Below are 72,089 nucleotides of genomic sequence, written 5' to 3'. Positions count from 1 at the left end.
ACAATTCACAGGCAGTGTGTTTAAAGAGTTTTGTGATCGGCATGGAATAAATCATATGACTACAGCCCCATTTCATCCACAATCTAACGGGCAAGCCGAAAGATTTGTGGACACATTGAAGCGAGCGTTACGAAAAATTCGAAACAGTGATTTATCATTAGATGAGGCTTTGGAGACATTTTTGCAAGTATATCGGGCTACACCGCACCCATTATTAGAACGGCATAAAACACCTGCTGAAATCATGTTTGGTCGTCCCATACGTACCGAGTTAAATCTGCTTAGACCTACAAAAACTACTCAATTGCAATTAGCTTCCGTATCACGCACATTCCAAATTGGTGAACCAGTATTTATGAAATATTTCACGCACAATGCATACAAATGGATATCAGGCAAAGTTGAAAAACGGCTAGGGAATGTTATGTATGAAATTAAAACAGCAGATAGCAAAATCCATAGGCGTCATATCAATCAGCTTCGCAAGCGTAATGTATACTCAGAACATGAGCACCATCCCGATGGATTGCCGCTAGACGTTTTGCTAAGTGAGTGGAATTTAAAAGGCACACATCATACGATAGAGCACGCAGCATTGCCTATACCACTAACTAACACCGACATAGATATCCTTCCCAATCAACGTCCTCGAATTAGTCGCACGCTGGAACGACCTCCTCGTCGATCTTCTCGTATTAGAAGACCGCCACGTAGGTTCGAATCGTACCAGCGAATTTAAAGGAAGGAGATGTTGTGATCGTATTGTTGCTCACCCCTGGATCGCGGCTGGAGACAGCCGCCGATACCAGTCAGGCGGCCGACGCAACGAGAGAGGCGAAAACTAGATAGGCAAGGCGAAATCAGGAGAATTAGAAGTAGGAGAATTAGAATCTAGGAATTGCTCTCTCTCTCTTCCGATCTGGCTTTGGTGGCGAACGGTTGTGTGTCAGCGCGGCACGGATGTTATCATTTTACTTATAATATAAGTTGTAAATTGTAGTTTGTGTTCGCGTCATTATCATCAACGCTTCATCGGTCATCCGAACACAAAAGACATGGCGATCAAATGGCCACATCAGAAACGGCACGGAACGGCAACCACCAGCATAGCACAAATATTGCTTCAACACCAGAATTGATCGGCTCTCGCATCGTCAAGGTCACAGGTAAAACCAAATACACTACATATATATGTACCAATCGCCAATTCAAGATACAACTACAACCCTACCATATACCAGACCAGCTGATGAGCTATCGCACACAAGCGAGCGGCGCGCGAAAATAAGAGGAAGGGGCCTGAAGGAAGAGAGGACAGAGGAAGGCACCGGGAGAGAGAGTGTGTGTGGTCAAAATTTTTGGCCATTTAAATTTTGTCCACCAACACCGTTGCATTTCGGAGCTTTTTTCTTGCCAGAAAGAGATAGCCATACACTTGACATATAGCTGTCTCGTTCATATGACATTTCCAAGGCTCGCAAGCTCTTTAATGCGAGGGCTCTGGAGCAGTGAACTTGTATGGCGTGCGAGCCCTCGCGCGCCCTCGCAAATCGCTGTCACTTGCACTGCGGGAGTGCGATTTATAGCATACTGTTAACGCTAGGGTTATCACCAAGGTGGATTAAAAATATCAGGTGGTGGATTAGGGCCTTTGGGGGGTCGCCATAGTTGAGGGACTTTACGTCATTTTAGAACCGTTAACCATTGGTTTCCGCACACAAAGCTTAGCAAATAGAACAGATTTCTTTGTTATTATGTGCATTTTTGTGTGTCTATTGGTTTTATCGAAAAAATAAGATATATTAACAAAAGATTTGATGATTTGTTTATGCACGAAATTTAAAATCATGTGAGTAAGAGTTTTAATCTCACGTAAATTGTCCATGCGGCTCGTAGATAATGAGGAATTAATGTGAAAATTGAAAAAAATGTGTTTTCGACATTTTTGATGATAAAAATTAAGAAAGCATTAATGAATTATAGAATAAATTCATGGAATAACACTAAATAACACACTTTAATCCATGTTTTAATGTTCAATAAGAACTCGCAAAGTCCAAAATATATTTTTAAAGAATGTTTAATCGAAAAAATGGAGTAGATAAATTATATGAACAAATTTAATAAATGTAAACAAAGTTTGAATCCTGGGGACCTTACGTCAAGTGACGAATTGTCAAAATGCACTAGAGTCCACCACCTGATATTTTTAAATCCACCTTGGGTTATCACACAGCAGACTGTGTGATAACAACACAGCAGTCAGAGCGCGGTATGAGCATACGCGTTATATAAGCTTAAGGCCACGGGAGTGACAAAATGCTGAAATTTTTTTCAAAATGTGAGCTTTTGTCACTTTTTTGAGCTTTTGTCAAAATATTGTGACCTGGAGCAGCCAGGAAAAAAAGTTGACAAAAGTTGACAAAATTTGACGTTCGTGAAAAAGCGTAAACAAACAGCTATTTGGCGCAGTTGTGACCCATTGTTATGATAATAATGCTAAAATGCATGATTCTAATTGATGTATGTACCTAGTTAGTACTTCTTAAACAAAATATCGATGATATTCAGATGTTGGAGCTTTTTGTCGCTCTTGTGCATGTTTTTGGTGCGGCCACGAGAAAAGCTCTTTTTTGCAGTTGACAAGCAATTTTGACAAAGTTGAAAAATTTTTCAACATTTTTTCAGCTCCGTGGCCACGCGCTATATGGATTTGTGGTATGCGGTGCAAATTCACGAACAAGAGCGCGGACTTATCACTGGAGAGAGGCCGCGTGTTTTTTGACAGATAAAACATATAGATCAAGGTGGATTAAAAATATCAGGTGGTGGATTAGGGCCTTTGGGGGGTCGCCATAGTTGAGGGACTTTACGTCATTTTAAAACCGTTAACCATTGGTTTCCGCGCACAAAGCTTAGCAAATAGAACAGATTTCTTAGTTATTATGTGCATTTTTGTGTGTCTATTGATTTTGTCGAAAAAAATTAGATATATCAACAAAAGATTTGATGATTTTTTTATGCACGAAATTTAAAATCATGTGAGTAAGAGTTCTAATCTCACGTAAATTGTCCATGCGACTCGTAGATAATTAGGAATTAATATGAAAATTGAAAAAAATGATTTCTTTGTTTTTATCTTCAAAAATTCACGGAATAACACTAAATAACACACTTTAATACATGTTTTAATGTTAAATAAGAACTCGAAAAGTCCAAAATATATTTTTAAACAATATTTAATCGAAAAAATGGGGCAGATAAATTATATGAACAAATTTAATAAATGTAAACAAAGTTTGAATCCTGGGGACCTTACGTCAAGTGACGAATTGTCAAAATGCACTAGAGTCCACCACCTGATATTTTTAAATCCACCTTGATATAGATAGCGAAGAAATCAAGTGAATAAAAAACGAGAATATAAAAACAGAGTAAGACACACATTTAGTTTCAGTTTTATTTCATAAACCAGAAATTCCGAAAGCAGTATTCTGCGCAATCATTGGTCCTTCGAACCGGATTTCTGGACATAAAAAAAAAACTGTAAAATTTTGTGTATCGAGGTTCTTAACCTCAATCACGCGTTGCGTAAGTGAAGTGAAACACATGCTTCTAATACACTCTGTATTGTAAAAAAAAAAGTCTGCTGAATATTTGCTGGTTGGTGAGATGGCTACAGAAACGAAGAAAACCCAAGCGACGATTGTGACGCTGCGATCCCGAGCCCAGATGCGAGCAACAGAAGAGTTTATTAACGGGTTCAACGAGAAGAAGGCGAATCAACTGGCAGAGAGGTTATCCAATTTGGAAGCAGTTTGGAAGGCGTATGAAGCGGCTCAGTTGAAGCTGGAATCGTACGAGGAAGATGATAAGCAGCTGAACGAATTGTTCGACGCACGGAACGTGTTTTATGACAGGTATTGTGCAGCTAAGGGTTTTTTAACGTCACGTAAAACCATGGCAGTCTCTGATCTGGATGCCACGGATACGGGGAAAGGCACAATTCTTGCTAATTTACGTCTACCTAAGCTGGATTTGCCTATTTTCGATGGTAACACGACGGATTGGCTCAGTTTTAAGAATCGATTTGTGTCCATGATCGATGAGGCAGAGGACATGCCTTCCGTAATGAAGCTGCAGTACTTGTTGTCAGTGCTAAGGGCTGAAGTGTCAAAACGTTTCCAGCATGTGCAGCTTACAGCCGACAATTACAGCATAACATGGCAAGCGCTATTAGATAGGTATGATAACAAACGGGCACTAAAGCGTGAATATTTCAAAGCCCTGCATGCCATTCTGCCGATGAAGGGCGAGTCGACTGAAGAGTTACGCCGGGTTTTCGATGAATTTACTAGGCTGACCCAAGGAATGAGTGCGTTGAAAGAGCCCATAGGAAAATGGGATACACCGCTGTGCAATCTGTTGTTCTATAAGTTGGATGGTAGAACCTTATTGGCTTGGGAAGAGTATACTAGTAAGGATCAGGAAGATTTGTATACCAAGTTGCAAGAGTTTTTACAAAGACGGCTGAGAATCCTTAGTGCAACAGTTCAATCGACCTATGAAGTATCAAGATCGAGTGTGGGCAAGGTAGCCGGCGTGAAGCAGCATAAGGGTATTGTGTGTGTTAGCACCGTGCCACCCGCTATCCTCCGCTGTTATGCATGTGCACAACAACACTACTTAGATCAATGTAAAATGTTTAAAGGAATGCAAGTAGCTCAACGTGAGGAGGTTATCACATCGAATAAGCTGTGTCGGAATTGTTTTCGAGTTGGACATATAGCCCTGCGATGTAATTCGAAATTTAAATGCCACAAGTGTCATCAGCGCCACCACACACTCTTACATGTCGATCCGATTGTGCAAAATCCATCTCCAGATAACATTGTGGTTGCAAATACTGCCGCATCGGGAAATACTATTGTTTTACTACAAACCGAGTTGGTACAGGTGATAGATGATAATGGAAGAATGTTTGATGCAAGAGCATTGTTGGACTCTGGTTCGATGTCCAATTTCATCTCGACGGCTCTTGCAAATCGTTTGACTAATCGCAAATGTTCTGCTAGCGTATCTATTTTAGGTATTGGCCAACGAGAAAATCATATTCATGAAGCAGTAGATGTGATCGTGGCATCCAAGACGCAGCAATTCAGCACAAAGCTAAATTTTCTCGTTTTAGATTCACCTACCGCACAGCTTCCTACTATGGAGGTGAATACAAATGAATGGAAGATTGAAGGATTAGTACTAGCCGATCCATTCTTTTACAAGCCAGGCCAGATTGATCTAGTTATCGGTGGAGAAGCATTCTGGGCCATTCACATGAACGAACGAATCGGTGTTGGGTCTGATAAGCCAGTATTTGTGAATACTAAGTTTGGATGGACAGTTGCTGGATCGACTTCAGCAACAAGCCAGAATCGTCACGTGTCAACAAATGCAGTTGTGCGACAGGACACGTTAGAATCGACCATCCGGCGATTCTGGGAGATAGATGCTTTACCATCCTCATCCTCGGCTTCAGACGAAGATCCATGCGAGACATTCTTCTCCGAAACTACTTCTCGCAACAACGAAGGAAGATTAGTTATCAGATTGCCGAAAGTAAAAACATCAAGAATCAGTCTAGGGGAGTCCAAAAGTATAGCACAAAGAAGATTCTTCAACACCGAACGTAGACTACAGAAGAATCCTGAGGTATACGAGCAATATCGAATGTTCCTAAAGCAATACGAAGAGTTGGGACACATGGAATTACTTGCAGAGCCTGTAGATGATAGTATGGTCCATTGTTACTTACCGCATCATCCAGTGTTGAAGGAGTCCAGTTCAACGACGAAAGTAAGAGTAGTTTTTGACGCGTCGTGTAAAACTACATCAGGGTACTCCTTAAATGATGCGCTTCAAGTTGGTCCAACTGTTTAAGTAGATCTTTTCTCGCTGATTGTTCATTTCCGGACTCATCGAATCGCTATTAGTGCAGATGTCGAAAAAATGTATCGACAGGTTATGGTACATTTGTTATTTGTTATTTGTTATTTATTTATTAAAATTCAACGCACCGCAAGTGGCCCACTTGAAGCGAATTCATTTACATTCATTCATTATAACATAGTCACATTACGGTCATTAATGTTGACATGTTGATGATCAGCCATTACATAGAATTGTATGGCGTCCAAGTGCTGCAGAAGAGCTTAGAAGCTACCAATTAAAGACTGTTACTTATGGAACAGCTTCTGCTCCATTTCTAGCAACCCGAGCTTTAAAGCAAATTGCCCTCAATGCAGCTGATAAAAACCCAATCGAAGCACAAGCCATCACGAACAATTTCTATGTCAACGACTTTCTATCTGGTGCTAATGATGAGGAGTCTGCTGCTACGTTGCAGAAAAACGTATCCAACTTATTACAGCAGTATGGGTTTGTTCTAAGAAAGTGGGCATCGAACTCGAAACGCGTCCTAGACGATATCGCAGATGAAGATTTAGCAACCCCACGTTGTCACAATCTAGGAACTGATCCTGCTATCACTACCCAAGTGCCACAAATCCACTAAACGACCACTAAACGGCTTCTAAACGACTCAAGTTCCCTACCTAAACGGAATATAGAAAGACTTCGTTTAGCAGACGGCAAACGACTCATGCATTCTAAAAATAGCGAAAAAGCTGGTGGCGCTCTCTGTTGGTGGGATACCCCAACCAGTTGAGCTTCATCGCTTGGAGGAGAGCTTTCTCATTTCCTCTGTACTGTTGTATGGTTTCGCATTGAAGTTATGCATCGCTAGAACTAGAACGGCGATACGATTGTTTAAATACAAAACTCCAACGAAAACCACCAGCACAGAAGCAAGTGAGATTTGAGTAATGGTCGTTGGTGTTGATACCCACGTATCTGACCACACGACCATTCATATAGATTTTTGCTCAGAAAGCTAGAAGGCTATATAGGTCATGATAAGATGAAACTTGTCGAAACACATTGCAAGAAAAGGATAGCAATATAATGATGAGTTGTAATACGCCATCTATTGATCAAACCAATGAAGCTGTGGAGCTTTCATTTTTTTTCTATGGATATTCAAATTTCCAGTCGTTTAAGCTTAATCTGTGGCGCTTGGGTACTCTGGGACTTGTATGGTTCCCTGGAAGCGATAATTTCAGCTACAATTTCAAGAATGTCGCATTGCCTCCAACTATTACCAAACGCACACTTCTATCAGCTGTTGCTAAAATATTTGACCCTCTGGGGCTGGTTGGACTTGTTGTGTGTAAGGCGAAGTTACTAATGCAACAGGCTTGGACATCTATCGACCCAATTACTGGTAAACCTATTGATTGGAATGTTAATCTTCCAACGAAACTGCAACATGCTTGGAAGGCCTTCCAACAAATGATTCATATTATGGAGAATTTAAACATTCCACGCTACGTTTATGGGAATGAAGGTTTAGACAAATGCGAATTTCATATATTTGGCGATGCCTCCGAAAAGGCTTACGGTTCCTGTTGCTACATACGTGCTCCTTCAGAGTCAGGGGTTTCAATTCATCTACTAGTGGCAAAGTCTAAATTGGCTCCTGTTAAAACTCATCATTCCGACGCCAAGCTTGAATTGTGTGCTGCATTATTGAGTGTGCAACTTTATGGCAAAATATCGACTGCATTACGATTCAATCCTACGAAGATTATATTTTGGAGCGATTCTACCACAGTTTTGCATTGGTTAAACGCATCACCATGTCGATGGAAGACATTCGTAGCAAATCGTACTACACAAATATTAGACGCTACGAACATTAACCAATGGAAACATATAGCGGGAATTGATAATCCAGCAGATTATATCTCCCGAGGTTTAGATCCAACGGATCTATTAGACGCAGAGAGATGGTGGTTTGGACCATCATGGCTTTCTTTACCAGAAGATCAATGGCCAGCAGGTAATTTCACTCCTTGCGAGAATGCCGACATACTAGAAGAACGTCGTAATACAACCATGTTGGCATTAGCAGCCGTTGCAGCAACATTTTCTGATGAATTATTTGCCAAATATTCATCATATACTAAGCTTCGACGCGTTTTTGCATACTGTTGCCGGTTGCTAATTAAAACGAAACATCGTAAAGGAGCGAAGGTCTGTGTAGAATTTCCTGAAGATACTAATCCCAAATGGTTATCTACAGCGGAATTACATCTCGCAGAAGTCAACTTATGTTTATTACATCAACAACAAATGTTCCCAAACGAACTACATGATTTGACGAATGGAAGCTTTGTCTCACGATCATCGCAGTTGAGGTGGGTTAACCCAGTATTAGGAAAAGATGGATTAATTCGGGTCGGCGGACGACTTAATTTAGCAAACCTTCCATTGTGCACAAAAAACCCAATCGTGTTGTCAGCAAAACATCGATTGACGGTTATGCTGGTTGAAGCCTGTCACAAAAGGCAACTACATGCGGGCCCACAACAAATGCTCGCCTCGTTAAGACAACGGTTCTGAATCATAGGTGCAAGAAATTTGATTCGATCGGTGTATCATCGATGCATTACATGCTTTAAGAAACATCCAACATTTATTAATCAGACCATTGCCGACCTACCCAGCAGCAGAGTGGTTCCAGCGCCTCCGTTTTCAATTTCAGGAGATGACTACTGTGGACCCTTTTATGTAAAATTTGGAACACGGAAGACAATACCACGGAAGGTATACTTATCAATCTTTGTCTGTTTTGCGACGCGAGCAGTACATATCGAAGTAGTTAGTGATTTAACTACCCAAGCCTTTATTGCCGCGCTACAGAGATTCATCTCACGTCGTGGAAGGGTCAAGGAGCTACATTCAGACAACGGCACAGCATTTAAGGGTGCAGCAAATCTTCTCCATCAACTATATGTACAATTGAAAACCGATCCCAAAACGCGAGCGATTATTTTCAACTGGTGTGCTGTGAACGAGATAACATGGAAGTTCATTCCACAGCGAGCTCCTCATTTTAGTGGGCTTTGGGAAGCCGCGGTAAAATCAGCAAAGCAACATCTACTTAAGGAGTTAGGATCGTCAACACTGCTTTACGATGACTTCTTGACGCTATGTGCACGTGTGGAAATGTGCCTCAATTCGCGACCACTCACTCCTATCCCCCATTCATCTGATGATCTCGACGTATTAACTCCGGGCCATTTCATCACTGGATCTAACTTTCAAATGGTGCCCGAGGTAGACGTCAAGCACATTCCGGACAATCGCTTAACACACTGGGGGCATACGCAAAAGCTAATGCAATCGATTTGGGCAAGATGGTACCCAGAGTACCTCCAGCAACTTCAAGCCAGAGCTACAAAGGTATATAAACCACCAGTTAAGATAGAGATAGGACGAGTCGTAATTCTAAAGGACGATCATGTTCCACCGGGCCAATGGCCACTTGCAAAGATAGTAGCGCTTCACCCAGGCAAGGACAATATAGTGCGAGTTGTTTCATTAAAAACGCCAGATGGAAAAACAATTACTCGCCCAGTCGTCAGGATAGTATTACTCCCTATAAATGAGTAGCATTAAAATAACATTGTTATTTCAAGGTAGCCGGGATGTTAACGCTAGGGTTATCACACAGCAGACTGTGTGATAACAACACAGCAGTCAGAGCGCGGTATGAGCATACGCGTTAGGCCGCGGGGCCACGGGGCTTTCTCAAGCTGAGAAAACATTCTCAAGCACTCATTTAACTTTCTCTAGCACTCAGATCTTGTTCTTAGACGCGAGCCCGTGGCCGTCGTCAATTTTTCTCACTTTGAGAAACCGATAAAGTCACTCATGCTTTATTTGGAGCTTTAAATAGAAAATATATTTTTGATCGCATTTTTTTATTTTTTTCAATTATAAACATTTAATACATTTTCCAAAGTGATTACCGAAAAACAAATAGCACATTTGCTCATATTTCAGTTAGCCGATCGCTGCATCGTCAACTTTCTCAAAGATTCTCAAAGATTCTCAAAACCGATTTTGTTCCGATTCGACAAACGCTGAGAACGAGGATTCCTCAAAAGCACTCATGAGTGCTTGAGAAAATGAGCGTTGCGAATCCCCATGGCCCCGCGGCCTTATATGGATTTGAGGTGTGCGGTGCAAATTCACGAACAAGAGCGCGGACTTATCACTGGAGAGAGGCCGCGTGTTTTTTGACAGATAAAACATATAGATAGCGAAGAAATCAAGTGAATAAAAAAAGAGAATATAAAAACAGAGTAAGACACACATTTAGTTACAGTTTTATTTCATAAACCAGAAATTCCGAAAGCAGTATCCTGCGCAATCAACCACCGGCATAAACACCGGCATTTCGACATTATATTTTGCATAAATTCACAAAAATTGAAATTGTGATCTTTTCGACGAATAACACTACCAAATAGTAAATAATGAATAAAAAACAAAGATTATTTAAACTACCATAAGATTTCGAGCGAATGATACTACTCGCAACCCTCGCAATGTTTGACGGGTTCGGTAAAAACGCGCGCGGCTTCACACTGTGAAGGCTTGAACTGTACTGACGATTTTGTGTGGTTACAAGAAAGGGAGCGCTCGAGGAACACTCGCTGCACTAGTGCGAGCGAGACACCGATACACGCATGCCGCTGCGAGAAAACCAAACTGAGCGTGCAGGCTGAAAGTGAACGCACACATTCACACATGTGTAATTATGTGAGTGAAAAAAATGAGTAGAAAGCAAAACACGCTCTCGCCTCCGAGCAATTTCGCGTATTTCGAACCATCTTCCCTGCTTCTACATGCCCCTCGCTTGAAAGTCACATACCTCTACATTCTTTTTGCTAATATGGCATTCTCAGGATGCGGTCGGTTCGCGGCCTCACGCACGGCACCTTGTTCTGCCAGCTCTCGACTGGTTTCGTCCCAATCCTATTAAATTAATTAAAAAAACCATCAATCCAATGTAAATTTTAAGTGTTGTATGCAAACATAAATTTGAAATCCCATTCATGCAGTGCAATAACCAATCATTGTATTTTTGGTCATTCAAAGACATAACATAGCCAAATTATAATTCATGTTCAGGAATTCAAATAATTCAAACTAACATATCAACTAGACAACGTTAACATAAGTTTTAAATGTTAACAAAACAAAAATAACAGAGTTCATTGTAACAAATACTTACTAAAGGAATTCATACTAATCAATAATTAAAACTGTAATTTCTTCTTCCGTAATGCAATTTCAGATATACTTCAGCATATTTTTGCAATATTCCTTACAATCTTCAGAAGAGATAAGCGCAGCACCATCATGAATGGCCTGCATTAATTGGTCCTCATTTTGTGGCCGCAATCTGGAGACTATGTTCTTCCATTTGGAGAACATGTTCTCGATAGGGTTGAGGAATGGAGAATACGGCGGTATTGCTGGATATTATAAATTTCATCAAATTTTGCACCTGACGCGATTTATGGAAGGCGACGTAGTCCATGAATATAATAGGTGCATGGATCTATTTTTCATCGATCTTGTTCTTTAACTCTTCCAAAAAATCGACAAAGGCTGCTGTATTAAACGCCCCATCTCGTGAGTGATATGCCAATACACCATTCCGTGTCATGGCACAACATATGCTGATGTTGCGGGATCGAATTGATCTGACAACATGAGTAGCCGGGGTTCCAATTTTAGAGCGGCCTCTATTGATTCGCAATGAGACATTGAAACCAACTTCATCTAAGAAAATAAAACTGTCCAGATCCTGTTTCATTTGCAGCTCCGTGAACAACGAAGCTATTGTTGTCGCTCTTCTATGTTGATAGAATCGGTTCGACGTTCTGGGAGAATTTAAACTCGTTTTAAAGAGTAATAGAACGCCTTGATGTATGCATGCAGCGTGGCTATGGCCACATGTATGTAAAATTCGCGCAAACATTTTGTTGCTACGTGTGTAGCACTCGATTTATTGAGTCGCAAACGGTAAAGATAATTTTACAAACTGTCGTTTATTCAATCAGATTTCAAGCAGTTTTAAAATTGGTGTTGTCTTTCCGTGTTCTGATTTGCAACTAATTTTGCGGTTAGCGATGGCGCCCTGTTCTCGATCAGCTGTGCGAACTTGACCCTAGTTGAACCGCTTCCTGATTGGTCCTATTCTGGGAGAACTAGTTGTCGCACAAGCTAACCTTGTCGTCCCTTTCGGTGCATCTAGTGTGTCATCTGACGGGTAAAGTGGGAGTTAGGTCAGTCTGTTCTTGACAGATCGACGTTTACTAATATTATTTTCTATCTAGAACGCATGTGGTCTATGGTCTATATCTTGCCAACACATTTGTTCGACAATTTCTTTAAAGAAATTGAACAATCGTCATCAATCTACGATTGCAAAATTGAATAAGGAACAATTATCCGTTTCTTCGATTTAATACCGCCGCGCTTGTGAAAAAAGTAACAATTTTTCCTTCCTTCATACACTTTCGGATGATCTGGGATACCGTTGCTACTTATTGATTTGTAACCCATAACGCTGGCAACATCAGTAACCCGGCGTTTATCCAGGTACGCTTGTACAATGCGTTGCTTTTCTTCGTGCGAAATAGTTGCTTGTTTATTAGTAGCCATTGTTCCTTCGTGTTTTTGAAGATTTTCACTGAACAAAATGACTTTCCTACGAAGGAATTGCTCGTTGGCACAAATATGTAATATGTAGCTGATTCCGATACACTAGACAACTGCTGCAACCACGTTGGTATTAGTGTGGGCTAGAGGAGAACGTAATACATTTTAGCATGTATGAAGGAAACAAAACGAAGGAAATACTTGTGTTCCGGGCCCGACGGCCAAGCCGACCGCGAAGGTTTCGGTCGTTCTGGAGCGCTTGGTAAACCGTCTGCTGCCACGGAACAGAACGTCCCGGGCAAAGGGTTTAGGGAGCGTCAACGGTCCAACTCTCCTTCACCAAACTACTTTCAGTATTGGCCTACCAGGCTAGTTACCTCTTTTCTAATGTAAATTGGGAGGTCTATTCCGTGGTAGCGCCGCTACTGATTTCGTTAAGCGTTGTCGAAAAGGCAATCGTATTCGCCCAAGGCTTCACCCGGGAGAATCTTAACACCAAACAGAGAAACGCACTCATCTAATGCTTGTGTAAGACTGATTTATTATAATTATTTCCTCCTTTTATACTCTAAATTACAAGCTATCATAGCCTACTAAGACCAAATTTAAATTATTTAATTATAAATTCAAACAGCCACCCTCAATGTGGTCGCTGCGCAACAACCTGTTTAACTGTAAAAACTCCGAGAGCCAACTAATAGTTTGCATAAATGTTTTTTATAGTAAAATGCACGAGCCACAACACATCCGCAGCTAGCTTGCCGCTTCGTATGTTTACAAGTTTAAAAAGCCTGACCCAGTGCAAATACTACACCAAAACTCTGCAACCGTAAAATACAATAATTTTCTGAATTTGTCAATTATATGATCGAACGATTCAATAGCTAAATGAACATGTTAATATAACCGTTGAAAACCCTGTATTGTTTCCCTCATACGAAACCAATAGTTGAGAACTTCATTAAAAATTGTTTAAAGTGCATCGTCTATTCAGCACCTCCAAGAACTAACAACCAAAACATGTACAGCATTATAAAGACACCCTAACTATTCGATACGTTGCATGTTGATGATTTAGGACCCGTACTTAACATTATATCTCGCAAGAGATGTAATTGACCGTGCGACATGATTTACTACAACCACCTTCAAGCAATTTATTGATTCTCATGATATCACTCATGTTCAAATTATGCAATTCTTCTGACCACTCAACGAGGCCAGATCTGAGACGAACTACATGAATTTCTTAATGATAAGCATGTTACAACAAACCGTGATTTTTACCTTCTACGTTCTGAAGCATTATCAAACATGGAATATTCACAATCGAAATGAACAATACGTAGCCAATAGATCCAAGGCAGCCCCTAGTTTACTGAAGGAGATATGGTAGTTATCAAACACACAGATTCAATTAATGTGAATAAGAAACTCGTCTGCAAGTTCCGTGGCCATTATGTAATTCACAAAGTACTTCCTCACGACCGTTATGTAATTAAAGATATAAAAAGAAGACTAAAATCGTGAAAGGCCCCCAATACTAGCTTTATGGCTGTTGCGGTTTATTACATGAATGATGAATCAAACGTCTACGCAAATTTATCAGTATGTGCAGCGTTTCTGAAAAAATAGTATTGATTGGCTGATAATATTGCCATTTGCTAAAAAAAATGCAGCTGAAAATTTTAAAATCCACGACAAAAATCAGGCAGTTGTTACAGACAATGCTGCAAACATGAATGCTGGAGTACGTCAGACAAAATTTCCTCTTCTACCATGTTTTGCGCATACTTTCAACCTGATCGTGCAAAATGCTGTGCTAAAGTCGATCTCAGACACTGTCGAAAAATTAAAAACAATTGTGAGGTTTAAAAAAAATAGCACCGCAACCCTTAAACTAGCCGAAGCGCAACAAAACCTGGGTTTGATTGTCTTAAAATTGAAGCAGGATGTGTTGACAAGATGGAATTCAACATATGATATGATCGAGCGGTTTCACAAGACTAAGATCCCAATTTTATCATGTTTAGATAATATGAAATACAAAAAGGATTTATCTACCATAGATTGGTTTTCGATGGAACAATGCGTTAAAGTGCTACAAACGTTTCATCAATTTACCAAAGTAATTTCAAGTGGAAAATCGATACCACTATCCAAAATGGGCATATTATTAATCATACTAGAACAAAAACGAAACCTTTTAGAAAAAAACTTATTTCTATTTTGATCCAGGACCTTTTAGAGAGGGGTAAACCTCATCTAGAAAATAAGCTGGTTAACCAAGCTATGCTTTTGCATCCACGAATGTGAGACTATAGTTTTGAGAATCATCGGGACAGGTATGAACATACTTATCAAAGCTTGATAGATGTTAAAGTACCGTTCAAAGTAAACCATTCATCAGAGGAAGATCCAATTATACAGCAAACATTCACAGAACCTAGATACGATTTTTTCCAGTGATTTCAAATAAAAAAAAAACGAGTTAGATATAATCGAAATCCAGAGACAGCTGCAAAGGTATAACGAGATCAGTACTTGAAAATGGATTGCACAGAATTTACTGCTGATCCTCTCTCGTGGTGAAAAGCGTATAAGGGCCAATTTATAGCGATATATCAATTTGTACTTAATCTACATTGCATTACAGCGACGTAAGTTCCGTGTGAACGAATTTTCTCGAAGGTAGATGAAAGGGTAAACGTACATATAGTACTGGTAGTACCAATAGTGGTGGTATTGTACTAAAATGCGTACCAAATAATTTAAAGGTAATTCAGTAATTTATTTTAGAGTGAAATGTTTTCTGGTCTTTCACGAAGAGGTCAAATGGGGCCATTCCGTTACGTTATGACCAAAAAATCCATTATTTTTAGGAAGGTATCAACATTTTTACAAAATCCTTAGGAATTCATAATGAATCTCAAATTTTTGTTAACGCTCTAAATTACCACATACGCATTTATTATTTTTTTACTTAACTTTTATTAAATGTCATTGATTTGCTATAATGCAATGCCTTTGGATTTATGTATGCATTTTAAATGTTGCATATTTACCATAGTGCCATTGTAGGTACACAAAACAGGCATGTACTTATAGTGGTTAGATTTATAAAAAAAAAACAGATAATGGGGCCCTATCCGTTTTAAGTTGGTAGGCAGACATTTTAGCCTGTCGGACTTAGCAATGTGAACCTGATACGGTAACTGAAGATACGGTACCGATAGCCCCCGCACTGAAAAAAAATTGGATAAAGACCCAGATCTAAAACGGTATATCAGCAAATAGAAGATTATGTGAAGAGAGATTACACACACATAGCAATAAGAGACGAACTAAAATCCACTAATCCTTACGATGTTTGGTTCCTCCCGCTGAATGTTATATCTCAGCCTAAAAACCCACGAAAAAGCGACCTATTTGGGATGCTGTAGCAAAGGTTGATGGAGTGTCTCGAAATATTCAACTTCTTAAAGGGCCTGATTTTTTAACAATGCTTCCGGAAGTGCTGTGTGTATTAAGAAAAAAAAACGGATAGCCTTCGGTGGGAAGATGTTCCACCAGATTCAAATTAGAAGTGTTTTCGCTCAACCACAGTCAACGATTCCTGTTAGGATTCGACAAAAGGAAAGAATAAGATTGTTATCGCAAAATATTTTTTTTTGATTTTGTAGGACCGTCGCTTCCGATTTTATCTGTCATTTGAATTTAACAGTATAAGCCCAAAATTCATGGTTTTTAGAAGTGACAAGTAATTGTTTGGAGCGATCTTCGAAAGAAAACAAAAGCTGATATACCATGGCAAACGCGCGGATTGATGAAGAAGCATTAATTTTGTTGGTGCATGACACCGGTATTTGTGACTCTCGGGATCCTGAATAGCTACCGAGTTCGGAAATCAAGCATGTTATATATGATGAAAATTTTCCGAGCAGAATTCATATGGATGTGCTTTCATCGGTAACCTAAGCGGGAATCAGATTCTCAAGTTGGCTAAATTTACATAAGATAGTGAGGTACAGTTTTTTTTGCTTTTTATTTTTGTAAATTCAATAAAAAAACTCGGAATCGCTTCCGAATGACTTCGCCAGAATCAGCTCCGGAAGATACAAGCAAAACTCTCAACTCAGAAACGTCTGCATCCATAGATCCAAAGGCGCTAGTTAGCTGCCGGACTTTTGTAGTCGATCAAAGCTGCCCAGAACCGGCTCCCGAATAGCTCTTGACGGGTCCGAACGACTCCGGCCTGAACCGTCGTTTTGATGAGGCCGGATTTGGAACTGGAATAGCAATGTTAGGAAGCAGTTTAGAGTCGTGATTACGATACCGGGAACCGATACATGCGTACGAAACTCTTCTGTTGTCTCAGATAACTTTTATTTAACATACCTGAGAGTGATCATCAATCGTTCCTCTAGACCAGGGGTCTCCAAACTACGGCCCGCGGGCCGCATGCGGCCCTCGAGAGCCTATTGTTGCGGCCCCTGGCATCTTTGTGAAGGATAAAATAAATAGTGAATTATTGTGACTATTTTAAAGAAAATGTAAGTTTTGCTTTTCAAAGACGTAGTTCAAGCTTAAATAATAGAAAGCTATAGAAGTTAGTATATTATGTTAGTATTTTCTTATAAAGACGAAATTTAAACGTTTGCATTAGATACAGGCAACTGAAAAATGGCCCTCAACACTATTATATGTGAAGCAATGCGGCCCGCGAACAGAAAAGTTTGGAGACCCCTGCTCTAGAAAAATGTATGGTTTGTTTGTAGGTTGCTTTGTTGTAAGATGCTCTATCCTTCTCAGTATGAAGTAAAAAGTTTTAATTGAAACTCTCATAAACTCGAAGAATTTATCTTCGTGTTTCAAAAGTTCAGGAAACAATTTTTGGTATTGCCCGATTTTCTCATGTTTTTCCCACAGAACGTTGATTTTATCATGCCTTCTTTTTGATAGCATGTAGCGCGAAGCTATGCTCGAACTGTATAGTTCCGTTTCAGAATATTAATAAAAACAAAAAACAAAAAAAATAACAAAACAAAACATATAAGAGTTAAAGTTTGGACAAACTTCGCGTATGGTGTTCAGGATCCCTCGATTGCTGGGCCTCTATAGTTTATGAGTCCATTCATCCATGGGGCCCCTATCTGGAATTATCATACACGGGGCCTCCCGCGGCCGCTCAGTTTGCGTACTGTTAAAGAATGAGTACTGTCGGAGAATGAGAATCTATCATACTATGGTGGTGGAGGAGCTGCAACTAATGGAGAAGCCGCCGCTGGAGATACTGGCAGGGTTGTTGGCATGTCGTATAACGAAATGATCGGCAAGTAGAACTCAAAAATAGTTTAAAAAATAATTAAATCAGAATTCAGCAGATTTTAGCGGCAGCGAAAGAGGTTAGGTGTCTCCACGACGCGATACTAGAGTTCGTTGGACAGCAATAGTTGTATTAATAAATATCATTTTATTAATGATTTTTCTCAGACCACAAATAATGGCAATTCATAATCTTACCTCTTTTTCACTAGCAGTTACAACCAAAAACAAAGAGCAGATTTATTTAAAGCTAAATTTTAGAATTTAGTGAGTTAGCCTTTATGAAGTAGATGCTGTCGTTTTGTTTATCGTCAAATTTCAAACACACCCAAAAAATCGCAATGCGAATCAGAAGATCCTTTATTATCAATGGCAAGGCAATTATCGACTGGAATGATCATTTTGATTTTAATCTCTCGACTGATTCGTATAAATCAAGTCTCCTATTACTGTTCATTTTCGGTGATAAGAGTCGTTGTTGGGACCTCGAGAAAATGATATTTGATGTTGTTCGAAATTGATCTCGTGTAGATAGAGCCTAGACAAGGGTGACGTGATACACTACGGCATTTCCATTGCTATAAGGCTTTGCCATCATCAAAGGGTATATAAAGGAGCGGAAGAAGGCAAACGATCTATTTTGAACAACTATTACCGCAGGAAAAGTGAACTATATAAAAAAGACAGTTAACTGTTCTTGTTTCCTTTGTGACTTCCTTTTTCTTTTTAATTACGAAAGAAACGAGTGCGGCGGGGCAGTAACAGTCGTTGATATAGGGATTAGTCTGAAGCTTTACAATAAGTTTGTTTAACACTTTGACCGCCGGTGTGTGTGTGTGTGTGTGTGTGTGTGTGTGTGTGTGTGTGTGTGTGTGTGTGTGTGTGTGTGTGTGTGTGTGTGTGTGTGTGTGTGTGTGTGTGTGTGTGTGTGTGTGTGTGTGTGTGTGTGTGTGTGTGTGTGTGTGTGTGTGTGTGTGTGTGTGTGTGTGTGTGTGTGTGTGTGTGTGTGTGTGTGTGTGTGTGTGTGTGTGTGTGTGTGTGTGTGTGTGTGTGTGTGTGTGTGTGTGTGTGTGTGTGTGTGCTCGAGAACGCTTCTTATTGCTCTTTCCTGGGACCCACATGCTTTACATTTTTCAGACTCTAAGCAACCAAACTAGAACGGGAAGTAGACGGCTACTTCATATACCATTTTTTTACTACTTCGGAGCGTTTTGAATTGCTTGGGTATATGTGGTAATGAAACGTGCAGTACCGTATTGTTTTCTCGCACTTTCTCGCACCGTGCGGACCGCCCATACAACCATTGTTCATTTGATGGTTACCATACTGTATTCGTTGGGATGATTTAGAAAACATCACCCACTGAACATTTTGACGTATTACATTTTCTTCTAATCCATAGTGGCGAGAGTCCGCCAAACTGACAGATTGAAATGGCTTATACCGATATTGAAAAATAGTGTAACGATTTTGAAAACAAAACTTTTTGTGTTGAACTGGCTTTTCAGACTTGAAATCATCCGTGCAGCCTTCAGCATTCGTTTAACGTGGTTGACATTTTCAGTTTCAACATTGAAGTGGCTTGGAAAACCCTGTATGACTGCTAGAACTAGGGGCGAAAAAACTACCAAGGCTTGCAAGGACCGTAGGACCACAGACAAGAGATTTGCGTAGGGCCGGGCCGTGTCAGATTACAGCGGGCCGATATTTATGGGATTTGACAGTTGGCGTTAACGGATTTATGGCATCGTCCGATGTCGTCCGGTACGTGTAGCTTGGTGTAGCGGTACGTGTAGCCGTAATGCGAGGACTCTGGGGCGGTGAACTTGTACGGTGTGTATGACAGCAGCAATCATGCATTTATGATCTGGTACAAGGGGTATGGATATTAGGAGGTGAAGTGCTTCAGAGCAAATTGACATTTCACGACTTGACATAACAATACTGGGGGCTCCGGTATTAAAATCGGGGAGGGCTGGAGGGGGGTATAGAAAATTGTATGCGATTTGACATAACAATACTCAATGATGGCGCACGGAAAACGCGCTAACAATTCACCTCCTTAATAAACACACCTTGATCTGGTATTAAGCACTGTCACTGTCATTTAGATTGATATGTCATTCTTGTTTTTGTTGTTGAAACAGTTTGATTTGAGTGTTTCTTTTTGTGATTTTACCAATCCAAATAGATTACAAATAAATCACATGCAATTGTACGATGATGATGACGAACAAGAACAACTATTGTTGAGGAATACTCGTAGAAAATTAATAAACAAATCAGATCCTTTGAAACTACCTGATCAAGCGTAAATATGCAATATTGAAAATAAATATACATACAATCCTTTGTTTAATTTTCTTACCATTTTTTTAATTTTTTCAATATGCCGAATCACCAAATCAATATTTTCAAACATTTTAGAAAAACTTCAAAACAAGTTAATTATAAAAAAAAGTAATGGTGTTGATGCAACAAGCAAATTGGCATCATGCCAATTTTTTTCGCAGAGGGCTACCAGCATGGAACCGGTCGCAGTAAACAACAATGAGCAGAACAAGCCGCTCAAAAAACCCATTGTGAGAAGAAGGAGCACTCATAATCAGCTGTGGCGGTTTACGTTAAGCAAAACGGCGGACGCGTCGTACATGCTACAGCAAGTAAGAGCCATCGTAGGGAGTAGTGCTGGCGCTTTTCAGCATGTGACAGAGATGGCAACGCTGATGTTGAATGATGTGGACCCAACGGCAGACGAGACCGAGCTAGAGGCAGCCCTCGACAGACAACTCCAGTCGGGCACAGGCGATGCTGACCGACATGTGGCAGCATCCTAAGTTGAAGCGTGCTCGGGTTCGCCTGCCGCATAAAAATGCCAAGCAGCTTGACGGCACCAAGCTGAGGCTCGGGCTATGCGTCAGCGAGGTCCGACTAGTTCCACCTCCGTCGCAGGAAAAGCTACGGTGCTATCGATGCTTCGAACGAAGCGTTAGCCAAGGCCTGTAAGCCAGCACACTATTGGCCAAACCGAATGCGTCCGGTCGGCATACCAATGATCCAACCAATGTAAGATAACCTGGGTCGTGGTCAGCATGCCCAGGACTTTGTGCTGCAGGCAGCGAGGGAGGATCAAATCGACGTGCTGTTGCTCCCGGAAATTAACCGTCCAACGAGGACCAACAACAGTTTGTTAACCGTCCAAACGCACGCCGGTAACGCCAGTAGAAGTTTAAAAGCAGTGATAAAAATATATTCCGTGCAGAAACGATGGCTTCAAGTTGCGACAGAAAGTCCGGAAAGGTGTTCAACCCAAGCAAACACCTATGCACCGGTTTTGGAAGATTTCGAAGACTGCAGCGAAGAGGAAGAACGACCGGCAGAATACGGCCACAGCGATGAGGACAACTCAGGCTATGGTAGTATGATGTAAGAGAAAAAACAACTGTTTGATGATTCGTTAGCGGATGTTTCGTGGGAGGATGGTCTGCGACTGTGGGCCCTCAAAACAGGGCAAACCCACAAGGCGATTAATCGGCTGTTGCGCCACCTTAAAAAAAAGCCGGAGTTTGAGTCGTTGCCGAACGATGCGCGCACTGTCCGTAAGCCACCGGGAGATGCAATGATAAAAACAACGATAACGCAGATTGATGGAGGAGAGTTCTGGTACCAGGGTGTAGGAATTTGTTTGATCAATTATCTCCAGTAAATTCTTAGTGGCTACAGAACTAAGTATTCTGTGGACTTATGCTTCTGTATCTATTTTTTGTTAATATTTTAGAAACTTGCCTTCTACAAACGATGGATTTGCAATCGATTTTTTCTTCGATGGTTTACCGCTATACCTGAACGACAGTAAACAGTTCTGGCCGATACTTATGAAAGTATTTAACATACCGAACATGCCCGTGATGCAATGTTTTTCAGCTTATCAAAACCTGTATCAGTTGACCAGCATCTCGAAGACTTCGTTGAAGAAATGAACGAACTACAAAAGCAAACAGTTTGATGATGCACGGTCAATTCTACTGGGGGAAAATTGCCGATACGTCGTCTCGTGCTTATATCGAGGGTGAGTTATTAATCTATAACATTCAAAGTTCAGCATTGATTTTATTTTGAGTTTATTCTTTCAAAATTGTAGGTGTTAAATCCCACAACTCTGTTAGCGGGTACTTAAAGTGCATAATTACAATTAAAAAGGGTAATCATTCTTCACACAGGTTCTATCCGTGTGGTGCGTTTTCCCAGCCAAGAGACTTAGCATAATTCTTTTTGCAACGAACTATATCCGCTGCATCAAAAGTTTTTATCGGCGCTATCCCGTCTGGATGGATTGAACATTATTTTAGATATTATAGTGTCGAATCGTCTGCACCTCATAGATGGAGGCGTTTTGTATAGTTAAAATTGTGTCGGAACATCTGCTCTAAATCTATCTGCATTCTGATTTCAGACGGCAGATGCGGAGCCTGAATCTGAATCAAGATAGGAACGGAATTAAACTTAAATCATCTCTGCATTTTGTATGGTTCGTTGTTCGAAAAGACATTTTAAGCGACGCTGTATACCAGCACTACATGTTGCTGTTTGTTGGGACACCATTTTTATCGACTGCACATCATAAAGACCGTTGGATGGATGCGGATAAATTGTTGCACCAGTTTGTGGCACAATCGTAGTAGTCTTTATGGCCCGAATTCATAAACAGAAACGTACACAATCTGTTGCATGTTTACGAGGATTAAGATTCGGTGAACTTGACACTATGTGTTCGGAAGAGTACGAAGGATATCTCCGCAATTTTAGGCAAATGGCGCTGCATAGCAAACGACACAGTTTGGCGCAGGCGGTTCAGCGTTTTGCCGAGCATTTATCTTCGACCTCGGGACCGGTCGATTAAATCAGTCGGTAGATATACCGAATGCACCATACGTCCCAGGTAGTCTCTTAGAGACAATTTCCGAGATCAATGGTGTGTGTTGCACGACGGAACTGTTCTGAGGTACGAATCAGTCTCCATAGAAGGGCGTGAACTGATGATGACCACAGTACATCTATCTCTCTCTCTCTCTCTTGTTGGCCTGCTCATGATAGAGCACGTCGATGTGGAATGGCCCGGTCAACAATAATTCTCCAGGATGCTGGGTCCCTGGCTGCAGCGAGTTGTTGCTCCGAAGGTGTCGCGAACCCGAATTTTAATTACGCAACCAACAAAACCGAAGCCAATGGAAAACTTTCCTCTGTGCCAAAGCGAGAGAGCATGTCTTCTCTCTCTAGATTTTGGACGGCACAACGCCGCTCGTGCAGCCTGGCAAGGAATGATGGACGAAAAACGGTAGAAAGGGAAACCGACATCCTTCGAACGACACGCACATCCGTGAGGGATGTTATGCAAAGCACACTTCACTTATTGAATTAATATTTCACTTATTGAAATAATATTTTCAATAGAAGCAACAAGCATCGAATCATCGGTCTATAACAAATGCATAGAGTGTTAAGTTGTTTCCGGAGGGTTGACATTATACTGTACGTTGCACTAACAGATAGTCCAATTGTCCGGTAATGCACTTTAATTGTCTATGAGAATATCGCTATTCCACGGGCCAATAAACGATGTTCAATAAATTATTGCGAAAGGCTAAACGTGTCGTGTACCCTATGTTTTTAGTTGCACAAAGAAGATCTCAGGTAAACATTCAAGTGAGTTGATTGAATGCGCAGTGAAACAACTTAGCACCAAACACATAGCAATTCATTGATTACAACAATCCAGTCAAAATTACGCACCAATACTAATAACATCCATATGGCAAAAGAGAAACAATTCATTGATTGCATTTACCGCTAGCGATGGATTGTCTCTTTAAATTTTGGCGATTAGCGTCTCACTTCATCACAAATCTCTATCCTTTTCTAGCTTCATGGTGCAGGTGTTGTAACGTTATTTCTGTGATTGAGAGAATATGGCTTGCGCTGTTATCAATCACATAGACAGAATGTGTATGTGTATCCATACAGAAACCAGCAAAAGAAAAGAGAACGACGTTCTATACCGGATCGAAAAGAACGCTGAGAGACACAGGTTCAGATTTCTCCTGCTTCCTTCCCGCAGCACAAAGCGATCGAAAAATTACTAATTTCTCAGGCTTTCTCCATACATGCAACTCACGGGCGCTCATGAACTAATCCTTTCTCGCTTTCGCTTTTATATCGTTCCCTTTTACGCGCGTGTAGCTCGCTGCCAATCGTGATTTGAGTGGAGTGAACTCTCTCGGTTAGGGCCGGTACCGAACACACTTGCGTGTATATTCGGTCCTATGAGCGCCTATCAAGCTGTGTTCCCTTTCATGTGCATGTCGTGTTGTCCTTTTCTATCATGTGGATGTTGTCTGATTCGATCGCGTTTGCGGCGTATTGTTCGAAGTGTAATCGAAGCTTCTAACGCGACAATCCGTTCCTACCGAACCCGTCAAATTTTCAATCAATTTGTGCAAAAATTAAGCAAGTGCTGTGATAATGGCAACACGTCGTGATAAGCGAAGTGGTATGGTGTACCATGCACGTGATCGTTTGCAGAAGCGGTGCTTGAAGGAATAGGAGGAGGATGTGCACGTGCTAGCTTTTTGCAATCCACAACAATAGGTAAGTGTAATGTTAAAAGAGAAAAATAGGATTGATCGAAAGTGTTGTTAATGAATTTTTTTGGCTATTTTAGAAAGTCATGTGTCTGTTAATGCTTTGCCATTGGTAAGCGACGAAGGCTTCGAACATATGGAAGTGTTCAGTAAGTGGAGATGATTTTAATTCATTCTTTATCAATGACTTGACGTTCATTGTGTCTATTTTTTTGCTGTACAGAAAAACTTCCATCATCGATGATCGATAGTGAGGAGGAAGGAGGGATGGGATACAGCAGCGGTGCTGCTGGTGCCGCACGAGGTACCGAGCTGCAAGATCGTCCGTTCGGCGAAGCGTCGTTTGCGGATGGCTAGAGACTGTGGGCACTACATACCAGCCAAACTCATAGAGCTTTGGCCCTTTTACTTGCCCACATTAGGCAGCACCAACCGCACTGCAAATTGCCTCGCGATCCCCGGACGTTGATGCACACACCGGTGTCGAAATCGACGGAAGCAGCGGTAACGTCCATCGGCGGAGGAAGTCTGTGGTACAGAGGTATGGCCACATGTTTGCAGGGATATTAGCCGGCATCGCGAATAAATTAACACATTTTAACAGTCGTTTAAAGTTCATTTTGGTTAAACTGAGTTCATTTGTTGTTCATTCCTGCTAAAATAAACGACCGTCAAAACAGTGAACGAACAGTGAGCGAGAACAAATCGAGGTTGCTAAAGAATGCAATCCAGCAACTGCAGCAGGACGTTCCACCCAAAAGGTTAAAGACAAGGAGATTGCTGCGAACCAATTTTTGCGATCAGTGGTACAGGACAAATGATGGCACCATCGTTATGTACCACACCGCAACACAAAAGGGCTCGCAGCTAATCGTTGAAGGGCATGCCCTGAAACAAAAATATTCTGCTTTTAGCCAGCCTTGCCCTTCCGAGCATGTTTTAATATTTCGGGAAGTCTTAAAGACGTTGATTCTGGTCAAATACACGCTGAACAGCTCAATCTTGTGCAGGCTTGCTGCTGTAGAAACCGCCAAAGGGGGCGATTTTATGTTTGTGCCATTAACACATACCTTTCTAACGGCAAATAAACAAACTAAAAACAACTAAGCCGAAAGTCGTTTTTTCGTCTGATTTGAGGAAAGAAACGCGCTAATTTTATCGACTAGCTTTTCGTTAAGTATCATTTTTAATTAGAAGCAAAGCGGCATATTACACTTTGCATCAAATTTCATCAACAGAGATAATTATTTGCAACAAAGGAACTACACCGCAAAATTAATTAAAATGCTCTGACAATTAATAGTACATCTTTTTTTTTTGTTGACTAGCAAATGAGAAAAGCGTAGCCTATCATAACGTGCCACTCGCATTTCATTTGATTGCGTGTAAAGTATTTAGTTTATGAAAGATAATAACGAAAAAAGTGTTCCTATTTTTATGAATGTTGTTTCCGTGTTATGCTATCATATTGATAAATATAAAAAATAAACGAATAAATAAATCCATGTTTATAATCCATATTGATTCGTTATGAAATCAAACAAGTTTTTTACGTGTTTTAATTGTTCAATTCAGCTTTAATAACAAATTATGCTAAACGATGCTTACCTATGCTATGCAAACCTCAACTTACTAAGCTTAATTGGTCACCTATAGCTATCTAATCAATACTTAACTAGACTAAATTAATATAAGCTAAATTATATTTAAATTGTGCCCACCGTCACCATCCTCTACAGGGTTCGGTTTTTTTTTGGCACGAGTTGATACGCGTACCGCAATTTTTTCCCGAAATAATCTCGAGCAAATCCGAGAGCTATTATAACTTTATTGGTGCTCCCAATCTTCTTAAAAAGCTGCAAAATGTTGCTATATATTTTTTAGCAACTTTTGCATTGCTCCCGCTCCAGCTGTAGCGAGGCAAAAATTCCTTGCTTCGTCTAGGGTTTTTTGTGTCTCGGAGTCGAACACCTTAGCCTGCAGCCAAGCTAAGCTATCCCGCATACACTCAGCATCGCCCAGCTTCTGCTCTAAAGCATTTAGCTCATCCTCCGTTGTGACGGGCGTAAGTGTAAAGCCCTCGGAGAGGAGGAGCATAGCCATCTTGGCCAACACAGAACGATTTTTTGATCTGCCCCACCTGCACTTCGGACCAGGTGCACCGACTTGGCGATGGCCGAAATTTTGCTTGATATTTCAGCATGATGCTTCTTTTGCTCCCCCCGTATCCCCTCGACGGATTCGTCCAATCGATCCAGCTTAGACCGGACGATCGCGAATTCCGTGAACAATTTCTCCACTACGGAGAATGGGACGGATTCTTCAGCTGAAACGACAACCGGGTCCACAACGGGAACGACAGCCTGGTTAGCAGCGGTAGTTGCAGGAACGGCATCGAGCGGTCCCAAAGCTTTGCGCTTCAGGCTGTTACCGCGCCTACGACAGCTCATCAAAGTACCAGCAGCTGGAGCGGGAGGGAAGACGGTAAGACGGCAAGACGGAAGGCTGATTTGACACATCCATTGTCAAATGCTAATTAATTTCCCTTTTGATCGAATCTTAAAAATCATTTGAAATGGTGTTAAATTTGTTAAATTCAGTCTAAATCACATCAAATAATTAATTTTAAAATCGCCCCCTACTTGCAAAATTACACGAAGATGATTGATATTTTAACTGGGAATTACGATATTCGACTTACGCGGAAATTCCTGATACGCGGTATTTTGCGGCCGTTTTCGGTCCCCATTAACCGTGTATCTCGGTGACCGCCTGTACTTTTGTCCCAGTCCCATAGGGACTACGCTGGATTGGTTCACCCTCCCTTTTGATTCTTACGAGTTGCGCTGCGCTGCACTGACATCCCCTCCCGCAAGTTTCTTTCGTAGTGCACTGTTTGCTTCGCTTTACTCAGCCTTGGAACGCACGAATCAAAACAAAAAAAATGAAATAAAGCAGCGGAAATCAAAATAATAGAAAGCGTTTAATACAGGGTTTTCGAGGATTATATAGACATGTTTATCGAGTTGTAGATTCGTTCAGGCATATAATAGACTCTTTCAGCGAGATATAGAATTGTTCGGAAGTCGGTGTAGACATGTTCGGTTATACTGTAGAGCTGTCACTTTCGTACCCCATGGACTGCAAGTTGGATCATTCTCATCAGAAGGTAAACAAACGGTTTTCGAAAAAATATGCTTTTTTCAACTAATTTATGTATTAAACAGCTTGGAGAATGATTATTAGCTACTTTTAGGACTTTTAAGAATGAAAAATTGAACCCTGCGGCACAGTGTGTAAACAAAACAAATGACAGCTCTACAGAATCGCTGAACATGTCAACGCCTACTTCCGAACAATTCTTTATCTCGCCGAAAGAGTCTATTATATGCCTGAACGAATCTACAACTCGCTGAACATGTCTATATAATCCTCGAAAACCCTGTAATAGAAAATAAAAGATAAGCGTTTCAATATGCACAACACTCCAACATTTATCAAAACTTCAATCGTCCGGCTTAGGCTAACAAGCGCGCGGCCTTTCACGGCGAACGCTTAAGCTGAACTGACGATTTCGTGTGGTGGCAAGAAAGGGAGCGCACAGAGGAACACTCGCTACATTAGTGCGAGCGAGACACCGATACCAACATGATGCTACGAGAAAACCAAACTGAGCGCAATGGCTGAATGTGAACACATAAGGGCAGTCGGGGTTGGTTCGACACTGCGGGTAAGTTCGACACCTTGCCGTTTTTGTATTTATAGAACTTTTTGAAGACAAAAAACTTATACATATTATTTATGTCAACTGTTTCGAATATTTGAGTCACATTTCACTGATCACAAACCTGTCAATTGTCAAAAAAACAACAAAATAAACACATGGTGGTTCTGATTGACAGCCGATGTAAGTTTTTACTTCTGGGACTTAAGGAATTGTGGCGTTATTTCAACAAAATTATAGTTTCCATGTTAATAGTATTGTTTTATAAATACTATTGATTAGTTCTGTAGCACAAGGCGTAATTTTTACATTAATCTATATAATATAAAATGTCACTAAAACTTGTGCGGCCAATGGGGGTAAATTCTACAACTTGGTAGTAGTGTAATGCTTATTTGTAGCATGTTAACTTTGTTTATATCGTAATTTGAAAGTGCCTGTATTTTATAAAGATGTCCCTTAACGATGTACCACAAACGTAATAATCAAGCTGAACAAACACGCAATTAAAAATACCGTAGAAGCTTTAAAATTCAAGATGTCAACAAACCTAGGAAGTTATAATTATGGAATTTAGCTATTATTCTCTCACAGAACGTTTGCCAAACTCGGACTCAAAACATATACTTTGTATATGGTTTAGGCTTATGAAAATTAATATTGTTATGGCTTTGACCGTATTTTAGGCTTACTTTAGGACGGGTAGGCTTAACTGAAGAAAAAAATAGACGCTGGTTTGGAATCACATTGACCGATGTTCACCTTTTGGTTTTCGAGTTGGCAGAGAAAAATAAAATTGAACACCCTTCGATTTTATAAAAAAAGTAAAAGATTACTGGAAGATGGCCAGGTTATTTTTTTAAAGGAATGTTAACCAATTATTCCGTAAACCAGATGCTATCGCCGCAGCTTCTACTATATGGAGACTGGTCCGATGCTATTTGAAATGAAATTTTTGTTCTTGCTTGTATTTTCATTTTTTTTTTTGTATATTTCAATACTGTTTTGTGTTATTTTTCGTAAAATTGGTACGAAATACTTTGTTGAACTTCAATGAAAACTACAGGCCATCAGAGTTTGCTATTTTGAACGCTAAAACCAATGTGTCGAAATCACCCCCAAGGTGTCGATTTTACCCCATCATGGTGTCGAACTTACCCGCACTGCAGTCGTGACGCAACAAAACACACTTTTTATTTTTATCAAAATGTTATCAAAATCAATCCAGGAACCGTAGTTTCTCGTAAGATGGTACATAATACACCAAAAAAGCTTTTTCGATGTCTACTAGTAAGTTTACTTTGGCAAAAGTATTGCAATCAGGGGAAAACCTTAAGGTGTCGAAACTACCCCCAGTTCCCCTCCACACCCACACTTGCGTGAATTTGAGAGTGCAGAATCTATGTAGAAACCAAAACATTTTCTCATTTCCGCGTACAGGTGTCCCCCGAGATACTACTCTATTTAGGACCGAAAAAATGTTAAAAGGCAAGGCGTAAGTCGAAATAGTCGTATGTCGAATATCTGTAAGTATAAAGTTGTTAACCGAAATTGAATATTCGGAATCTACGAAATCGTACATTTTATTTAAAATAATGTACGATAATGTAATAATTTTCTTCTAAAAGCCATTTACACGATATAGATATTCACAATCGGGGACTTGTGAAAAATGAAGAATAAATGTTTGTAATGGTTATCTGCACATGAATTCAAAAAAATATATCAATTTCGTCTGAATGACAACTTTAAACTGTCAAAATCAAAATCGTCATATCTGCGAATCGTCGTATCTCGAGAGGCTCGTGACTCTGGGGACGTCAGTTTCAGTGTATCTGGGAGATTTCAGTGTATCTGAGTAGCATGCGTTGAGTTTGCTTTGGTAGTTTAATTCTTTTGTTTTCTCTGTGATTGTGGTCATCATTTCAACAAGGCCGTAAAATAACAAATCTTTTCATAAGTGTTTCAGTATGATGTGGAATGTTTTCAATCGCTTATCATGTTTTCAATAGCACAGGGTGGCCACTCGATTCAGGATTTTAAATTCCCGGTTTTTCCCGGTTTTTCCCGGATTTTTCCCGGTTCACTATTCTTCGATACTTCAACTCTAAATTATTATATCATACGTTTTCAAAAATCGATATCTAGAGGCTGGTAGGTAAACACGGGCATTACGGGAAATATAGACACTTGTCAAAAAAACTGGATAAAAGTTTTTGGTGAATTATTCAACAATAAAGTATACAATCTGGAGGTGTGACAACATGTAACGTTCGTGTCAGGTTGCAATTGTTAGAGCAGCGGTGCAAGAGGATTAAACATCACTCGCGGGGTTAATTCGTCAAAACAAAGCAGAGTTTCGGATGATCACTGGGAGCCATCAGTGCTCCAGGTAACGAGTGGACATAATGAATTAATTTAACACATTTGTGTTGTTTATGCGAATTACGATAAGACTTAAACGGCTCCACTTAACCATGTCACCATGTGCGTACTGTGCGTAACTGAGCAGTACTCGGTCTTATCTTACATTATTATTTATACGAGTTACGAGTATAGTTATATTTGGTTTTACTTTCACTTTCTGTTTTATGTCAGTTATGCTGAAGGTCAAGTTTTGGGTTTACATATAGTTGCAATTATTCTGTAAGGTCAGTTCTGGGTTTTTGTGCTTACGCGGTGTTTTGTTTCTACGCTTGCGGGTAACGGTTCTATTTGTACACACGAAGGTACGGTGTCTTCTATTTCATTATATATGACTTAATGGTTGCTATTATGCAATGTTATGGTTTTACGCTCCAAGTGCGTTCTAACGGGTTTTGTGCTGAATAATATTTTTCTCGCCTTTGAAAGTTAATGTGTGGCTTGCATGTTTTGATAGTGTTTTGGGATAAGAGTTTTTCTGCTGATTTACATTTCCTGACTTAAGGGTCGTTATTGTGTGTTGACAATTTCTGCTATTTGAGTGTAATGAGAAGTATGTGAACTAAGTATAGCATATGCATGCTACAAACACATTTGAAAACCATTTTTGGCATGATTTCTATCAAATTTGTACAAACAAATTTTCAATCGTGCGCTCGTTTTTAGATTTAATTTCGCCACTATGGATCTTAAGCTATTTAAATATGCATTCTTTATATTTTCGGAAGTTTTATATGAGCTAACAACTGATGAAAAACGACAAAAAAATCTTTACGAATATTGCTTTTTGGAGGTTTAGCTTCATGACACAAAGATGTAAAGAATTTACCCCTTGACAAAGATATTTTCCATTTGCTATCAATTGTTGAGCAACAGATGTCATCACACAACCTTTAAAAAAGGTAACCGGAAGTCATGGACCAACCAGCCACTGGGGAAAGCATACAAATCTGCGAAGAACAGATTTCCTGTTAAACAGCAGCCTTGCATTATGCTGTTACTCGCACGACACTGATGATGCACCTCACGAATAGATACAGGAATCAACCATCAGTGCCAGTGTGGGAACCCACTCACCCGGGCGGAATGAAGGTAGAGGCCCGAAACCAAAATGCAAAATACCAATGTACAGGCGATGTGTGATTGGGTAACGTTAAAATTGCTAAAGAGGACACAAATTCTGTTCAAAAATTGAGATCGCCCACTAAATCCGACACGACCGCAACTTCACGAGAGATGAATAACAAAAGACGAGTGCACGGTAGAACAAATAGGCACACCATACCCGAAATGAGCAAGAACCGATAACGATTAACGTAAGTATTGCACCAGTGCGAATGAGAAGTATAGTACATATGTATATTGCGTACTACATGTGAGAAACGGGAAATGTTGTCCATGCACATTGGTGTGATGTTGATGGCCTGTGGTAAGTTGGGAACAATAAACAAAACATCCCATTAATTGAAAATGCACTTCGTACGATGGTAAACAGTGATAGGAAAAGATTGTGATAATTTCCCAGTTTCTTTATAGAATTTCCCGATTTTTCCCGGTTTTTCCTGGAAAATAAAATTCCTGGCTATTTCCCGGTTTTCCCAGTTGAGTGGCCACCCTGATAGCAAATAAAAAGTTTTCTAAAGTAGTAATACAAAATACACCCATTATGAAGCATTTTATACAAAAAAAAACATTACTTTTATACTTACATATGTATATATTCCATTTTTGTATGGAAAAAGGTTACAGAAGAGTACCAACGCTACCTTAGAACGCTAATTCAAAGGAAGTGTTTTACCATTACCAGCATCAATGAAACCGGGAACAAAAGTAACACTTCCAGAGCAGTTGAAAAATAAAGCAGCAGAAGTTGTAACCGAAGGGATGACAGTAGTGTTCCTTCCATTACAGCCTACCGTAGGAAAACATACTCACATTATAAAGTCAAGCATTCTACTATCGGAAGTTACTTCGCCACCGTTTTTTTATTTTAATAGTGCAGTTGTGCCGGTGCATATGAATGTGACCCGGTTTCGTCCATTGAATTTGACCACAAAGGTACAATCAATAAATCAGCACGCAGAACCACCAACGGAAGTTACTTCGGATCCGGTTTATGATGTTGATAGTGCCGTTGGGCCTTTGCTAATGACTGTGAATGTGACTCGGCGTCGTCCATCTAATTCGGTTAGTCAAGTACAGCCAACAAATCAGTTCACAGAATCGTCTCAATTTGTGAAGCTCAACTTATCACCTACTACTGAACTCGGAAGTCAGTTTCAATCAGAAATGCCGTCCTTGCAACGCTCTATGTCTCGAAGTATTATAAGTCCGTCATTTGCCTCACCACCTGCACATTCTACCAAGCCATCATGTCATGAAAGTAACATTAGTGTGGAAAGTATTTTGACTCAACTGTGTACGAATGTGTCCAACATTCGACCGTCGAGTCTGGTTAATCAGGCTCAATCAACTATGCAGCCTCAAAAAATTTCCGCAACTATTAGCAAGGAAGGTTTGCCACTTGGATCACCACCATCTCCTGCAACGTTCTCAAGATTCCCAGTTTAATCCGAATTTGTAGGAACTGTAATGGATAAAACAGAGTTTGAAAACATACATAAATAATTAGATATTGTTATAAGAGAACAACGAAACTTACGCCAAGCATTTGAGCATGCACTGCTATCAAATATGATTTGTCCTTCTGCTAATCCTGAAATGTTTAATTTAAATCCATTACAAAATTAAGATGAGCAGCAAACGTTTAACGATCAGCTGCTAAATAATTAATTTCGTGAAAATGTAATCGTATACATCAGAAAACAAGCAAACGATTTACGTTCGGCAAACGTTTTTCACTGTGCGATCGATGTACTGTTTTCAAAATAATTGCTTAGTTAATTGAATCTAGTGCGGATCTAGTGGTTCCATTTTGCAGGAGTTGGAATTGTACTAACAATAGTCGGAGTCGGATCGCAGTCGTGGGTGCGCTCCATACAGCACATTACTATTTTAGAGCCAATAGTAGAATTTGATCCATGCAATATTATTGCTAAATATTGCACAATAATATTAAACGACCAAAGACGATGCGCTTTTTATACCATTTGTTCATACTTTCATCTAGCCAACAGTTGCTGCAGGTATTGAAGTAGCTTTATAGCTTCAGCAATTGTGTAGTTTTACTTTTCAAATTATAGCTAAGTTAAAGAAAAAAAGAGGTCTAATAATGTGTATTTTCTTACCGTCTTGGCGTCTAATGAAAAGCTTGACCCGTAAGATCTACCAAATTTTTAAAACGATTAAAACAAAATTTAGTGCTTTTCGAGGATATCCCGGACCAATTAAATTAACTAAGCAATTATTTTGAAAACAGTATATCGATCGCACAGTGAAAAACGTATGCCAAACGTAAATCGTTTGCTCGTTTGCTTATGTATCCGATAACATTTTCAAGAAATTGATTATTTGGCAGCTGATCGTTAAACGTTTGCTGCTCATCTTAATTTTGTAATGGATTTAAATTAAACATTTCAGGATTAGCAGAAGGACAAATCATATTTGATAGCAGTGCATGCTCAAATGCTTGGCGTAAGTTTCGTTGTTCTCTTATAACAATATCTAATTATTTATGTATGTTTTCAAACTCTGTTTTATCCATTACAGTTCCTACAAAATCGGATTAAACTGGGAATCTTGAGAACGTTGCAGGAGATGGTGGTGATGCAAGTGGCAAACCTTCCTTGCTAATAGTTGCGGAAATTTTTTGAGGCTGCATAGATGATTGAGCCTGATTAACCAGACTCGACGGTCGAATGTTGGACACGTTCGTACACAGTTGAGTTAAAATACTTTCCACACTAATGTTACTTTCATGTCATGATGGCTTGGTAGAATGTGCAGGTGGTGAGGCAAATGACGGACTTATAATACTTGGAGACATAGAGCTTTGCATGGACGGCATTTCTGATTGAAACTGACTTCCGAGTTCAGTAGTAGGTGATAAGTTGAGCTTCACAAATTGAGACGATTCTGTGAACTGATTTGTTGGCTGTACTTGACTAACCGAATTAGATGGACGACGCCGAGTCACATCCATTAGCAAAGGCCCAACGGCACTATCAACATCATAAACCGGATCCGAAGTAACTTCCGTTGGTGGTTCTGCGTGCTGATTTATTGATTGTACCTTTGTGGTCAAACTCAATGGACGAAACCGGGTCACATTCATATGCACCGGCACAACTGCACTATTAAAATCAAAAAACGGTGGCGAAGTAACTTCCGATAGTAGAATGCTTGACTTTATAATGTGAGTATGTTTTCCTACGGTAGGCTGTAATGGAAAGAACACTACTGTCATTCCTTCGGTCACAACTTCTGCTGCTTTATTTTTCAACTGCTCTGGAAGTGTTACTTTTGTTCCCGGTTTCATTGATGCTGGTAATGGTAAAACACTTCCTTTGAATTAGCGTTCTAAGGTAGCGTTGGTACTCTTCTGTAACCTTTTTCCCTACAAAAATGGAATATATACATATGTAAGTATAAAAGCAATGTTTTTTTTAATAATATGCTCCCTTTTGTATACTTACTGACTTGCGACTCCGGATGACTCCGACTTTGGGCGTTTCCGGACAACTTCGGACGACTCCGGGCCATTTCGGACGATTCTGAACGACTCTGGATATTCCAGCGCGGACCTACCTTCCGGAGTTTATACCGAATTTATCGGAGTCGGATCGGAGTCGACTCTGGATATTTGCCAACTTTACCCATCACTACTCTAAAACACAAATAATGTTACTTTTTCTGATTATTTTCTTAACGATTATTTTTTTCTGCTGAACTGTGCAGCACTACATTAAAATTAGAGGAGATAAACCAATCATCCCGATTTCCCTTAATCAAAATGAAATTTCGTAAATGAAGAATTATCTTATCACCATAATTTTGAAGGCAACAAGAACAATTGCTGTCCAAGGTTAATTGTTAGAAGATTAATAAAACCGGTTTCAAACTCTTGTAGCCATTCATTAAGAAATGTGTCATAATTTGTAAATAATTTTCAAAATCATAAGCGCTTAAGGTCCATAATTATCCTAACTTTTTGATTTCATCATATACATGTATATGGTTGTGAACATTACTACTCACATAATCTTCTCCGTAGCTGTGACCAAATACTTTCACGTAAAGTGTGAGCATTTGACCATCAACATGCCATTGATGTTTGTAGAAATTGCAGGACAAAAAAGTGGTGCCACAGAAATACAAAAGAAAATGATTGTAGGCCTCGGAAGTAATGCGGTCTTTCAATACAAAAACACTAACATAATGCAAAAACGAGCTATACTCAGAGCCTTTCCAAAATCTGACATCGTCTAAATGGCTAGACTAAAACATTCGGTGAATTTTTGATGGTAGCAAAATGTGGGTCAAAGCTGTTTTAATATTTGATATGGCCCCAGGAGATAATTTTGGCGCTCCCCATTGACCAAATATCCAACCCTTCAAAATTTTACGGGTCACACCTTGGTCTATCAAATGTAGCCTGTCAGACACAATCACACCTTCTACTATTTCAAAATGTCAAGTCTAATAAGAGGAGTTGTTTCCTAATGGTGATCTCCATATTCCATGCCACCAAAGGCGTTATTGGTTCTAGAAGGGAACATCGCGGCAATCGGAAAACTAATGGCGTTGGGAATGGAATGATGATATCCAACTACCGTGCATTTCATCCCTCCAAAACCTTGTACGTCTCAAATAAGAAAAAAGGAATAGCACATTGTTTATAACATTATACCGCACCAACTTGCATTTTATGAATGCTCGAGCGGGTGAATCTGCAACAAAGGCACGCATCTTTATTTTGACTAATATGCCATTGCGACCGGAATGAATTCTCTGTTCCATTAGTAAATTCAACTCATCAACCAATTCACCAAGGTATTCCCCAGTGGATGTCGGTTTCGATGGCCCACAAAAAAATGCTACGGTCATATGATGCAAATGTGTCATTGTTTGAATCCGCATCAACATGGACGAGAAAGCCATGCGAGAGATTTTGTGGAAGGGCCCATCGATGAAGAACGTAAGAGGCAATTCAGAATCGGCCTCAAACTAACTAATAATATTAAAAAAAGAATCAATGACCACTAAACCTTATGCTTTCGATTCAATATTTTATCGTTTAAATCACATGCCTGAACATTTTGACATTGTGTTCCTTAGACATTTTGCAACACCTTGATGCCAAAACTGACCAGTGCCGATGTTTCTTATTATTTGCTTGGGTAATTGATTGGTTTGCAACAAAGTCCATGCATCCTTTGGTAGCCGTTAAGGTGTTTTTTCTCTGAGGTTTTGAAGAAAAAGATGCACAGATGTATGTGGAGTGTTTGACGATAAAGCCCAAAATCGAAGACATTTTTGTAAACTGTGGTTTTATGGGTTAAATCCTTCGGTACTCGTGACATCAATAATATTATCGTCATCATCGTTTATCACACACAAGCCTTGGGTATATTCTACTTTATTTGAATCTGCTTCTGGTGTATTTATAGCGGTCTGAGAGATTGGGACGAGGGCTGTAAACATTATAAATGAATACATTTTGCATCAATTCCACAATTAGTTATTTTTTGTTTGTAAAATATTTAGTCTTGTAGTAATGATGTTAAGCTTTACTAACCGAATGAGTTCAAATTACTTATTTTTATAATTCAAACCTTAATTTAACAATTCCAGTTTTGACAGTTGTCAACATAGCGTGTCTACTGCTATCGCTCCGCATTTATCCGCTGTTTTATTGGTGTATTCTGGTTTTGCTATAATCAACACGGGTTTTAGTGTGTCCATAAGTGCAGTCTCGTGACCCTGCCATCGTGTTCCTGACGAGAACCACCGTGTTCGCGATATATTTGGATTTTATTTGTGGCTCCTTCGACGTTCATCTGCAGTGGCATCTAAAATGGAGGATGTGTGTTATGCATGTTCGGAAGCACTGGGCCCGGTTGAAGGGTCAATTACGTGCCTATATTGTGAGGGTACATACCATCTGGCGTGCACTAAGGTGCCTGTATCGGTCATCGACGAAGTGAAACGGATGGCCTCCCTGCACTGGAGTTGCAATGGGTGTACTAACGCCATCGGGAATCCGCGTAGCAAGGCGATCAAGGGCATGGGTATGCAGGTTGGGTTTCAGGCAGCCCTCACAGCTGCTGTTGATGCCATGAAGGCTAGCTTGGTCCCACCGGTAATACAGGAGATTCGGGATGGCTTTGCCGGAATCGCCACGGCCCATTCGGCATCCTTGCAACATAGCAATCAATTGCTCCCAGATGCACTACCAAACGGAAAAAGACGTAGATTATTTCGTGATGCAGTTGCATCCTCAGATGCCGTGTTTGTTGACAGTGCAGCAATCTCAAACGTCACAAATACAAACAACACTCACCGGATCGATCGTCCTTCACTACCACCAATAATCACAGGTACTAATACAACCTCCGCTTCAATACCAACTGTTTCACAGACACCAAGAACCGATTATTTGTGGCTGCATCTTTCAAGGTTGGCTGCGTCCGTCACCATAGAGCAAGTTGTCTCGTTGGTGTGTTTGCAGTTGGACATTACAGACGCAATTGCTTTTAGTCTGCTAAAAGCAGGAACGGTTCCTAGCCCATTGAGTGCTGTATCGTTCAAGGTCAGAATCCCTGCTGCCCTTCGTAGTAAGGCACTTAACGCAGCCTCCTGGCCGGTCGGGCTCGGTGTGCGTGAGTTCATCTCGCTCCCGCCGCGATCTCTACATTCACGAACACAACACACGAACACTTACACACCGATACCGCAACAACCCCGTAATCAGCAGACACCGGCACCACTACAGCCTCGCACTCAGCACTCATCGGCACCACAGCAGCCTTGTACCCAACGCAATAATCCCCACAATAATCCGTACTCACCTGCACATATCCATGAACCCGCACGAACACAAACCGAACAATCACCAACCGATATGAACTGCACTCTCCCTTCACCCACTCTTCCGTCCACGTCACGTTCAAAAACACTTCAAACTACACTGGTTCAATTTTTTTCCGAAGTAACTGCACTACAGCAGCGCACCCATATTTTGCGCATACGGCTCGAGCAAATCCTTCGACAACAAACACAATACACTCACCTTCTACGATAAGCTCGCTCAATTGCAACACCACAGCGCCTACTAACACTATGCAACAAGCACCCACTGATCGAGCGGCTTGTATCACTGTGTACTATCAGAATGTGCGTGGCCTGCGTTCTAAAGCCGATGAGTTCCGTTTGTCGGTTCTTGAGACGGAATACGATGTATTGGTACTCACTGAAACTTGGCTCGATCCCTGTATTCCCACCGCTCTCCTCCTAGGAGATGAGTATCGTGTTTACCGATGCGACCGGGATGCCACTAACAGCTCTCACTCTCGTGGGGGTGGTGTTTTAATTGCATGCAACGTTTCTCTCCTCTCTTATGTGCTTCCTACGTTGCCGCAACTGTTAGAACTCACTTGCGTATGTATTCAGTTATGCGACCACCGTTTGTTTATTGCCGCTGCCTACCTGCCTCCTAACCAAAGCATGAATGAGGAGAAAATAAGTGCATTGATCGACTTCGTTGCTAATATCAGCACTACTCTTGGTCCGAGAGACAGGTTCATGCTTATTGGTGATTTCAACCAGTCTACGCTATCGTGGACATCGGCATCAGAGGAAAATGGAGCTGCTTTTGATTTCTATGAGCCTCATGCACGCTCCACGCGCAGTGTCCAGTTCGTTGATGGTTTGCATCAGAGTGGACTATACCAGCTTAACTCCAATACTAACTCATCGGGGCGAATACTTGACCTAATTTACGCAAATTGGCCAGCTGCATCTACATGTTCTACAATACGTGTCTGTGAATATCCCCTTACTACTATCGACGAACACCACCCTCCGCTTGACTTTGACTTGGACAACGTAGCCCCAGTTACGATCGCTACAGCCATTGATGCTGATAAAAGGCTGAATTATGCTCGTGTTGACCTTCCAAAATTGGAGCGATTGATTTTATCTTTTGACAATTCTTTTAACTGTTCGGACTATTCAACCATTGACGATGCCACAGAGGCTTTTTGTGAGTTCATGAGATCTGCTATATGTGAATGCACTCCTGTTAAAATTCCTCGTCGTGAACCACCATGGGCTGATCGCACACTAAATGCATTAAAAAAAGAAAAAAGAAAAGCCTATTCTGATCAACGAGCAGAACGAAACAGCACGTCACGTCTTTATTACAACAGAGTTCATTCTCTCTATCGCCGATACAATAGATCCTGTCACCGAAGTTATTTGAAACAAACTGCACGTTCCCTCTGCAAGTACCCTAGGCGCTTTTGGAGTTATATGGACAAAAAACGAAAATCTGCTGGGCTACCAAGCATTATACGTTATGACGGTGACAGTGCCTGTTCCCTGCCAGAAATGTGTAAATTGTTTGCCTTGCGCTTCAAGGACAACTTCGCTTCTCAAATTACTGGTCCAGAAGATGTGGCCGATGCTCTCTCTAACACACCTGTTGGTGCACTGCTCCCTATGCTACCAGTCATCACTGTCGATACGATCATCTCTGCCATCAAACGTGTCAAATCCTCATATACCCCTGGCCCAGATGGTATACCGGCCGTTATCCTAAAGTGGTGTGCTTCTGCGCTTGCTCCCTCGCTGATGAAGATTTTTAAGGAGTCCCTGAGGTGTGGAACCTTTCCTGCCACTTGGAAATCTTCCTGGATGACACCCATCTACAAGAAGGGCTGTAAGAATGATGCTGTAAACTATCGTGGCATAACCTCACTCAGCGTGTGTGCAAAGGTGTTCGAAATGCTAATCTACGAGCCATTGTTGGCCTCGGCCTGCAACTATATTAGTGTGAATCAACATGGTTTTGTACCCAGGCGATCTACAACGACTAATCTACTAGAATTTGTTAGCAAATGCCATAAATCTATCGATAACGGTTTACAACTAGATGCTATTTATACGGATATCAAGGCAGCATTCGACAGTGTATCGCACTCCATCTTGCTAGCGAAACTCGACTTACTTGGTCTCCCAAACCCTATGATAATGTGGCTTAGATCGTACCTTACAGATCGTCAATATTCTGTGAAGTTAGGCCCGTACATGTCAAGTCCAGTACATGCATCTTCTGGAGTCCCGCAGGGCAGCAACCTGGGTCCTTTGCTGTTCCTTCTTTTCATCAACGACGCGACATTGATCCTTCCGGCTGATAATCATCTACTGTACGCAGATGACGCGAAAATTTTTCGTGTTATTCGTGAACCAGAAGACCACGCCCGACTGCAAACTTCCTTGCATGAGTTCCAGTGTTGGTGCAACCGTAATGCTTTATCCCTATGCACACATAAATGTGAAGTCATCACTTTCAGTCGTTCTCGCTGCCCATCATTGTATGAATATGCGCTTGATGGACAGTCCTTGGTGCGAAAACAATGTGTTAAGGATCTAGGTGTTTTGCTCGATACAAAACTATCATTTAAGGATCAGCTGGATCATGTAGTAGCCACCAGCAATAGAATGCTAGGACTAGTTATCAATATGACTCGCGAGCTTAACGATATACCTTGCACCAAGGCGCTCTATTGCTCACTTATCCGGTCGTTGATGGAATATGCAAATATCGTATGGTGGCCAACTGCAGCGCGTCCGTTAGCTCGATTGGAATCAATCCAGCGCAAAATTTCACGATTTGCACTTCGCTCATGGAACCAAAGGCTCGATTACCGGACTAGGTGTTTACTACTCGGGCTACCCACCCTAAGTGAGCGAATACGAAAAGCCAGGTTGTCGTTCATCACGGGACTTCTCGACGGCCGTATTGACTCTCCGTCACTACTGGCTGCCATCAACCTGTACGTTCCGGCCAGGCCGCTCCGGACTCGAGCAATGTTGGCCCTCGACGACCGTAGAACGCAATTTGGCTCCTCTGACCCGTTCCTACTTATGTGCCGTGCTTTCAACGCAGTCAGCGACGCTTTTGAGCCGAGGATTTTGCCAACTGAGTTTAATGATCGTGTTTCTGTGTTAAATTTGGTTCCATAGTGCACATTTTTATGTTTTATGTTATTGTAATCCAATGTAAAGAACTCATTGTAAAACATTGCTAAAATGGTTCGAGAGGGCATTATTGTCCATCGATAGACAAATAAACATAAACATAAACATAAACATAAATGTTACTTTAACCTACATCAGATCTACGATCTTGTTTTACATTGACTAGGTTCTACTAATAACCCGGATTGCTACCAAATGACTGAGCCAAAATCGGAAGTGGCTTCCGAAACTTCAATCTCGGAACCGTTTCGAAGCCATTTGTAGTCATCGGAATCGTTCGAAGTCGTCCGAATAGACGGAGCTATCGAGGCCGTCGGAGCCGTCCAGCTCCGGCTTCGATAGCCGACTAGTGGCTTCGGATGGCTCCAATGGCTTTGACGATTTTGACAACTCCGAACGGTTCGGGGTAATTTCAATTTATTAATTATTTAATCCATAACACTTATTGATTTTAATCATCTATCTATTGATCTATCTCCAAAGTTAATTCAACACGAGCCTAAACGAAGGAACACATACGTTTTTTATAATGTTGAATTATAACGTTTGTTTTTAAATTTTCGGAATGAATAAAATAGTAAATTTGGCTTATTTAAGGACCATCTAGTGAAGAATCCACACCAGAAGTGGCCTTAGACAATAGGCCTATTCAAACAATCCGGGTAAAGTGTAAAACGGGGTGTTGCCTAGACAAGTTTCTTCTTCTTTGGCAGAACAACCGCTGTTGGTCAAGGCCTGCCTGTACCCACTGAATGAAATGAGCTTGGCTTTCAGTGACTTATTGTTACCATAACAGGATAGTCAGTCCTATGTATGGGGGCACGGTCTATTCGGGACTTGAACCCATGACGGGCATGTTGTTACGTCGTACGAGTTGACGACTGTACCACCAGCCCGACCCCAAGACAAGTTTCTTCTTCTTCTTTGGCTCCGATGTCGGTCAAGGCCTGCCTGTACCCACTTGTGGGCTTGGCTTTCAGTGACTAATTGATTCCCCCCCATAGCAGGATAGTCAGTCCCACGTATGGCGGCGCGGTCGTTTTGGGGATTGAACCCCTGACGTGCATGTTGTTAAGTCGTACGAGTTGACGACTGTACTACGAGACCGGCAAGACGAGGTTTAAGGACGGTGCAGTAAGGAGTGTCCGAAACCGCTCACGGTCCTTAGCCTTCGCCAGTCTATTACCTTGGCTTTAATGGCTGACGCCTACAAGTCATCTGGCCACTTCAATTTAAAAATTTACATTACAGTCACAACAGGACATATAGGACATACAGGACATTACAGTCATGAGATTAAAAAGATTTTTACATCATCGGCGTAGAGGAAACACCTATTTTGAGGGAGCACATATACACAATCTTTAACATTTAGTATAAAAAGCATAGGACTTAGCACGCTTCCTTGAGGTACGCCTGAGAGACCTATTAATATTTCGGAGAAACTATCGCAGACACGTACTTACGTACGTATATTGTTGAAATAATAATGGACTTCACGCTTCACGGCACGACGCTATTTCACGGGATGTCTAGTTGCACGATTAGGCGTAAAATGTTTCAGCCATGTTGATTATGGCTATTTCTTACGGTTTACGGCGTTCAATTGTCTCTATCTGTCAGGTTGCACGGTTGCGCAACAAGGTCAAGTTCGATAGAATTTACCGCACTGGTCGCGAAGCGCTGACACGGCACTGTTCCAAGCCAGCTTCGCAACAACCATAACTCTCTTCTTTTCCTCTTGGCTGGGGAATTACCATCGTTCATCACAACGGTGCACAGTAGGATATACAGTTGACATCCTCGTCGAGCGACACGTCAATAATGTGATAGTGGAAGTGGATATCATTACATGCTTGCGCGGCTGATCCTACTACGCTGACGGCGGGCAGTTATAAATCAGAGTTACAAATGCTTGCGTTCCGATCAAACGAATAATAAACATGGCTATCGCTTTATCCATAAATACCTAGTGAGGTAATACTACCAACTACACAGTGGTGATATAGAAGTGACCGATAACTGGATGTGTTTTACTGGAGTTTTTTTCAACCGGATGTTCGCTAACTGGATTCTCAATTAAAAAACACATAAATTTCAAAAAATTTAACTTTCGGAATCTTACGAAGAATATTTCATAGCAAATGCTTTTCTCACAAATTTAACCTCTCAGTTAGCGATAGTAACAATAGTGGCGGTGTGGTGATGGTAATTATTGTTGTAGGTACGGTACGGGTTCGCGTCGTAGGCCTGATGGCAGCGCTGTGTCAGCACTTCGCGATTGGCGCAGTAAACTAATCGAACTTGACCTTGCGTAACAATTGAAATCAATCTGCGTCAGGTGAAAAGCGAACTTCCAGTTAAACCGTGGGAACGACGTTATGCCACTTAGCATACGTTAACCTTTCGGATTGGGGTTTTGCTGACCGGCCAGCTGATACACGGTGCGTTTGTTGGAGACAGTAAAGCCTTACCTTGGGTAGGGGGACAATGCTGCTCATAAGTGAGTTGAAGGGACAAGATGTACGATCCTATGACCGATCAGAACTGACCTTCTGTTCGTTCTGATAGCTTTATTTATACTCCCATCTTAAGAAAGCTAGCGCACATTTGTTCACCAGATGTTTACGCTCGTAACTTTCTCTTTCGCAACTTGATGCGCTTTGACAAACGCATGTTTGTCAAGAGGGTCGCCTTCCTGGTGGGCTTTTACAATTTACAGTGTTTTGCTTAAGGTCTAATGCGTTTCTTATGCTAATTGTTCTTCCTTATTTATGACCTACTTTGGAGGTCTTCCTTGTTTATTTCCAGCTTGGGTGGTGCGACCACCATGGTAAAACACGGAACCGCGTGTGCAGTAAAACACGGACCGCATGTGCAGTGTTTTACCCGGCTGTTAGCATTCATGCTTTAAGCGGGTATGCGATAGCATGGATGCTACAACGGTATTGCATTAAAATACGCTCCATACGATAATTTAAGAGTAATTAATTTATTTATGTTATTTTCAAATCTTGTCTGGTCTTTTACAAAAGCTTTGTAACAAAATGGTCGCCTTTAGCTTCAGTGACAGAAAATCGATTAATTTGTTAAACTAGTTCAAATGGCCCAGTTACAGGGCTATGCAACGTTTATTGGGACGTATAAGGGAAAGCGGGGCAAAATGGGCATGTTAAGCAGTTTACTGAATATTCCTTTGAATATTCCACAAAACACAATTTTTCTTTCATTAATGTATGCCTCAACCATTTATCTATGGATTAAAATTGCCACATAGAATAAAAACAACTTAAAAACATGAAAATAATTCAAAATAAAAGTTGATGTTTAACGAGAAGCTATTTTGACACGCGGGGTATAATGAGCATAGCCCTGGGGCAAAATGGGCATATGTAAACAAACTGTGAAACGTCAAAACACTGGGGCAATTTGGGCCACAACAACTGCGCTTAGGTAATGGTCTATGCTTTTGCGCACGTTTCGTGAAATGTATTTTTCGTTCTATCTTTTGATTTGCTGGACAGAAAAGCCCTTAAAATTCTTCCAAAAATATGTTATCAAGATTAAAACAGTTTTTAAACGTTTAAATCTACAAAATCGAATCTTATGAAGCTGTGTCTGTTATCATTTTGAGGCGACAAATACAACACTAGGCATGGGCAAAACGATTCTTTTCACCGAACGCGAACGAACTAGTTCGCTCACCAAAAAAAACAGAACGCGAACGACGATTCTTTCGTTCTTTGTTTCATGAGGTTTTTATTCACAAAGAACGCTCGTTATCTTTTTCATTTACCCACCATAGACGCATACTGTAGCCAAAGAAGTACTCATTCTGCGGTTGAAACCAATCATTTAAAAACATTAAACACTCGGCTGTCTGGTCAACACAATCCTTCGCAAAACCGACCAAAAACTAGCATGTAAAAAACTAATACGAGCAAAAATGTCTCCTACATATATTGTACCCCATGCCTTATACACACTTAAGGATTCTATTTAAAAAAAAAACTACTTAAATACGGATCAACATGATGAGCGCAATCAATTCAGTTCAGTTCATTCGCGAACAATGACTAATCCGTTTGAACGGGCTCGATCTATTGAATTGTATAGGTATAATTTCCATGCCAACAGAACACAGATCGAACACCAGTTCGAACGCGTTCGATGAATTCAGTTGTGTAGGTACGATTTCCATGCCAACAGAACACAGATCGAACACCAGTTCGAACGCGTTCGATGAATTCAGCTGTGTAGGTACGATTTATACACCAACAGAACACAGATCGAACACCAGTTCGAACGCGTTCGATGAATTCAGTTGTGTAGGTACGATTTCCATGCCAACAGAACACAGATCGAACACCAGTTCGAACGCGTTCGATGAATTCAGTTGTGTAGGTACGATTAATACACCAACAGAACACAGATCGAACACTAGTTCGAACGTTTTCGATGAATTCAGTTGTGTAGGTACGATTTGCATACCAACAGAACACAGATCGAACACTAACGGATCAGATCGAACGCGTTCGATGAATTCAGTTGTGTAGGTACGATTTACACACCAACAGAACACAGATCGAACACCAGTTCGAACGCGTTCGATGAATTCAGTCGTATAGATACGATTTCCACACCAACAGCACACGTATCGAACACTGCTGGACAAATTCGACGGCGTTCGAGGAATTGAGTTGTATGGGTACGATTTCAACACAAACAGGGTACATTTTGATCTCTGACGACCCGTTCGCACGGTGCGAGAAAGAGCGAGAAAGCAATATGATTTTGCACGTTTTATTACCACATTTATGGGTGCCGTCGAACACTGAACGGAACGTTCGAACGCGTTCGGTGTAGTCAGTTTCTTCCAAAAGTCCTGGTCGTTCTTTTTGTTGAGAACCTCGTTCGTTCGTGCACTTTACCGAACTGTTCGAACGGTGCGATTCTCGTTCATTTTACACATGCCTATACAACACCATAGCCTCACCAAGTGCCGTATGTCAAATGCATCTGGCCATTTTGCCCCAAGCGTAACTGCCCATTTTGCCCCACGTGAAGCATTTTTGTATTTTTTGTTATATTATTAAAAATACGCATTCAATCGCCTTGCTTTCTTCAGACAAATTGTATAGAAATATCATACCTTTAAAAATATATCATGAAAAACTTCAACGCATCCCTGTGACACTAGTTGAAGCTTATTTTCGAAGTGGCAAAAATTACAATTGTTCATAGAACACTCTAATGAATACATTTTGAACATTGGAAAGTATCTTTGTAGTCAAAAAATGCTTAAATAGAGGGTACAGTATCGGACATTAAGATAGGACCCTTTTTTTCAATGCACCGTGCACTTGTTTTGCCACGTTACTTGTGTTTGTGTGTGTGTATGTGTGTATGTGTGTGTGTGTGTGAGTGTGTGTGTGTGTGTGTGTGTGTGTGTGTGTGTGTGTGTGTGTGTGTGTGTGTGTGTGTGTGTGTGTGTGTGTGTGTGTGTGTGTGTGTGTGTGTGTGTGTGTGTGTGTGTGTGTGTGTGTGTGTGTGTGTGTGTGTGTGTGTGTGTGTGTATGTGTGTGTGTGTGCATGTGTGTGTGTGTGTAGTAGTAGAAAGAGAGTGTGCTTTTTAATGTGTATTAGCAAGTGCGCGGGTTTGTGTCTGAAAAACATAGCTTGCCATGATGTCATATTGCGTTGAAATTATTCTTATTATGTGTGTTATCATGTGAAACATTGTGCGTTTAAAAACTAAAGTTTGCATCGACAGCAGCGCTTGTTCCTCGGACGAAAACGCAGGTGTGCTGTTTCATGAATGTGAATGCGACACCGGTGCGAAATGGACACGCGCACAATAGCAATGAACTCGGCATTCCCTCACAGGTGTTTCTCCAGTGCACGCCATTGAAAGGCCTTCGTGCATCTCTGCGTTGCACGTTGTGTGCGAATGGTAAACTTTGTGCGTGCATTGAGCTGGCGCGCAGTTATTCTTTTCAATGGGCGTTTTGTTTCATGAGCGCGGCAGTATTCTTTTCTCGATTTTGAAGGGAAGACGCTTACTCGCGTACTCGTTGATAGTTTTTATCCATGCGATGTTTTCGCTGCTCCAAAACGATGTAATTCATCGCGTATAGAAGTAGAACGCAGGCAGAGCACGGGATCAGCCGTGTCCAAGTTTTTAACCAGCGCGTTCTTGACGGTCCAAGCAAGCAATTATAGTAACAATGGGTCGAGGTAAACGTTGTACCGATCATCAGCGCCATATGTAAAAGCGAATGGCTGCTGCTGGCATTAAGCGCAAAAGGATCGGGTTCGTAATGGAACGATCGCGCACTTTTGTGGCAAACGCGCTTTGGACAACCGAAACGTGCTTCGACAACTGAAACGCGCTTGGACAACCGAAACGCGCAAGTCAACCGGACGTCCTCAGAAGACCACGGCGAAAGAAGACCGTAACATTGTTAATATATCGAAAACACACTGATCGCGAGGGCGGTGGTCCTGCTTATCACATCAAAAACCTAACCCAAAAAACAAAAAAACTACTTACAAATCTATCCGAAACGACCTACTTGTGAAACAAACACACACATCAATACACATTCAAACATACATCCACACACAAACACACACATGCACACACACACACACACACACACACACACACACACACACACACACACACACACACACACATACACACACATACACACACACACAAACACAAGCGCATACAAACCACACATAAACTTGGCCCAACGGGTGCACGGTGCGTTAAAAAACCAATGCCCTATTTTTCTGTCCGATACTGTACCCATTTTGCCCCGCATGCCCATTTTGCCCCGCTTTCCCCTACGTCTTATCAACGACGTAAGAATTGCACTTCAATCAATCATTTTGATTTTGAATCCTTTGTAAAATAATTGTTATGAGTGCTTATATTATTTATCACCCTTAGTTTAAGCCTATTGTGCGGTCCGTGGCAACTTTGTGAAGGTTAAAATAAATAGTGAATTATTGTGACTATTTTTAAAGAGGATACAAAATTACTCTATGTTTCGGGACTTAAACGCGCGAGAAAAGGACGCATCTTCCGCGGTCGGTCCTTTAATAGTTTCTCTTATTTATCTATTTCGCCTGTTATCAACGCAAACGCAAATAGTGCCCCCTAATGTAGATGTAATTTTTTGCTTTTATGAGACATAAATCAAGGTTACATAATAACAAGCTATAGAAATGTGTATATTAAGTTAGTATTTTATTATAAAGACTAATTTAGATACAGGCAACGGAAAAATGGCCCTCAACACCATTATATATGAAGCAAAACGCCAACCCAATAGTTTGAAAACTCTTGCGGTAATTACATCGTGATTCGTTGTCGTAATATTTGTTGTTCAATCGTTGCACACATACTAATATGTTGTCCAGCACATCAATTGCATAAGAGAGCTTCGCGTCGACCAGGGAAAATATTTTGCAAACGGATAAAGCGCATTATAGCTGGTCTGGCCCTATCTGCATAAAGTCGGCTAACTGCGGCATACTCGGAAAGATCTTTATAAAAGGAGGCCGACAATTGTTATCAGGAAAAACAACAGCTATAGAACTAAGAGCTCGTCGGACTACCTAGCACGCATCGAATAAGAGCGGTTGAAGGGGGAGAACAACAACCATTTCCAAAGATAAAAGGATAGGTAAAGATATCAATGGACCGTGACGTGCAAACGATTTTCCAACACCCTAGAAGACCATCAATAGCACTTTTGACGAAAATCGAAGAGAAAATCCAAGCTATGGGGGGAAATCAATTAGTCACCCTAAAAACAACGAGCGGGATATTTTATCATGGTGTGTGTAAAAACCTAGAGTTAAGCGGAGAATCGGTGTGAAATACACGGAGGCGAGAGCGCGTTTTGGTTTCGACACAGTTTTGGCACTAACACAGTTACACATGTGGAAATGTGTGCGTTCATTTTCGGCCAGCTCGCTCAGTTTGATCTGTTCGCAGCGCTGTGCTGATGTCGGTGTCTCGCTTGCACTGCTGTACCGAAAGTTCCTCTGTGTGCTCTCGTTCTTGCTACCACATGAAATCGTCAGTACAGCTCAAGGATCGGCAGTGAGCGGCCGCACGTGCGTCAGCCTAAGTCCTGGACGATTGATGTTATGATTTTGTAAAGTGTTCAAGTGTTCAAGTGTTGTGCGAATTCAAATGAAGCTGCGCGAATGATTCGTAATGCATGTTATGTACATCGCGCAGCTTCATTTCTTACCTTTTTTACAGTAATCAACGTGTACAAAAGGATCTACGCAGATATTCGGCCACTTCAACGTTTGCATCGATGGAGCGATCGATTTTATTTTAGTTTGATATTGTGTATGTAAATGTGTGAAATCGTGTAAAGTTATGTAAATGTTTCAATAAAGTGATGAAAAAAAAAATCTACGCGTGTTTGTTTTTTTTTGTTTAGCTTTAGATAACAAAAAAATACGCAGCAAGTGTGAGCGATCGCTGAACGAAAGAAACGCACACAGCGCAACACGAAAGAAACAAAGATTCTCTCCCCTTTTTTTAAGCCTACGAAATCTTCCATCGGCTTGATTCTAGGTTTTTACGCACACCATGATAAAAATTACCCGCTCTTTGTCCGTAGGGCACTGAAAGCCAAGCCCACAAGTGGTACAGGCAGGCCTTGGCCGACAACGGTTGTTGAGCCAAAGAAGAAGAAAAAGAAGAAGGAGGGTGTGAATGGATGTCGCCGATGGTTCCAATCATTAAGGACAATGGTTAATTACGCCTATTCGTAAATATGCGCCGAGCATAACACTACAATGAGGGAATGGCATTTAATGCCAATGATTGAAGATTGTTTACCGCGGCTAAAATAATTAGTCGTTTGGACATAAAGTAGGCTTTCCATCTAATTGAACTACACGACATTCATTACTCATATAGGATTGCTCCGGTACAAACGGTAAATGTTTGGAATTGGTTTTCCGGAAGTTTTCCAACGCATAATGGAATTTTCGCAATATTTACTAAAAAGGTTGTTGACTACATATATGATACATTGATCTATGCGGATTCAGAAAAAAAATACACGACAAGGTGTTAGAAGATGTAATGCGCGTATTGGACGAGAAAGAAATTCTGCTTAATCAAGACAAATGTCTGTTTAGGGTCCTAGTTTTTTTTTTTTTTTGGGATCATTCCAAAGTATTACACCGGGCCTAGGAAAAGTAGAAGCCGTAAATAAATTTCGGGCACCTTTCTCAACGGAAACAAAATCGAAGTTTCCTTGATACAATCGCATACCTCAGCAAATTCCTGCCTAATTTAGTCACCATAACAGCACCGTTGCGCCAGTTGACCCATAAAAAGGTACCGTAAGCCATTACAAGTAATATTCAAACCCGATTCAAGATCATGCGCACGAATCAAACGATGGTTACTTAGACTACAATCGTTCAAATTCATAATTAAGCATCGGAAAGGGAATATTACGGACCCATTATCTCGATTGTTGTCTGACAAGCAAAAATACTTTTTTGACGAAGAGAGCAAATTTTTAGTTGGCGCAATGATGCAGTCAGCAGCGATTGATATACATAAATTTGACGAAGTAGTGAAAAGGACGAAGAACTGGAAAAATTAAAAAAAAAAGTTTACTAACAAATGTCAGAGTAGAACCAGGCATACAAGCCAATGCACCCTTTAAGGATGATCTGGGAACAATAGGAGAAATGTTAGGCAGGGGAAACAAACTGATTGTGCCAATAACACTTCGATTCCGAATATTGGAACTAGCGCACCAAGGACATCCGGGAGCATCAGTTATGAAACAACGCTCAAGAAAAAGGGTATGGAGACCAGGCATGCCAGAAGTCAGAACCAATGGTAGGATGTTCACTACCTTTGAGGCCATGGGTAGACGTAGTTTTAGACTTCTTATGTCATGTGGAACACATCTATTAGTGGCGATTGGTTACTTCAGCCGGTATAAGAAAATTGAAATTATGAACAGAATACCATCGAAGGAGACAGTGGGAAGGTTGGGAAAAATAAGAACACGTTAACGCTATCCAACAACAATCACTCTTGATAATACTAAGCAATTGGTAGGAAAAGACTTGGCTGGTTTGGTTTAGTCGAACGTCAAAAAAATTATACTGAAAAAGAGCAGCTTAACGGCAAGATTGGCAGAAGGATCTTAATGAATACCTTATGATGTACTTCACCACTTCTCATTCCACGACAGAGAAGACCCCAACGGATTTAATGTTTAGCAGAGCCATAAGATCGAAAATTCAATCAGTGGAAAATATAGAAACATGGATTGCACGAGAAGAAATTATAGATCAAGACAATTCAAAGAAATGAAAAATAAGGAACATAAAGAACAAAAAAGGAATGCTATGTAATCTTTGACAACTGAGGGTGACACGGTACTGGCAAACAATCTGATTCCCAACAACAAAACCCAAACGACATTTGAATTAAACCAATTTCTAGGAGTGGAAAAAAATGGTGCCAAATCTATAAAAGAAAAATAGCTCACTTAAAAAAGACAGAGGGAAAGATAAACACGCAGGAAACAGGCAAAGAAACACAAAGTGTCAAAGACCCAGAAGGGACCGAAGATAGAAATGAGTTGGAGAGGAATCGAGAACAACGTACAAGAAAAACCCCGACAATACCAGAGGATTTCATAGTAGGGTGAAGGAATATAATATGGAAACGATAAGAAATAATTAATTAGAATAGTCAATTAAAGGAATATGGGTAGAACATGAACAAATAAATAAAACGTATAAAAACAAATGATGTGGTAATCACAATATCGAGCAGCACGACTATTCCGGATCGGATTGACTCGTACCGATTGGATACCAATCCGAACCGATCGGGCGGCTTTATTAAGGAGGATAACGAACAAGAATATTCATATATGGAAGCCATCGATAGCGGACGCGACCTACGGTACCACAAAATCTATTAGAGCACATCTGCACCCCTGCAAATTGCACCACAATTGGTACACTTACCCTATATAGTGTGAAACTCTGTATAAACTTTGAACAATTTATGTGGCAAATCAATACAATTTGCTAAAAGAACTGTCCAATTTAGAAAACCGATTACAATGTACTTTCTCTTATTTAATACCTTTCCAATTAGAAACCCCTTTCTTATTTGGAAATGTTGTACAGTCCATTAATTGTTAGTACAGGCGTCCCCCGAGTTACGACCCCCTCGAGTTACGACGATTCGCAGATACGACGATTTTGATTTTGACAGTTAAAAGTTGTCATTGACAAGAAATTGATATATTTTTTTGAATATCTGGGCTGATAACCGTTATACACACATTTCCAAAGATCCCACAACTACCCTATCTTGAATACAGGCGGTCCCCGAGATACACGGTACCTCTTATACGCGGATTCGGAGATACGCGGTTTTCTAAATTTAACAATTCTTTGAGCAAATTGTACTGATTTGACACATCAATTTTAAATTGCCAAATAATTTCCGTTTTAATCGAATGTTAAAAACTATTTCAAATGGTTTAAAACTGTTATATTCAGTCAGAATCATATCAACTAATTCATAAAGTAACTATAACCTCCCCCTACTTGCAAAATTACACGAACATTACTAATATTTTAGCTGGAAACCACGAGATTCGACTTACGCGGTATTTTGTGGCCGTTTTCGGTCCCCATTAACCATGTATCTCGGGGACCGCCTGTATCTATATTGTGTACGGTTTTTAAAATATAATTATTATATTATCAAGCATTATTTTAAATAAAATACACGATATCATAAACTTCAACTCTTCAACTTCGGTTATAAACTTAATATTCATAGATATTCAGCATACGACTTTTTCGACTTACGCCTTGCTTTGGGACATTTTTTCGGTCCCAAATACAGTCGTATCTCGGGGGACACCTGTACATTTTTGTACCTCTAATTTGGAAACACTCTGAAATCTGTACCCCGCTTATCAGTGTATGGTGTTGCATGGTCATTGAATGATGTATGCTGCAATCTGCAATCGTATTCGCAGTTTCCTGTAGCAACAGTCAAGGCTGCATACTGAATGTTCCTTCTCTTTCAAGTTTACAGAGTTTTCATAGCCAATTCGATATTGTTTCGTCGTGAATAGTTTTCGAATAAAGTTTCCTTTTCTTTCTTTGATTTTTGCTGCTAATATTTACCGAAGCCGTTGTAATAAATTGCTGATGAAAAGAGGGAAAAAGCCTTTTCGCCCTCTATTTATCAATTTAAGATCGATAGAGATGTGTACATAAATAATCGACCGTGCGCGGATGTGATCCGATCCGCAGTTCAAATCTGCAAGATTCGCGTAGCTGCTAGAACAGATATTTTAAACTTGTTATTGGTTTTCATCACGTCTGACTTTGGCATCATACAGGGTTTTCCAAGCCACTTCAATGTTGAAACTGAAAATTTCAACCACGTTAAACGAAAGCTGATGGCTGCACGGGTGATTTCAAGTCTGAAAAGCCAGTTCAATACAAAAAGTTTTGTTTTCAAAATCGTTATACGGACGTCACACGAAGCGTAAACTTTGGCGTAAACTGGATTTCAGCCATACAACCCTGAAATCTTTTGACAGGAAGTTTACGCTCTCCCATACAAATCAAGCGTAAACTTTTTGAGTTTACGCCTCGTGTGACGTCCGTATTACACTATTTTTCAATATCGGTATAACCGTATCAATAAACGATGCGCAATCTCAGATTGCGCATATATTTATCTGTCAAAAAATATATCGTTTCCGCGAAGCCAACCCTGGCCTATAAACGTCATTTGCATGCGTTGTGTTGTTTTGTTTTGGCTTCCGCCACAACTGAACGTGTTAATCCGTAAGCAGCTTCATTTTCCAGCCATGAGTGATTATTTATCAAACAACGATCATAATTACAACCGGCGTCTTCGGCGAAACCGTCGGTGGTGGATGCGACCAGTTTTCTTCCGCAGAAGACAGGATGGAAATCGTCTGTTGGACGACATCAAGGCCGAAATGGTAAACGATACGATAAAAAATTTTATGCGGATGAAACACGAAGATTTCGATCGTCTTTATGCCTTGGTCGGTCCAGAAATAAGCCGCATGGATACAAATATGCGAGAAGCGATCACGGCCCAAGAAAGGCTTTTAATAACATTGCGGTATTTGGCAACGGGGGAGACATTTGCAAGCTTGCAATACTTGTTTCGGGTAAGTATGTTTTGTTTTTTTTCTTGTTTCGGCGGTCCGATTGGAGACGGTAGTGGCGTCGGTCTTTTCCATGGCAGCACCGTGGCAACATCGAATCTCATACAAACCGTCTCCCCGTACGCAGGACTGATAAAACTTTTTCGGACAAAAGCAAGTGAAGAGAAGTTAGCAATCGAAAACGATGCAAGAGCCTAATGTTGAACGAATTAAAATGAAATGTTCGGATTTTAATGAGTATTGTATAATTTTAGGTTTCTAAATCATCGATTGCCAAAATTGTAAAGGATGTGTGTGCTTGTTTAAATAAACATTTGCGGAGCTATGTAAAGGTATGTTTTTGTAATTTTTTTTATTTTATTTTTTATTGTGTTCCAGATCCCACTCCAGCATCGTCTGCCGCAAACGATTAGTGGCATCGTTTTGTTGGTCTGGTGGTAAATGGATTAACCATGCCCCCACCCACTGGCCAAACATGGACAAATAATTTTCCATCGCTGGAGTGGGTGCTGGGCTTGGTGCTGGGGTCGGTGCTGGGGTCGGTGCTGGGGTTTGTGCTGGGGTTGGTGCTGGAGTTGTTGTTGCTCGGATTGGTGCTGGGATCGGTACTGGAGTTCGTGCTGGGGTTGGTGCTGTAGTTGGTGCTGTAGTTCGTGCTGTTGTTGGTGCTGGATTTGGTGCTGGGATTGTTGGTGCTGGGATTGTTGGTGCTGGGATTGTTGGTTGGGGCGGAATTGAGGAATAGGAACAAGAAGGGATTGGGTGGGCTTGGGTGGAGGTGTCTTGTTCTAGGTCGTCATCGAACTGAAAAGAGAGATAAAAAATAATGAGATAGCATAATCAAAAAGTTACAAAATAAATAAGGTTGCATTAATATCCAACGACGAGCAATACATATGAGTTAAATTTATGAAATATATAATTAATTTATCTTTGTATGTGTTATTATGTTTATTTGTCTATCGATGGACAATAATGCCCTCTCGAACCATTTTTGCAATGTTTTACAATGAGTTCTTTACAATGGATTACAATAACATAGAACATAAAAATGTGCACTATGGAACCAAGTTTAACACAGAAACACGATCATTAAACTCAGTTGGCGAAATCCTCGGCTCAAAAGCGTCGCTGACTGCGTTGAAAGCACGGCACATGAGTAGGAACGGGTCAGAGGAGCCAAATTGCGTTCTACGGTCGTCGAGGGCCAACATTGCCCGAGTCCGGAGCGGCCTGGCCGGAACGTACAGGTTGATGGCAGCCAGTAGTGACGGAGAGTCAATACGGCCGTCGAGAAGTCCCGTGATGAACGACAACCTGGCTTTTCGTATACGCTCACTTAGGGTGGGTAGCCCGAGTAGTAAACACCTAGTCCGGTAATCGAGCCTTTGGTTCCATGAGCGAAGTGCAAATCGTGAAATTTTTCGCTGGATTGATTCCAATCGAGCTAACGGACGCGCTGCAGTTGGCCACCATACGATATTTGCATATTCCATTAACGACCGGATAAGTGAACAATAGAGAGCCTTGGTGCAAGGTATATCATTAAGCTCGCGAGTCATATTGATAACTAGTCCTAGCATTCTATTGCTGGTGGCTACTACATGATCCAGTTGATCCTTAAATGATAGTTTTGTATCAAGCAAAACACCTAGATCCTTAACACATAGTTTTCGCACCAAGGACTGTCCCTCAAGCGCATATTCATACAATGATGGGCAGCGAGAACGACTGAAAGTGATGACTTCACATTTATGTGTGCATAGGGATAAAGCATTACGGTTGCACCAACACTGGAACTCATGCAAGGAAGTTTGCAGTCGGGCGTGGTCTTCTGGTTGACGAATAACACGAAAAATTTTCGCGTCATCTGCGTACAGTAGATGATTATCAGCCGGAAGGATCAATGTCGCGTCGTTGATGAAAAGAAGGAACAGCAAAGGACCCAGGTTGCTGCCCTGCGGGACTCCAGAAGATGCATGCACTGGACTTGACATGTACGGGCCTAACTTCACAGAATATTGACGATCTGTAAGGTACGATCTGAGCCACATTATCATAGGGTTTGGGAGACCAAGTAAGTCGAGTTTCGCTAGCAAGATGGAGTGCGATACACTGTCAAATGCTGCCTTGATATCCGTATAAATAGCATCTAGTTGTAAACCGTTATCGATAGATTTATGGCATTTGCTAACAAATTCTAGTAGATTAGTCGTTGTAGATCGCCTGGGTACAAAACCATGTTGATTCACACTAATATAGTTGCAGGCCGAGGCCAACAATGGCTCGTAGATTAGCATTTCGAACACCTTTGCACACACGCTGAGTGAGGTTATGCCACGATAGTTTACAGCATCATTCTTACAGCCCTTCTTGTAGATGGGTGTCATCCAGGAAGATTTCCAAGTGGCAATTTTTATTATCATTTCAGATGCCGTCCACAGCAGAAGAATGGAAGGAGAAATCAAAAAAGTTTGAACAAAGGTGGAATTTTCCGCATGCAATTGGGTCCATTGATGGCAAACACGTACAAGTGGAAAAGCCTAGTAATAGTGGATCAGAGTATTACAACTATCAACATTATTTCAGCATTGTTTTACTTGCGGTAGTAGATGCCGATTACAACTTTTTACATGCAGATATTGGAGGAAAAGGTGGAATATCTAACGGAGGTGTATTTAAAAACACACGCTTATACCAGAGGCTGGAAAACAACAGTTTGAATGTACCGGAACCTGAACCACTGCGAGTTCCATATGCAATGCGAGTACCTTACTTTCTTTTAGGCGATAAAGCGTTTGCTTTTACCAGGTACTGCATTCGACCATTTGGAGGCATGCATGCGGAAGGGACAATTGAAAGAGTTTTCAACAAACGTCACTCTCGTGCTCGAATGATCGTTGAAAATGTGTTCGGGATTTTAGCCAACCGTTTCCGCATTAATAAAAGCCCGATTCTGCTAGAGCCAGAAGATGCTAAAACGGTTATTATGACAACAATATATCTCCATAATTTTCTTCGACAGAGTGCTTCACGCAATACATACACTCGCCCTTCATCTTTTGACAGGGTCGTCAATGGGCGTTTTGTAGAAGGCGAGAGAGCTCCAGCTACAATGAGCGGACTACAAGGCATACCCTGTCGCACGCCAAACGACTTGTTGAATATACGTTTACACATTGCACATGATCTTAAGTATAATAACCAACTTAATCATTAATGCAATACAACTCTTTGTATGTGTCAATTATTAAGCTAATTAGTAGTTATTAAATCGTAGAATGTGCGTAGATTACATGCAATTATACATTATATGAATAATATGCTAACCCACATCGTCGTTAGTACACTTGTACCTTTGCATTGTCCACCCACCATTGTTTAGATGAAAGAATGGTTCAACGTGAATCACGCTTGGCAAGTTATTCAGATAAAACGATTTATTTGCGATCGTTTGAGAACGGTCCATATGAGGCTTCAACCCATGACGGGCATGTTGTTGCTGTGCCACAGGACCGCCCTTAACTCGCAGTGAAATATAAAATTTACAGATAAATAACAAAACAACTTACCGTATCGAGATGCGTGCCGTCCTTCATGGTATCATCGAGGAACCTCATCGCGTCGAAGGCGAACCATCTTGGGTGGAAGACGTCCTCAGCCGCTACGAATGATAAAATTATGTCATTGAACAATTTCATATTATTTTAAATTTGATTAGTACCTGCTCCGCTTTGCTGACTTTTACGCAGCTTGGACTTATAAGTCCTGTAGCTGGTCAGCAGCTTCCTCCACTGGTAGCTCGCCTCTTCGACGGTGAGGTCCAAGAGTCCACCAATCTCGGTCCACGCATCCCTTCGCCGAATACCGTTTTTGTAGAACTCCGACCGCTTTTGCCATAAAGCAGGCCGTCGTTCCACCTCGGCAATTAGCCGAAGGCTTTTCTCAACATTCTGGAAGCAAATCAATAATAAAAAAACGATTAATCTCGACTCTATTCATTCACCATCCCCATGACCCCGTTATTATTTTGATGGCCCGGAAGATGCAGCAGTTTTCTTCCATTATCAGTCCTCTAACTCGGGAGAGCTGTAATATAAAATATTTAAATATACATAAACGTTCCTGTAAAAATAAGAAAGTTTTTTTTAATCGCAGCGGCAACAGCAATAGCTTCCATTGTAGCAGTTGGGGTAGAGGTTGCAGCAAAAATGGTGCAGGAAAGCAGGGCCAGCAGGAATAGTTGGTATTCCGAAATATAAGAAAGATTTCCTGTTGGAAGAAGACCAAAACCGCATAACCTACATTCCAGAATTCCAAACGATTATTAGTGTATGCGGACTAATAAGAAACATAACATCCCGTGGTACAGCCAGGTCAGTTCTCAAAGAGCTGCAATGTACAAATAAAACATTTCAGTTCAATGGTTTATTCCTGTAACAATAAAGACTAGCTAGGTACATTAAATTAGTACAATTTTTACAATTTACTATTTTTACAATTTAATTTTTTTACAATTTTTGCAATCTACAATTTTTACAATTTGACTTTTTAACAATCTACAATTTTTACAATTTTTTTTAACAAACTGCAAAGCAGCTGTCGTTTAAAAAAATTGCCGGTAGCTGGAGAAGCAGCAGCGGTGTTGTTTTTTTTCCAAGCCGGAAAATAATCGAAATTTAATAATAATTCAATTGTTGCCCATATTTCTAAATTTCTTTAGTATAACCGCATACACAAATCACAAACACTGAACATATATCATTTAAGGAAAAATAAAGCTACAAAAAAAAAACCCAAGCATTGCTTCCACTACAAAAACACCGGTATAAAAAACAGAATGATTATATATTTACCAATTTTATATAGTTCCGGCGATTCGGCACGTTCGGCGATTCGTTCTCCATGGCTGTAATCAAAATTTAATTAGATTTTTGGCTCAAAAATCAACGCTCATCTCATATTTTTTCGTTTCAATACCTACCGCTATATGTAAACAAACGTATTAATCCAAGATTGCGCTAAGATTGCGCATGAATTTTCGAGATTTATATGTCCGAGATATATAAATATTTTTTGACAGATAAATATATCAAATCGGGCCGTTTGACAGATAAATATATGCGCAATCTGAGATTGCGCATCGTCTATTGCTACGGTAAGCCATTTCAATCTGTCAGTTTGGCGGGCTCTCGCCACAGTGGGGTAGAAGGAAATAAAATACGTCAAAATGTTCAACAATTTATATATTGATTTTCAATGTGCAGCATTTGTATTTTCTAATGCAAATACAATTTTAAAATTTACTGTAAACTGTTAATATTATTGTTGATAAGATGATTGCTAAACTATATTTGTTGTGACTAGTGTATTAACAAAATGCATAATGATGTAAAATTTGTCCATGTCATAATATTTGCTCATTGTTATCATTTTTCCCGGCATGTCAAAACATCGTATCCATAAAGTGCACCTTTTTTCACATGGTTGCCATTCCGAAGTGTTGAGGGAGCTTGTGTGGAGCAATATAATTACTATTTGGTTTCATTAAAACATATTAAAAATGGAAGAGTTACCGATTGAAATCAACAAAAATAATGAGAGAAGTGACACTCTAGATACTACTGCAACTCAAGAACAATCATCTTTTATAATGCAGACGCAGAAAAAAACTAAATTTAAGACAACAAGTAACGCTGATCGCGAAAGAGTTATTAATGCGCATCAAAAAGGGTGTAGCCCAGCAATAATAGCGCAGACTTTAAATATCAACGTGTCGACGGTATACAGCATTATCAAAAAAATCAAACATACTTCGAGTCGAGGTGTCAAAACGAGGAGGTCAGCATGAGAAAAAAATTCGTATAGAAATAGGTAACAAAATTAGGGAATGGATTGATGAAGATGCTACAATATCTTTAAAAAAAAAATTCACAAAAAGTGCTGGAGAATTTCAACCTTCGAGTGAGTAAACCAACGATTGCTCGGGAAATCAAACATTTCCATTACTCACTTAAACGGATTCAAAAAATACCTGAGCGTCGAAACAATCCGAACACTATACAGGTACGAAAAGAGTACGCGACAAGTTTTTATGCTCTTCCCGGTCAAATATCAGACACAAATATAATATTTATTGACGAAGTGGGATTTTGCATTAGTATGCGTGCTAGTCGAGGTAGATCGGCATTAGGAAAGCCAGCAGTAACAGTGGTCCCGCAAATTCGAACGAAAAACATTTCGGTTTTTTGTGCAATGAATAGAAGAGGAATATTGCATTACGTGACAAAAGAGAGAGCAATTAACCGAGAATCCTTTTTGCAGTTTATTATCGATCTGAAAGCAAAATCAGCAGAAACCCTTACAGGAAACCTGATTTTTGTGATGGACAATGTCGCCTTTCACAAGTGTGTAGAGGTGAAACAGGCTCTTGAAGATGGAGGAGATGAAGTTCGTTATTTACTACCTTACTCCCCATTTTTAAATCCTATCGAAAATCTTTTCAGTAAATGGAAAGAAATAACTAAGCGTGCCAACGCAAATTGTGATGTAGAATTGTTGGAGGCCATAGAAGAAGGTGCTTCGTTGGTGACAGCAAGTGACTGTGAAGTATATGTACGGCATATGTGGTCGTATATTCCCCGATGCATGAATGAGGAGGAGATAGTAGATTGAACTGTTCTGTTTATTTTATTAAAGTTTATTGTTGTGTTAATTAAAAACGAATTAAACAGCTATGATGTTTGCAATAAGTTTGCGACATACGACTCTTTCGACTAACGTCTTGCTTTGGGACATTTTTTCGGTCCCAAATACAGTCGTATCTCGGGGGACACCTGAACTCGGTATTTTCTAAGGTTTTATTGTTTTGGAACCTTAAAGCGATCAAAGAATTGTTTGGGTGCAGTTTTTGAAATAAAAAGAAAAATTCAGAAATGATGCCATTGAACAAATGTCGTATCATTTTCATAGCCTTATACCAACGACACACGAAAAGTAAACTTGATAAGTTAACGCTTGATTTGTATGGGACAGATTGATCTTCCCATGAAGAGATTATTGAGTTGTATGGCTAAAATCCAGTTTATTCCAAAGTTTGCGCTTAGTGTGACGTCCGTATTACGGTGCATACGTCAAATGGGTACAATTTACTAGTGTTGGGAGAATTCCTAGAAAAATTCGATCGGATCGGATCCCGTTTGTAGGATTTGATTCCCTTAAAGATTCGTTTGCGATTGGGATTTGATTGCAATTCGATTGGGATAGGGATTCTTTTGCGATTTGATTGGGATTGAGATTAGTTTGGGATTCGTTTGGGATTCGATTGCGATTCTGATTGGGATGGGAATTGCGAATGCGATTGGGATTGGGATTCATTTGGGATTATGATTGGGATTGCGATTCGATTGGGATTGGGATTGTGATTCGGTTGGGAATCGGATTGCGATTCGGTAGAGAATCGGATAGCGATTGGGAATAGGATTGAAATTAGAGGTTGTCCCCGTAATACCGCGTCAAAATATAAGGGCATATGATGTGACTCGAGTGCTTGAGAAAAAGTATCAAAAATGCTCATTTTCTATTATGATCCGTGTTTGATAACTCGATTTGTCTCTGGTTTGATATATCTAACTGAACGAAGGTCATTTGCATTACCTGACAAACGGAGCCCGTTTTAAGTAAAACAGCTTTCCGTCAGGTTAAAGCTACGGAAATCGTTTTGTTTTACGGTTTATCTACTTAATACAAATATTTAAACCAGAAGAATTGCATGTAATTACATTCAAAAGGGATTTTGTTGTTTTTTTTTTACTTAAAAAGGGTGGGCTAGCTAAATGCACAGAAATTAGATAAACATAACGAAAGCGCTGGTTTGCATGACATTGCCAAAAACATTAAAAGAACAATGATACGCCACACGAATACATTATTATAAATTGGTACGATACTTCCTGCGTTTCGCGTTGCAGTTTGTTTTGACAAACAAAGCCATTTCAGATCAATTTGGTTGGTTTAAGAATTAACAGTCAGAAATGGATTAAAATTAACAGTCGTTAAAAATTAACCAGAGTCGTTAAAAATTGCTAGAATTTGGCATCGTGAACGCATTGAGTTCATTTGTTAATTTTAACGACTGGTCCTATGCCGCCGTTAAACAAACGACTGTCAAGAGCGTATGCGATACAAATTAACAGTCGTTTAATTATACTGCTCGAATTTTTTCCCCGTGTTTGCCTATATGGTATATCGAGCAGTCGTTAACTGTTTTGACAATCGTTTAATTTAACAGGAATGAACAACAAATGAACTCAGTTAAACCAAAATGTACTTTAAACGACTGTTAAAATGTGTTCATTTATTCGCGATGCCGGCTAATGTCTCGAGTCAACAAAAGAAGACTCTAACAAGCTTGTGTAATACCGATTTTGATTCAGTTCGGGTAGCGCGGTTTTGTTGGATACTTTTCCGTTTGAATCAGATAATCGACACTACCCAAATAGCCAGCTCGTACTTTATAGCTGATTTAGGGCTGTTTAACGAAAAATCGTTCCGATGTCGTACTTTGTGGCTGATTAAGAGATAGACGGTACTTTGCGGAACTACGGAGCTTTTTAACAGGCACATGGTACTCTTTGGAACTTTGCGGCTGATTAGCACTATGTGTAGGGCTCATGATGGAACTTTCAGGCTTGTTAAGAACGTGTACCGAACTTGGTGGAACTTCATAGCTTTTCAATGCATGACATCGGTACAAGGTGGGTCTTGTCAAAATGTCAAAGACAGACGCCGGTAATCATCTCATTGCTGCTGTACAAGTTAGATTAGTTCTTTGAAGAAGGGATTTTGAAGAAAGTGATTGTGAATTATCAGTAAATTGTGATACGTTTCATGTAATTTATGAATATTAAGGATTTAAAAATATACACATGTACACAAACAAAACAAATCCTGTTGTTTATTTCATCGATGACGCTTGCTTGAAAATAAAACGCAAAGAAAAATAATCCCCGGCACCGTAGCTTATGGAAGCTGCTTAGGCGCTATTTAGAAGGAGCGCCTGGAACTTTGATGCTGTTTATCTACTGCAAAAGGCGAATTAGAGCAGCGATCTTTAGCGTGCCAAAATGAGCTGCTTAAGCAATTCTGGCTATTTGGGTATAGTCGACATATAGCAAAAGTTCGTGTAATGTAGCATTTAATGGGAAGTAATAGTCAGAAAATAAATTATTTGATTTGATATCGAATTAAGGTCCACGTATCTCAGAGACTACTTGTACTAATTATGATGTAAGTACAGTAGAACGTCGATTATCCGGGCACCTCGGGACCGGACGGTTGCCGGTTAATCGATTTGCACGGATCATCGTCCAAAAATTGTCAAATTCATATAAAAATTGTAAGATTCACTAGTTTTATGATTAATTCACATTGAAATAATCGAACAATCGTTAGTAGAATATTATTTTAATCAATGACTATAGGTTTAACAACTGTTCATAAACAAAAATGAATTTCGAAAATACCACTAGACACTACAGAGCTGCACAAAAAATTGATTGCCCACGTGACTATCGCTGCAAATTTTCGCCGTATGTTTGAATAGCTGTCACATTTATGCCCACGGTTAAGACGCCCAACGGTTACTCCGCCCCCGGATAATCGACGTTCTACTGTACTAAAAAGTAAAATATTTACGTAAAACAAAATGACCCATTATTTCAGCTGTAACTAACCCCCCCGCCCCCGTCCCCCCACGATGCAAACTTGAAAAAAATGCTAGACCACATTGGGCTTGGGTTTCAAAGTTTCCAATCCCAACCAGAACTGGGATTCTAATATACGAAGCTCTTCTGAGATTCTTTTTTCCTAGCACTACAATTTAACGCAACAATTGAAAAATGTAAAATGAATTGCGGTTATAACAATCGTTAGAAGTCACTGAACACTAAACACTAAACAAATTTTCTACGCGAATGGTTACATTTCCTCATAAATAATTGTATAACATTATTTTTTTAACTGAAAAACTTATCATTCGAGTTGTGCGAAACTCCCAGTTACGCGAATGTCCCTGGAAGGCATCATTCGGGTAACTCGGGAAAAAAGTAGTTCAAGTACCAACCACCAATACCAGTTGGTGGTACTCTTGGAACGCATCACATAAAGTCTACCACTACTGTCTGTTAACCGGAGCCAGTTTGCAATTTCCCTTCGTATGCTTGCGCGTCCTGCCGATAAAAATTGACGATTCTGTCAATTGTTTCAATGTGCTGTTTGTCATGGACGTAAAATACGTACGGATTGACGACGCACGTAACACTTACCATTGTGGAATACGGCAAAACATGATTCGAAAAGGAGGTAGAGTTTTTTTGGCAGACATTTTTGTCGACGTTCCGAAGACTGCTCTGTGGGCTGTGGCTCATCACCATTTCGAGATGTCGCTCCTCTCGTTGCTTCTCTTCCGATAAGCAAAGACGTAGCAGTGAACAAGAGGCTGGGTCTTGGTGTAATTTCTTGCGGCTAGATGAAATCGATAAAGAATTTTTGATATTGTCACTGCCCGCGATCAATACGAGATGTCTCACTCTACCTAGATCCGGAAGCGTCAGTTTGTAGTTCTTGTTAATGCTTTGCACAAAGGGCTCATAGTCTGTATCGAAGGTGACCATCGGTTCGACAATTTCGCATTTGAACAGCTTTAACGGTTCTGATTCGAGAAATGTTTTCACCTCCTCGCCAAACGTCTACCAGGAGCGATCAATTCGAGTGGGCGGATCGCGATGGAATTGCTTCGACAGTGCGTATAATTCTTCTGGTCGATCTTTGCTTCGCTTTGGCTTTATCATACTGGTATCACCATTATACAGCTTAATTCTTTGACCGCTGGCCTGACGTCACAGTTTTTCGAGTGAGCACGTAGCGCACGGCAAAAGAGCGATGCGAACAACAATTTCTCGTGCGACTGTACTCACACTTTTGTTTCATTGCCATAAGCGGAGTAACACATGTCATTCTCGTTCTTTCTTTCCTACCTCATTCGTTGTCAAGAGAATCACTGAGCGTTTGATACAAAGCTAGATATCGCGCCGCTTTAAGTCTTAAGTGATGATTAAATGCATGGACAAATGGTTTGCTTACCTGTTCATGACACACTTCGGTGTACGTTAAAGAATTAAGCTGCGATGAAGCTCAAGTTCGTGTAATAAACGAAACAACGGGTTTCTATCGATCCAATCTTGTAATAGTTATCAATATCCCCAGAAAAGGCATATACATTCACCAACTATTCCATAATACAGGCAAATTGAAGGTTAAGGTTTAGGTTAAGTAAACACTTATTCGACAACACGATCATCAACATAACCGTTCAAATAGACATAGAGCGACAACGTCGCGCGCTATGACTTCTCGCGCAACAAAAAGAAGCTCAATTTTGCGAACAGAGCTAATCGTCTCGCTTGACATTTCTGCTTCATCCGAAATCCGAAACGAATGACAGGAGGGGATTCGATTGTGATACGTAGTTTTTTACGCACACTACGACACATCAACCAAAACAGCCATTGGAATTCACACGCATACATCAACAAATGATCGAATCCCCTCCTGTCATTTCGTTTTCATTTTTCTACCAAGGATACTGTACCAACGATAATGTATTTAGAAGACATCTGGGGAGACATCTGTCACTCTCTGCATACAAAATACAATACTCCGCACCAGCACTCCACGATTTCAATACCATAGCCACCGGAACAGTTATGTCATGTCGAGAAATGTCATTTTGCTCTGAACAACTTTACCTTGTCATTTTAAAACACCTTGGGATATACCCACCTGTATAATAAACCCACTTTGAAGCCCGTGGCAGCGTTCATTCGATACGATTTTATCGGACAAGATTTATATGGGATTTGACAGATAACGTAGGACGTGCGGTTTCGTCGCACCAAGGATAATGTATTTAGATGGTTGATTTTTATCGCTTTTGCTGGGAGACATTTTGGAGGACATCACTCTCTGCATACAAATTTCATTACCCCGCACCAGCCCATTATGCAGGAGCCACCAGAAGAGATATGTCAAGTCGAGAAATGTCATTTTGCTCTCAACAACTTCACCTTTGTAACACCTTGGTCGCACGACGGAATAAAAAAAAATTATTCCGTCAGATCGTCGCATCCGATTTTATCTGTCAATATAATCATGCAGTTTATGTAAGAACAATATGAAATTATTTTTTTATAAAGGTTTAACCATTAAAATCATTCAAATTTTCGCAATATGAGCCGAAAAAGCGTTTCACAGAAGCGTCCGATAAAATCGCATCCGATGGAGCACAGACACGGGCCTAATACGGTGAAGCGCTCAAGGTGTATGAATATTAGGAGGTGAAGTGCTTCAGAGCAAATTGGCATTTCACGTCGTGACATAAACGCAGGACTCCACACAACATCTGAAGCGTTTGGCATCTGTCAGTTGTTATGTTGCGCTCCGTGTTACCCTAGCAATAGACGATGCACAATCTCAGATTGCGCATATATTTATCTGACACCGTAGCAATAGACGATGCGCAATCACAGATTGCGTATATATTTATCTGTCAAACGGATCGGTTTGATATATTTATCTGTAAAAAAATTATATATCTCGGACACATAATCTTGAAAATGTATGCGCAATCTTGGCGCAATCTGAAAATGTATGGAAATGACGTTTATAGCTCTGGGTTGGCTACGCGAAATGACTTATGTTTTGATAAAACGAATATATGCGCAATCTGAGATTGTGCATCGTGTATTAATACGGTCAAACAGATCGGTTTGATATATTAATATGTAAAAAATATATATATATATCTCGGACATAAAATCTTGAAAATTTATGCGCAATCCTGACGCAATCTGCAATTCTATGGAAATGACGTTTATAGCTTAGGATTGGCTACGCGAAATGATATATGTTTTCATAAAACGAATATATGCGCAATCTGAGATTGCGCATCGTGATTTCATACGGTAATACGGTGAAGCGCTCAAGGTGTATGAATATTAGGAGGTGAAGTGCTTCAGAGCAAATTGGCATTTCACGTCGTGACATAAACGCAGGACTCCACCAAGGACCGTAAAGATATCAGGTCAAGTTATAAGCCCGTTTTGACAGCTAGGTGGAAGAAGAATTGACGAAGAAAACTGACAGTTAGTTTTCCGCTTTTGGCGAACGCTTCAAGTTCTCGAAGGAAAATTTCCATTTTAAATCACGGACTGTGTTCTAATAAACTAAAATATTCACCCAAATTGATCTCCACCAAATATTGACCATGCAAAACGTAAACAATCCATCAATACATATACAAGCGGAAAACCAGCTGTCAAAATCGGAGCCCAGGGGGGGGATCGCCAAAAGCGCTATAACTACACCTCATTATACATTCCACCTTGGACTCCACACAACATCTGAAGCGTTTGGCATCTGTCAGTTGTTATGTTGCGCTCCGTGTTACCCTAGCAATAGACGATGCACAATCTCAGATTGCGCATATATTTATCTACACCGTAGCAATAGACGATGCGCAATCACAGATTGCGCATATATTTATCTGTCAAACGAATCGGTTTGATATATTTATCTGTAAAAAAATTATATATCTCGGACACATAATCTTGAAAATGTATGCGCAATCTTGGCGCAATCTGAAAATGTATGGAAATGACGTTTATAGCTCTGGGTTGGCTACGCGAAATGACTTATGTTTTGATAAAACGAATATATGCGCAATCTGAGATTGTGCATCGTGTATTAATACGGTCAAACAGATCGGTTTGATATATTAATATGTAAAATATATATATATATATATCTCGGACATAAAATCTTGAAAATTTATGCGCAATCCTGACGCAATCTGCAATTCTATGGAAATGACGTTTATAGCTTAGGATTGGCTACGCGAAATGATATATGTTTTCATAAAACGAATATATGCGCAATCTGAGATTGCGCATCGTGATTTCATACGGTAATACGGTGAAGCGCTCAAGGTGTATGAATATTAGGAGGTGAAGTGCTTCAGAGCAAATTGGCATTTCACGTCGTGACATAAACGCAGGACTCCACACAACATCTGAAGCGTTTGGCATCTGTCAGTTGTTATGTTGCGCTCCGTGTTACCCTAGCAATAGACGATGCACATTCTCAGATTGCGCATATATTTATCTACACCGTAGCAATAGACGATGCGCAATCACAGATTGCGCATATATTTATCTGTCAAACGAATCGGTTTGATATATTTATCTGTAAAAAAATTATATATCTCGGACACATAATCTTGAAAATGTATGCGCAATCTTGGCGCAATCTGAAAATGTATGGAAATGACGTTTATAGCTCTGGGTTGGCTACGCGAAATGACTTATGTTTTGATAAAACGAATATATGCGCAATTTAAGATTGCGCCTCGTGTATTAATACGGTCAAACAGATCGGTTTGATATATTAATATGTAAAAAATATATATATATCTCGGACATAAAATCTTGAAAATTTATGCGCAATCCTGACGCAATCTGCAATTCTATGGAAATGACGTTTATGGCTTAGGATTGGCTACGCGAAATGATATATGTTTTCATAAAACGAATATATGCGCAATCTGAGATTGCGCATCGTGTATTAATACGGTTATGCTGTGTGGAGCAAGGTGAGAATATAGAGGAGGTGTCCTCTAAGCGTTTCGCATGTTGCCATTTTCAGATTCAGTTTGACAACAGCCGTCGATATTTGTTTACAGGCAGCAGCTGCATTATAACGTGTAAAATGCCGATTTATGGAGTGAGGATGCAAAATATAAATTTTTATTTCTTAACAAATGTTTGTTAAACGAAAACAATTCATTGATTCTATCCAAATATCAGCAACATTCGTCATATTTGACAACTGCCGTCGATTCTGGTTTTGTGATTTGCTCGATGCCCAATTGCTCTACATGACGACACCTCCTTACTACCCACTTTGGAGGGCTGGAGGGGGGAATAGTAAATTCCCAAGCGCCACAGATTAAGCTTAAACGACTGGAAAATTGAATATCCATAGAAAAAAAAAATGAATGCTCCACAGCTTCATTGGTTTGATCAATAGATGGCGTATTACGAACTCATCATTATATTGCTATCCTTTTCTTGCAATGTGTTTCGACAAGTTTCATCTTATCATGACCTATATAGCCTTCTAACTTCTGAGCAAAAATCTATATGAATGGTCGTGTGGTCAGATACGTGGGTATCAACACCAACGACCATTACTCAAATCTCACTTGCTACAGTGGTGGTGGTTTCCATTGGAGTTTAGTATTTAAACAATCGTATCGCCGTTCTAGTTCTAGCGATGCATAACTTCAATGCGAAACCATACAACAGTACAGAGGAAATGAGAAAGCTCTCCTCCAAGCGATGAAGCTCAACTGGTTGGGGTATCCCACCAACAGAGAGCGCCACCAGCTTTTTCGCTATTTTTAGATTGCATGAGTCGTTTGCCGTCTGCTAAACGAAGTCTTTCTATATTCCGTTTAGGTAGAGAACTCGAGTCGTTTAGAAGCCGTTTAGTGGTCGTTTAGTGGATTTGTGGCACTTGGGTTGTGTGCGATTTGACATAACAATACTCAATGATGGCGCCCGGAAAACGCGCTAACAATTCACCTCCTTAATAAACACACCTTGGTTTTATCAAGCATAAGTCATTTCGCGAAGCCAACCCTGAGTTATAAACGTCATTTCCATACATTTTCAGATTGCGCCAAGATTGCGCATAAATTTTCAAGATTATATGTCCGAGATATATAAAAAAATTTTGACAGATAAATATATCAAACCGATCCGTTTGACAGATAAATATATGCGCAATCTGAGATTGCGCATCGTCTATTGCTACGGTCAGTCGTCGTCCGTGCTCAGGCCCGTGTCTGTGCTCCATCGGATGGGATTTTATCGAAAAGCCTGTCAAAATTTTATGTGACCCAAATGACAATGGGACCCCCTAAAAATTGGCCAAAAATGTCAAATTTTTGACAGGATTGGATTTTGGATCGGATTGAATAGAAAATCCGATCTTCTGCCAGTGAGGCGAAGAAGCAACTATACTTGATGAATTGCGCAGTTAGAGAGAAAAATTTTTTGGAAATGAATAATAGCCAAAACGGTATTTTAGAAAGTTTATCGAAGCAATCGAAAAAACTTACGCATGTTCAAGGTTTTGTTGAACAAATTAGCAACGTGGTATGTGTAGGGAAAGGTGTAGGAGCTCAATCAAAAGCCCCAGAATGGTTTTAAAAACTAAAAACAAAAGACGATATGGATAAATTTAACCAAAGTTTAGGAACAGAAGATAATTTCAAGGATAATATACACAAATGGCTGGTTGAAAGCATAAAGAAAGCGGAAGTAAAAGACAGGATGCACGAGGCACGCGATTTGATTTTTGATCCAGAACTGTTTGCAGGTTGCAATTGGAAAGGTGGTCCGTCTTATAACCCCTGTTGCTGCGAGTCGTAAACAAATAGAGAACTGTCACCGCGGCTGACAGCAAAACATTCAGCACTTGCGATCGCGAGAGATTCCACACTCTCACGTACAGAGGGCACTGTTACGGGTTCGGATACAGGGAAGGCGAATGACCTCAGGATCGGGAATCGGGTTCCTCGCCATCGCGATTGCTTCAGTAGCATCACGACAGCGAGCGAATATAGTTGAAAAACTTTTTAAAGGTATACAAAAACCGCGATACAATAAAGTTTCCACCCAAAGCGAAACTCGGCGTTTTAACCATTTTTTGATTCCTACGAAGAAGTGAATACTATATCGCTACGCGATTAGTTCGGGAGCTAACAACCCCAAAATTCCCTTAATCACATATTCAAACATA

At 40.4% G+C, this 72,089-nt stretch overlaps 3 long non-coding RNA genes across 4 annotated transcripts; all 3 read right to left on the bottom strand.

Annotated features, from left to right (window-relative positions):
- Nucleotides 1–16,662: 16,662 nt before the first annotated feature.
- LOC133391175 (uncharacterized) lies at nucleotides 16,663–66,503 on the bottom strand. Of its 2 annotated transcripts, XR_009764666.1 has the most exons (5): nucleotides 66,309–66,503; nucleotides 65,761–66,244; nucleotides 65,492–65,690; nucleotides 17,035–17,136; nucleotides 16,663–16,925 (listed from the first exon to the last, which is right to left on the bottom strand). It is a non-coding gene; the product is annotated as an uncharacterized LOC133391175 (long non-coding RNA). The 2 variants fall into 2 exon arrangements; XR_009764665.1 differs by lacking the exons at nucleotides 16,663–16,925; nucleotides 17,035–17,136 and adding an exon at nucleotides 64,097–65,395.
- Nucleotides 26,124–28,824, bottom strand: LOC133391177 (uncharacterized). Its single transcript, XR_009764668.1, has 2 exons — nucleotides 27,301–28,824; nucleotides 26,124–27,157 (listed from the first exon to the last, which is right to left on the bottom strand). It is a non-coding gene; the product is annotated as an uncharacterized LOC133391177 (long non-coding RNA).
- LOC133391176 (uncharacterized) lies at nucleotides 55,504–60,295 on the bottom strand. Its single transcript, XR_009764667.1, has 5 exons — nucleotides 60,151–60,295; nucleotides 60,023–60,075; nucleotides 58,891–59,558; nucleotides 58,739–58,830; nucleotides 55,504–55,970 (listed from the first exon to the last, which is right to left on the bottom strand). It is a non-coding gene; the product is annotated as an uncharacterized LOC133391176 (long non-coding RNA).
- Nucleotides 66,504–72,089: the final 5,586 nt, after the last annotated feature.

The sequence above is a fragment of the Anopheles gambiae genome, chromosome 2 (assembly GCF_943734735.2).
Source record: "Anopheles gambiae chromosome 2, idAnoGambNW_F1_1, whole genome shotgun sequence".
In the NCBI taxonomy this organism is placed as follows: Eukaryota; Metazoa; Arthropoda; class Insecta; order Diptera; family Culicidae; genus Anopheles; species Anopheles gambiae.
The sequence above is the reverse complement of the archived record's forward strand: the minus strand, read 5'-3'. Positions and strand labels throughout refer to the sequence as shown.